The following is a 68,948-nucleotide window of genomic DNA, read 5'->3' as shown; positions in this document are numbered from 1 at the left end:
TGGTGCCCACCTGCCTTAATGCCACCGAGTGCTAAGAATGGATTTCTACAAGTCTGGCTGCAAATTTCAGTTGTTTCTTTTTCCAGTGGATGTAAGTTTATGCATTTTCAGTCATGCTTTTCCAAAGGACAGCATCTGTCTTTCCTGCAGTTAATTACAGCAGAATTTTGTGCTCCAATTGGAGGCAGATCTTCAAAATTGCAGCCACCAGAGGAAAAGGACAGTGTGCAAACGTGAATGTACTTTGTGTCAGTGCCGCTCTTCTTTTACATCCATTTCACTTTGCCAGTCTGTGTGGGGACTTTGCTAGTTCCAGAGGATGAACTAAGGAACCAGTAGTGCCAATAATAGTGCATTTGTTCGTTGATACAAATTCTCCTCTTCAAAGAACCTTGCAAACTATAATTACTCCAAAGCATCCCAGAATGCATCACTTTGTAGCAGTTATTGGGAATATATTATCCTTATATGTAAAGCAAAGAACCTGGAACTGCATCCAACAGGCAAGCAAAACAGGGAATACTTTAATCAGCAAAACCAGGGGAGAGTCTTGAGTGGAGAGAGGAGAGAAATACTGGGCTGAATGCCTGATTCCTAATCCCTAAACTCTTCTACTACAGTATTGTGACAGCCAAGAGGAATAAACCTAATACTACAACTTCTTGCCATCGAGAAACTATGTATTAATACAGGACTGCTAAGGTAATTAACCAAATCAGACTTAGTCCAGTGCGGAAAAGGACTTCTTCCCCCAGAGATGAGTAGATGTCTCAATCTAATTACACACTTTTTTTAATCGGAAGCAGAGGTTGGGTATCTAATGCAAATACTACCTAATGTGGGCAAAGAGGCTGTAGCTCTGAAGCAATGCAGGCAAAGGGCGAATATGAGTGTCCAAGCTGGTGCAGCTCCTAACGCCCTTCTACCTTGCTTCTCTATGCCACTTTAAGCAAGACCTCGGAATAGGAGTTTGAAAAAAAAAAAAAAAATCCTTTGGGAAGGGAACGCATTCTAGCAAGTGTGTTTCAGTGCCTGGTATGGAGAGAAGCTTCTCCTTAAGTGGCATTTGGGCTTCGCCTCCCATGGTGCTGACTTGGGAACAAACGGCTGTGTTTCGTCTCAGGCAGGTAATAGCTTTAAGCGTTACCATTTTGTTAGCTGTGTTTTACCCAGGTAGAAGCCGTAACAGATGGCTAAAACCTGCTAGCTGCTCTGTGTGCGCGTAGCTAACAGTGGGTGTGCCGTCAGCGACACCTGGGAAGCGCAGGCTCTAAGGGCTTGCAGCGACTGCGCTCTGGAAGGACGGTCACTGCGTTCGCAGAGACAGACAGAGGTGCACGGAGGTGCGTTACGACTCATGCAATATACAAGTGCCTGGAAAGCAAGTGGGGAATCCCTTCCATCAGGAAGCCAGCCATGCCGGTACTGAGAGCCAGTGCAAGGTGTTACTGAACAGTGATGGTCCCGGGAGGGTACACACGCATGTTGCAGCCCCGCAAAGACGGAGGAGCTTGCCGGCCGCTCCATTTGGGTGAGGACAGTGTCGCATTGCCTAGTGATGAATTTCCAGCTGCCCCATCTCATTAAAGTGTTGGAGCAGCGCACACCCGCAGGGGAGCGTCGGGAGGGAACACTGGCCCTTGCTGCTTTAATTGGCCTCTTGCATGTGTGTGCGCACATACATTGCAGAGCAGCTTCCAGCTTGCTAAACAGTCATCTGGCAGACAGCAGAAGGAGTTAAAAATATCTCTGTGGCCGACCAGTCATTGCCTGGAAAGCTCTTCCAGTGAGAGAGCGCGGCTAGCACCCCTGAAATGAGGATTCTGCCTTTTTCTATCTGCAGGACTCCTTTTCCCCATCATTTGTACTGGCCGATTTAAACAGACTTGGTCCTGAGGATGTGAGGACAAGCATGAGAAGGCTCCCGCTCTGCTTCCCATCCCGCTGCGATTGCTCGCGGCTCCTCTCTAACGGCCTGCAGACGACAAGCGTTGGCAGTCTTGGGCTCGCCCCCCGCCTGGGAACCCAGCTGCTCTCTCTCACAGGGATCTGCCGGGTGCCAGGCTGCACCGGAGACCCTCAGGCCTTTTGTGGGACTGCAGGCAGACTGAAATGCCAAGCAGGGTGCATGCACGTTTGCACCCATCCCTATTCCTACTGTCATGGGATTTTGTGGGAGTGAATCCACCTGAGCGAAGCAGAGTGGAAGCAGCAGAGCCTCTGCAGCACCAGGCCTGGGGGGCTCTGTTGCAGCAAGTGCTGCCCTCTTCCACACAGCCAGGGAGAAGGGAGACAAACAGCATGCAGAGCAGCCATATATTTTACTTGCAACTCGATGAAAGTCCAGAAAGTTGCAGAAGGCTTTGTTTTTACTAGCTATCTGATAACCTTGCCAGCTCGTGGTTGTTTTTAAGCTGCCACCTAAAAAATTGTCCTTCTGCCATTCTAATGCATTAAGAGTTTAAAATAATAGCTTGTGATCACATTGATTAAACAGGGACAAAGGGAAAATGCCCTTTAAATGAAGATTTCCTTTAGTGAAAGAGTTAAATTCAGTTAAATTTATGCGTATTTTTCTTGAGTAGTTTCACTGAATCGTTAACCTTCTGTTTTGTCCGGTCTAAATATGTTTATGTTTGCTCTGCTCTGTGTGTATGTGTGAAGTGACGTGCACAGCTAGAAGAAACAGGCAGTCTTCGCTCAGATTCTTCATTCTGAAGAGTAAAGCAGCTATGTTTGTAACATGAAGAAATATGGCCTTTGTGAGCATGTAGTTGCAGCCAAATGGGTTGCGATCTGCTGTGAGACCCAAGCAAAGAGGACAGGAGATAAGGCACCCAGGCTACTCCAGCTTACACAGGTATTAGTTCCGTTCTTTAAGAATCTGCCCCATAGAGACACATCTGCAAAGTGTGGTTCCTCCTTGTGCGTGTAGAAGTCTGCACACAAGGCCCTTGTGTGCAAAACCAGGCTGATGTGCTAGTACCTGCAAACGGCAAAACTACAAGTTGAGCACAAATCAGGTTTTTTTGCATGTTGCATTTTTTTCTGTCAGCTTGCAGCTATGCGGAAACAACTGAAGCCAAGCTGAGGCACTGAAGCTATTGAAAATCTGACCCTGAATATTAAACCACCCCCCCTGCAAGGTAGTGTTCGTCTAGGGGATTTGAACAGTTCTGAATTGCCAAACCACAGTCCCCCAAAAGAGAATTGACTAGACAATAGAAACATGATTGACAGAGAAAGATGAAATGTGACTATTTAACCTATTTTTCTTCACTACTTTGTCATGTATTCTGACTCCTTTAACCAACCTCTTAATGGCAACTCCTCTCCATTTTGACATCAGCCTTAAATGACGGACATAATCCCTGTGCTGGAGGCTGGCAGATTCCCCCCTTCCCGATCTCCTGCCCTTTTCCTGGGTGGGACAGGCCTGTGTTTGAGAAGGCTCCCATGGGTCTACCCGGAGCGTTGCTACAGCTGCAGACCGCGGCAGAAGCGAAGCAGGTCTCCCGCACTGCAGCAAGGAATTCTGTCTGTGGGGCACTAGGAAGCGTTGACCCGAATACGTGGGACTGCAGAGAAAAGTGTTCAGAACAGTAGCACGAATGATGAAGCGACACATCGTTGCACCGTGACTCGAGAAAGGCCAGATGCTCCTGAGGGCCTGTTGACTGCAGTGGAACTTTGTTGGCCCACAGTGCAGCTAAACAAAATAAAAGGAATACAGGCTGTGGGACAGATCACAGCTCGGGTGAGACAGTACTGTAACCAGTCTGAGAAGTGCTGGGCCCACGCCAGTGAGCTGCTTACAACACACAGGGCACAAAGACAAATTTGGCTTTGTGTAGGGTTTGGCTTTGTGCTGGCCTGTTTCCAGAAGAAGACCGGTTGCATTTCTTTATGCAGTATAAATAATACAGTACATTTATTACATTGTACTTATTCCACACCAAATACCTAGATTATCTACCCCCCCCCCAAAAAAAAAAAAAACACAGCTGCTTTATGATTGTGGAGTACATAGATAGCATTATAGCATCAGAGCCGGCGCAAAGATGGGTCTGTAGTGTTGCGCCAGGCAATAGCAGCTAGCTTATTCCTGAAACAAAGCAGGAACTATTCCTGCCCCCTCAACTGTGTGGTCTAGGATGGCAAAGACAACCTGTGTTCAGGCCTCTGACTCCTTGGAAACACAAGTAGTTTATGAAAAGGAGATTGAAGAACTGTTCTTTTGCAAGACTTAAGACCAGCCTTGTGGAGCTGTGAATCAGTCGCTGCTAGTGAAGGTTTTTCTTCCAGAAACAGAACCGGGGGTGCTGGAGAGACCTGAAGTCTGTCCTTGTAGATCTGATGATGGCTCTTTTGAAAGCCAATCAGTTAAAGTCTGTTCATCCTGGAAGGTGAAGGACTTTAGATTTTTCCTTTTAAGCTGCAGAAGAACAAATGTTTAAGATAAGATCCAGGAGCAAGGTTTAGATGGTGACCACAATGTATGGCTAGCGGGAGGATGATCTCTCAGTCTGTTGTCACTGGGAACAGTAGAAACCATTCTCCATAGACAATGTTTTTCCTTAAGGCAGGGGCTGGTGGTGAAGAGGGACTGCGTTTGCGGGGACAGAGCTCCTGGCAGCACTGAGTGTGGCCATGCTGCAGGTGGAAAGCAGACGTGGGATTAACGCTCCTTCCCATCCAGGTCTGTGGAGAGTGTTTTACTGGCGTCAGTGGCAACAGGATCAGAGTAGAGTCTTAAGGCTCTTCCCCTGGAGCATAGAGGAGTTTAATGGGAGAAAGTCTGTTGTAATTAATTGGCTGTTGCTTCTCCTGCAGGAAAGAGTTAATGAAGGTGAAGCTTGTCTGGCCAAGGGGCTGGTATGGCTCCAGTGGAGCTATGGCTCACACATCGAACACCCTGCCAAAGCATGGGGCCAGCTCCTTCGCCTCAGATCTTCTTCTCCCAACAGGAATAGCATGAATCGGTCCAGCATCATGACTGGAAAAGTTTGTCCCATGCAGCACTTGCTCTTCCCACTCAGCTCAGTGTTATTTGCATGCATAAGAAGCCTTACATCACTGTCTGTCAGACAAGACCCTGCACATCTAGCTCTGTTGTGTTATTTCTACAGTGCTGGCCCCCTGGTAATCCCTGGAGGGCTCTCTGCAGCACTGAAGGAGGGAGAAGTTAGCAGAGTAATTTAAACGAGTAAGGAAATGGCCAAAGGAAGGTCAGAAAAGGGTAGACTGATGGGAAGCAACCCACGAAGTGCAGTTGCTAGGTGAGCTGTTCAGAACAAGATGAGTCCTAGGACTGACCACATTTGATACTTCTCATCACTGAGCTGGGCTCAAAAAGAAGAGCAGAGAAATGAGATTTGCTGATGGCATCATCCTTACAAAACAGGATTAGAAGTCTAGGCTGAAGCTGAAAACTGGAGTAATGATGTGATGAATTTCAGTAGTACAAACAGCAGATAAGAGCAAGAACTACTATTATAAACTGGGAACTTTACCAGCTGGCAATGATGGAAGAAGAGATTTGACTTTGCTGAGATCTTTATTTGATCACCGAGTACTGAGCCCCTGGTGTGGAGCCACTGGGAAGAAGGCAAAGGCAGCTGTCGGATGCTTTTTGTGACAATGCTTCTAGCGGACAGAGGAGAGCACTCATGTAGAAGGCCTTGGTAGGACACCATCTGAAAGTGCGCAGGATTGTGATCAGCCATGTTTGAGAAGTCCTGATTCAAACTGGGACGGGCGCAGAGACAGGTAGCTAATCCGAGGAAAAGCCACCCAGTCATAGGAGGATGACACTAAAAGGAGCTTGGCTAGCTGAACCTAATGAAGCGAAGGCATAGAGAGGCCATATTTGCTGTCTGTAAATACAGTACGTGGCAGGAAAAAAGCTATTTAAGCTAAGGGACAAAGTTTGCAAAAGAAGAGACCTATATAAACTGGCAATGACTACATTAAACCTGAAACAGAGGATTCAGGCCCCGGAACACTTTTATAATGAAATTGTGGGGACAAAACATGCAGCTGAGACCCAAAGACCAGGAAGCTTTTGTACGTCTGCATATTTTTCAAAAACGTCTCGTTTTGGGTAGTCAAATGACAAAAATCAACCTGGGAAGCCTTACCTATCAGTGCTCAAAGGCTGCCTCTGGAACTGTGTATTGTTAGAGTAATTAGCGTGGAGTGGGGAGGATAAAGGAATGTGCATGTCCTAGGCTGAAGCTGTTGGGGAAAACGAAAAATGAACCATTCTCCATGCAATTCACATTTCTCAACAGTTGAGCTTTGCAGGTCGCTGCACTGCAACTGTAGTCACTGCTGGCTTGCTATGAGGGACAAGCATGCAAGAGCTCCCAAGTTGGGCAAACACCAGGTGTGGTGGTTCCTGAGGATCCCGTTATTGAGGGCACCCTGGTGAAAGAGTGGCTGCTTCTCCTTCGTGTTAGAGTTGATACTAGACTGACAAGATCAAGCAACGACACAACGATAGACACCTACATCTGCTGCATGCATAATCCTCCATGCTGAACCTCCACCAAACTCATCCCAGATCTTATCTTTTCTATATTGAGTGTTTATTCATGTGGTTGTTTTATGGAAACTGCAAAGAGCTTCATTACATGGAAACCTTAACTCACAAGTTTCATTATTAAGGTGGAACAGAGCTCAGGACACACAGAGGTGTTTTGTGAAATGAGCAGGCTTCTGTGTAATTTGGGGACGAAACGCTTAGTGCCTCGGGCACCAGCTGCAGTCTGGTGCTGAGCCCTTCTGTTTCCCCTAGCCTCATACAGGGAACAGGTTTGGGTTTAAAGGGAGCAGTTTTACTGGATATATTTTGCAAACAAAGCTGCATTACCTTCTCTGAAGGTAAATACCAGCATTTATATGATTCCATGTTCTCATTGACTCTATACATGCTAATGAAAGGTTTTGAAATTAAAGATACACGCATGCTTAAGAAAGTGCAGGCAGTGAACACATTTCTCTGGGGCTGGTGATGAATTCTGCAGTATTTTCCCCTCCTTAGTTCAACTGTACTTCACCCAGCAGCCTGGAGCATGCAGGAGCTAGAATACGTTCATTGCTAAGCGCGTGTTTCCCCAAACAGGAGTCACAGCATTTTGTTCCTGAACAATGGGCAGTAGCTTATCTGGCTAAAACCAAAGAAGGTAACAGATCAGTATCGAAAATTTTGCATTTTTCTTTCCAACAGTCAACTTTTCAGGGACAGCTTGTTTTCCACAGCAAGGAACTGCTTTTTTTATTCCAACTGTTCGGCGACATTAGCGTGCTCGCTGCAGATCTATACGCTGTCATACTTCTTATCTGAAGGACAGCACCTCTGACAGCAAAATGCCCCATCCATCACGTGGGAATATTAGCAAGTGTCCAGTCCTCTTGAGTATGAATAAAGCCCGTGACCCGCTGGCTTCGTGCCGAGTCAACTGCTTTCCAAAGCTGTTACATACCTCTCCAGGCGCTAATACAGACTATTTGTTTTTTTATGGCAGCGGGCATACATGATGAAGCAATGCTACGTTTGTGAAAAGAGCTAGAAAAGCTGAAGGTGACTTGATCCACGTGGGACACTGTGGTACCGCACCCCGTGCTCGAAACCGTGCTGGGCCACAGCGCTGGCGTGGACGGGCGTGTGGTGGCGTGTGCGCAGGAGGTGAAGGGGAAGGAACGCGAGTGTGTCGTCCTTATTGCCTCCTGCGCGCGTTAATCTTAATGGTTGTGGTGTGTGCCTGTGGATGTGTGCATGTGTACGTTTTGCTTCCCATTGTTTTGTTTGGCACTTTTAATCCCCTGGGGCATATCTCTGAGCTGAAGAACTTTAGAGCTGATAGAGCTTCTTTAAGTGGGGATTATGTAAATGCATATTATGGGGCTTTCATAAATAGGGATTATTTGTCGAATACATTTGAGTGCTTCCTTTGGAGCCATTAAGGTCTGTTGTGTAAATAGGAATTTAGTGACTGCTTAAACTAGATTTCATTGATTCAATAAAAGACCACAACAGCATATTTTGTGTTCGTTTTGGCCTTGCGTGAAAATATTTTTGGACAATTTTCAAATAATTAAACAATCATATATGACTAAAGCTGATCATAGTGGGCATATCTACACATGTGTACTAGCCGTTCTCCACAATTCATTCTCTCTCTCTTCCTCTCTGGTTTTCTGGGTGAAAGCACTGTAGTCTCAGCCACTAACTTGTTAATTATCACTCACTAAGAATTTGTTTGCAGTTTCAGGTGAGCAGAGTAAAAGGATTATTTTGCTGAAAAATGCCAAAAGGTACAGCTGTCCGAAAAGTTGTAATTTTATTATCTGTGCTCTCATCCTCGATGAAGGGCATTTAAACAAAACCTTAAAAGCTCCAGGAAATGCAGCCGCTCTTCTGGAGAGGGTTTGGAGCTGGGCGACTCCTGCAGCGGTGAGCCGAACCTGCAGCCTGGAGGGGCTTTCTCTCCTGCTGAAGACAGCCGGCCGGGCACCACGAGCACAGCGTCCCAGGGGGCTGACAGGGCACGCGGTCGCAGGGCGGGAGCCTGGCCGGTGCAGCAGCCCGTCCCCCGCTTCCCTGGCCCCCAGCTCGCCTCCTTGTTGCAGTCCTCCCGCCAGCCTCAGATCCAGCTGCATTAGGCAGGGTTTGATGCTGTCACAGCCGCACAGAGAATGAATCATATCGAACATTGCCCATGGGGCTGTTTATTCCTTGAACAGGGACTGGACTGCGTGCCAATATTCCTGGTAAGGCATAACGAAGGAAATAGCATTTGCTTGAAAACTTGGATGCTCTCCTGCAGGGATTTGCTGGGTGATATGGCCATGGAAAAGCAATGTAAATAATAATAACAACAACAGATAGTTTCAACATGCTGAAGTATCCAGGGGGTGTTTCAAACAGCACATCTCCTCAGGAGCGCGCCCAGGAGCAGCGACACCAGGAACGCAGAGGTGCACATCTGCTTTTGGCGCTGCAGGCTTTACCCCTCCCTGCAGCTTCGCCTGGGGTCAGTACGCTGCTTTGCTTTCACCTCCATCCATCGTGCTGTCCTGCAGATGAGGTCCTGCCACCTGTCTCACAGGTGTGGGCACGGAGTTGCTGAGGAAGGTGTTAAAAGGGGAATTTCTCATCTCCCTCTGCTATCTCTAGTCTTTAAATGGGACTTTTATTAAGGAAAATGAGCCCGGAGCACAATTTCTGCACAATGCCTTGGTTTGCAAAGATCGTTTGATCAGGCATAAACCGATATTACTGTCTAAATGGTCTGTGATGGGGTCCTAAGTAACCACACATAATGTATTTTCTCCTTTGGTGAATTCTGAGATAGCTAAACAGATACAAGTTTGAACTGAGATCCAGTCTGCAGCCTGTGGAAATGATTAATTTCTACTAATGATTTACTGATTTATGCACAGTTTATTTTGCATAAAGTTGGAGCTGGGCACATTTATTCATTGTGATTCCCTTAAAAATGGATATAAATATCAAAAGCAATTGGCTACCAAAAATTTGAATATTATGGCACTGCATCATGGAAAGTTGACATGAATATGAGTCTGGGTCAGGAAAAAAGTACACGAAAATGCTTATCCAAGTATGATATTTTACAGCATGTCACTGAATCCTCTGAAAGGGTTATATTCAGTACAGACGTATGCAGCGTTTGCAAAGGATTCCTCAGGGGGAAAGAAACAGACAGCATTATTTTCCTAATGACACATACTCCATGATCTATGAAGCCCAGCTCTCCTGCCGACTCCAGCCTCCTCCTGGGGCCGGGTGCCTGAGCAGGGATGCTGCAGCCAGCGACAGCAACCAAGTGCACGTGCTCCTGCAGCCGAGAAGGGACCAGTTCCAACCCAGGCTCGTCCGATTTGGCATGAGCGGTGCGAAGCCGCGTGGTCAGCAGCGAGGCGCCTCGCTGCCGCGGGCCGGCGGCTCCCGGCCCACGCCGCGGCGCGCACAGAGCAGGGCGCCCTGCAGCGCCCTGGCCGTCGCCCGCCGCGAAGGTCGCTGCCTCTGCAGCGCGTAGGCCGCGAGCAGGGCGGCCAGGACGTCCACGCCCGGCAGGGGTTAATGTTCCCGGTGCCCAGCCCGACTCCTGCCCCGAGCCGGGTCTGGAGCCGGGTTGCTCCGGGCCTCCCCTGCCCCTCCCGCGGCAGCCGCTGCGGCCGTCGCGCTCCGCCGGGGCGCCAGGGGCCTCCCCCGGCCGGGGCGCGCCTGGCTGCCCCCGCCCCGCCCCGGCCCCGCCCCCCGCGCCCAGCCGGAGCGCGCGCGGCGCCGCTGCCGCGGAGGCAGCCGCGGGGCGGGGGCGGGCGGCGGGGCGGCCCCTCCCGCGCGGGCTCCAGGCGGCGGCACGTGCCCGCGCAGCGGCCGGAGCCCGCCGGCGCCCCAGCCGCGGTCCCGCGCCGCCTCGCCCGCGCCCGGCCCACGTGGCCGGTGGCAGCGCGGCATGAATGAACCGCCCTCCTCCAATGGGCGGCCGCCCCGCCGAAGGCCTCCCGCGGCCCCCCGCGCCCAGCGCCTCCGCCGGCCAATGACGCGGCGCCGGGGGCCGGGGGCTGGCCAATGGCGGAGGGCGGGGCGGGGCGGGGAGGGGCGGGGCCCCGCCGAGGGGCGGCGCGGGCGGGCCAATGGGGGGCGGGGGCGGGGCCGGCGCGCGGCGGCGCGGCTTCCCGGCGCGCGGCTCTAAAGCGCGGCGCGGCGCGGGGCGCGCGGCGCATACGGCCATGGCCGCCACGGCGCAGTACCTGCCGCGCGGCGCCGCGCTGGGCGCCCCCGACGGCGACCGGCTGCACCCGGGCGCCTACCGCGAGGTGCAGAAGATGATGCACCACGAGTACCTGCAGGGGCTGGCCCCCGCCGCCGGGCACGCCGTGGGGCTGGCGCACCACCAGTGGCTGCCCAGCGCCGGCACGGACTGGGGCAGCGGCGGCGGCGGCGGCGCGCACCTGCCGCCGGCCGAGCACGGCAAGGGCGGCGCGGCGGGGCCCCGCGAGGAGCTGCCGGGCGCCTTCCACCACCGCGCGCACCTGGTGCCGGCGGCGGCGGGCGCGGCGGGCGGCTGGGCGCAGGGCGGCGCGCACCACCTGCCGCCGCTGTCGCCGCCGTCGGGGCAGCCGCTGCTCTACGCGCAGCCCTACGCGGGCCTCAACGGGATGCTGGGCCCGCCGGCGCCGGCGCTGCATCACGGGCTGCGCGAGGCGCTGGGCGCCGACGAGGCGGGCGCGCACGAGCTGGCGGCCTCGCCGCCGCCGCTGGGGCCGCCCGAGCCGCCCGACGAGGACGCGCCCAGCTCCGACGACCTGGAGCAGTTCGCCAAGCAGTTCAAGCAGCGCCGCATCAAGCTGGGCTTCACGCAGGCCGACGTGGGGCTGGCGCTGGGCACCCTCTACGGCAACGTCTTCTCGCAAACCACCATCTGCCGCTTCGAGGCGCTGCAGCTCAGCTTCAAGAACATGTGCAAGCTGAAGCCGCTGCTCAACAAGTGGCTGGAGGAGACGGACTCCAGCACGGGCAGCCCCACCAGCCTGGACAAGATCGCGGCGCAGGGCCGGAAGCGCAAGAAGCGCACCTCCATCGAGGTGGGCGTCAAGGGCGCCCTGGAGAACCACTTCCTCAAGTGCCCCAAGCCCTCGGCGCACGAGATCACCTCCCTGGCGGACTCCCTGCAGCTGGAGAAGGAGGTGGTGCGCGTCTGGTTCTGCAACCGGCGGCAGAAGGAGAAGCGCATGACGCCGGCCGGGGCCCCGCACCCGCCCATGGAGGACGTTTACGCACAGGCGGACTCGTCGCCGCTGCACCACGCGCTGCCGGGGGCCGTGCACTGACTGCGCCGCCCGCCCGGCCCGGCGGCGCGCCCCGGCCCCGCGGACCGACGGCGCGAACCGGGCGCGGGCGGCCGAGGCTCCGGCCCCGGCCCGCGGCGGCGGGACACGCTCTAATTTATTCCTCAGACTGGCCCGGCCGCGCCGCCCGCGCTCACGCCGTATTTATTGGCCGGCCCCGGGCGCCGGCTGCCGGACGCAGCAGCAGTAGCCAAAGGTTTGCGAGCTCTAATTTATTCCGTCCCTCGCGGCGCCCGGCCCCGGGGCCCGCGGGCTCGCCCGGACGACACGCCGCGATTTTCCTCCCGGCCCGTTTCTATTTATTTGCTAACCGTGCGCGGAGCTCTCGCCCTCCCGTTGGTAGGTTCGGTTCGGTTCCTCCCCTTTGGTTTCGGTTTTTGTTTGTATCTTTATTGCAAAAAAAAAAAAAACCACTGTAGACTGCGAGGGTACGTTTCTATTTATGTTATAGTAAATATTTTATTACTTACATAAACCATTTACCCAGGAACCGGTCTCGTGTGGTCTTTGCGGGCTGCGGCGCCCTGCCGGGAGCGGGCCGGGCTGGACGAGCCCGGAGCCGCCGTCGGGGCTGCGCGGCCCCCGGTCCCGCCGGCAGCGGTCGCGGAGCCGCCGGACCTTCCCCGCGGTGTCCCGGCACCGCTCCAGCCGCTCCGGGCACGAGCGCGGCTCCCCGGTACTTACTTTTCCCTCCCCCCGCCCCCCCCTCCCCATTGCACTTTTGGGAAACTTGCTCGTCGGGCTTGTGCGCTGGTGTTCTGTCCGCACACGCGTAAATTGGCGAAAACGGTTTTAAAAGTGACTCGCCTTGCTGCAGCGCCGTAGCCCTCCATTCGCGGTGCTGGTGGCGGTAGCTCACTGCTGTGAGCTGGAAACAGTCCACGCGTAACTTTTTTTCAGTATATCACCGAATCTAACAATAAATGTGCAGCAGCGCAGCCAAGAAGGCTCCTCCGGGCACTCGCACGTCCTCTCCTGTTCTCTGATGTCGCCAGTTTTCCCTTTCAGGGTATCATGCCCTAACGTTTTGTGGTTATGCCACGAAAGACTGAAAGCTTAAATATTGCATTCTCTATTTCTAGAAGCATCAAATTGTACCTCTTCTTAAGCCTCTTGTCTTTCAGCGAATGGCAGCGGAAGTCACATGCGTGGATTCTTTTTTCCTTTGCAGATCCTTTGATTCTTGCAATATTCTATGTATTGGGAGAACTTCTGAAACATGTGCCTACGTGGAGCTCTTGGGCTAGTGCTGCTTAACTGAACACAGTGATGAAGCGCTAGGTGGTTCTTCTTATTTGGCAGAGAACTCACCTGTGGTCTCGGGCATCTGGCATTTGCTAATTTCCTTACTTGAACCTTGGTACAACTTATATATTGCGATATATATATATAAAATATATATAAACAGCAGGTTTAAAAGGGAATTTTTGGTGATAACCCTTCATCTTTCATATGGATTCAGATATATTTGATATGTAAAAATATAGAGAGAGAGAGAGTTTACACTTGAAAATTCACACATGAAAATTCTTCTATTTTACCGCAATTTTGATTTTTTCTTTTTTTGTATTGCGCCTTTGGGGGATGTGTGTGAGACGTTTGCCTAAACAACAGTGCATTTGCAATAGATCATGCTATAAATTATTGCATTTTCCATGTCTTCTAAAATGTAGCTATTGTACATCAGCTAATACAAAAGTATTAGTTCTCATTCAAAATTCTAGTGAGCTGTTTTTGAGATTTTAAAATAAAAAGTCACTTTGAACAGTTACTCCATTAAATACTGTATTTGCTCATAAGTATGTAAGGAAATAGTTTGTCTTGCAGTACAAATCAGCTGGCAGATACTGCAAATTAATGCATTAATAACTTTCTTATTGCACTCTGAATGCTAAGGAAACCTTCAAGGATTCAATGTGAATTGCATGTTTTGTCAGCTTTTGATACAAACTCGGCTTCTTTTCTTTTTTTGTTAATAGGACTGAGGGTTTACAGAAAAGCACAGAATTATAGGACAACTGTAGGGATCTTGAATTCCAAAAGTTTTGTTGTATTTGCTGAATATTTACTCATTTCCAACTTGCTGAGCATATGTGGTAGCTTAGGTGATGTACTCCTGTTTAAAAAAAAAGAAAAAAATGCATGATTATAAATTAGTGGAAACAAGGGTTTGAGTCAAATACAGCATGAAAGCACTCACGTTATTTTCAACTTCAAATTTTTCCTTAGCTTTTGTATGCTTTTCTGTATGTTTCACGCACATATCGCTGCATTTAATGTTTGGTAATGCTGTAATTCAGCAGCCTTTTCTTAAGAATCTCTGGGTGATAATGAGGCATTAAGGGAAGAAAAAAAACAATTAGAAGCAAACAAGTGTCTTTAAAAACAAAAACACTCTTGTTTGCATCTGATGATTAACTGTACTGCTTTTCTGTACTGGGAGTGATTGCAGTAGCCTCTTTTCTTCCTGAACTAACCTGGCTGGCAAAAAGTATTACATGATGCTCAGACGGGAAGGGTCAGTTTTCACATTGCGTTGGCGTAATGGATGAGATGTGCCGGGAGCGCGGGGAGGACGAGCACCCTCGCTTGCTCGGTTTGTCAGATTGTATGAGGCACCGGCAGCCCTGCTGCATTAGCTCGTTCGTGCTGTTGGGCAGCAGAAATAAAAGGAGTTCTGTTTCTGCAGTGCCACGGCACTCAGCCTTCCTAAAAATCAAATGCCCCTGAGGCTTGCCGCGCTTAAAACTTGTTAATTTTCTTGGTCAAGGACTAAATAGCAGTTACTGGGGGGAGATGCTTTTTTTTTGTTTCTCGCTAAAGTGAAAGTCTGAGCTCCTGCTGGTGCCTGGAGCGAAGCACGCAGCGGTGGGAGCAGGGCGGTTGTGCGCTGGAGAAAAGTGGAGGTGTGAGCAGCTGTTTAGCAATGCACAGGCGAAACAGGTAGTCGCCTACTCAAACCGAGATGCGCAGGTGAGGAAAGGGAGAGGAGCTGCGGGGCGCCGAGGGGGCGCCGAGGGGGCTCCGGGCAGCGTCCGGCCTCGGCGGCGCTCGGGGCGCGTGGCTCCGCGCGGGGCTCGGGCTGCGCTTGCCCCGCTGCTGGCGTCGCGGCGGCCGCGGTGCTGGCGCCGGGCAGGTGGCGCCTGGGGCCCGTTTCAGACCGTTGGGACGAGCTGGGCTGGCGGCGCAGGAGCCCGGGGACGGGGGACGGCGTCGCTGCCGTGGCGTGCCAGGGCACGAGGGCTGCACCGCGCCTGGTCCACGGCACGGCGACACGCGGGGCCCTTCCCCAGGGCTGCCGCTGCCTTGGCCGTTGGCTACCTGCAATTTTAGGGAATTGCTCTTTTCTGTGAGGCAGACAGTATTCACTAGCACACTGTGCATTTTTTGCTTTTATTTTTAATAAGGTGAAAGGCGGAGGGTTGCTGCTCAGTTTCCCTGTGTGCTTAGGAAAAGGTTGTGGTGTTCCAGCGTCGAACTCGCTTCCCACATTTCTTATCTGGGAATATCGCTGCCGCCCGCCGCGGGAGCAGGGAGCGGGCAACCGCCGGGCGCTGTGGCACGATGGGGTCCGTCCCGCTGGCTGCAGCCCGGTCCCGAGGAGCGGCGGCAGAGCGAGCTGCCCGCCGGCCGCAGCAGTGCCGCCATCGCCCCTCCTGCACGTCCGGAGCGTCCGTGCTCCCCCGGAAGCTGCTGCCCGGCTCGGCCCATCCCTGCTCCCTCCTGCCAGCAGAGACCCGGGCACCGTCTGCTTGGCGCGTTTCGGTGCGGTGCCGGTGCCGGCCCAGCTGCTCCTGCACCAGCTCTGCCCGCGGAAGTTCCCGCAGGTTTCAATCAGGGCCAACAGGACCTGGCTCCTTCGCGCAACCGGTCACGCCAGGGCTGGGAGGTTCGAGCTGCGAAGGCGGCATTAAAGCGCACGATGCTGTACGCGAGGCGTGATGCGCACGGTAACTCAGACCTGGTGAATGGCGCCTGGTCCTTGACATCACATTATTTTTGGTGCCAATCAAAACGGGTGTTATTTCTTGTGAGCCTCTCTGCGGCGCGGGCTGCCCTGGCTCGAATGCCGCCGGGAGCGCTTGCTGCAGCGGAGAAGCTGTCGGTGCCTGAATAACCCCCCGGAGCACCTCACGGCTGGAGCGTTTGGAGCAGGGGAGACGGTGCGGCCCCAGGAGCGACCACTGCCGTCACCGCGCCCGGCCCTTCCCGGAGCCCGGCGGCAGCTGCTCCGCGCTGGAACGGGCTGCGACCAGCAGCAGCTCTCTCGTAACGTGTCCGGTTTGGCTTTGGGCACCTCGGATGGGCGGACGAGGAGCACGTGGAGCTCCCTGTGCGGGCGCCGGTGCCCGCGCCAGCTCCTTGCCGGGGACTTGACACAGGGCGTAAGAAAGCCAATGGGTGTTTTTTCAGTTCTTTGTGGGTTTTTTTCCCCCCTGTGGAAATTTGGCCTGTGGTTTTTCATTCCCTCGAGTTCAGTGTGTGTTAGTGCTTCTGGCTCACCCTGGAGGAGGCGCAGCTCCGAGGTGATGCTCGGATTTAAATTATCGGCTAGCCAAAACTTCGGGAAGTAAGAGAGATTTACATGTTTACATCGTTTGCAGTCATTTACAAAATGAGTTTAAAAGAGTCAGACCATTGCATTACAAGGTTTTGTTTTATTTATCTATTTTATATATATATTTATATATATATGTATATGCATGCACACAATTTTAAATTGGAAAAACTTTTTCACAATCATGTCTATCAAAGCTGAACAAGGATGCAGACAAAATAGGTGATGGCTTTGCAAATAAATCAACAGGCATCAGCAGCAAAAAAACTTTAGTCATGGGGCAGAGGGAGCAGATTAACTACAGCAATGGAGATTTCCCTCAAAATCAAGACTCCTGGATTTTGTTCAGAGATCTCCCATTAGTTTTCTCGAGATCGGTGAGCAACGTTTTTCTCCTCCTTCCCCCACCCCCAGGAGAGTTCCTGGGCGACAGCAGGTCTCTGCGCTGGGTCCCGCCAGCCGCTTTCCCAGGGTTTCCCGGCCCCGCTGCAGCCGCGGGGGGCTCGGAGGACGCTGGCGCCGCGGGGCGGCCTCCCTCCCTCTGCCCGTCCGTCCGCCCGTCCGCCCGTCCGTCCTGGGGCGCCGCGCGGCCGAGCGCTGTCTCCAGCTCCCGGCTGGCTCGCGTCCCCCCGGGCTCCAGGAGCCGGGGCGGCTTTAACCGCATTCGGCCTCGGGCGGGAGCATGGGGACGAGGCGCCGGCCCCGCTGCCGCCGGTGCCCCCTGCCTGCTGCGGCCAGGAGGGGCCTGGCAGGGCCTGCAGGGGTGCGAAACCGCAAGGGGCCCGGGAGCGCCGGGAAAGCCTCGACCGCATAGCTCCGGCTGCGCGTCCCCACGGCACGGTTTTCTCTTTTTCCTCCAAGCGCGGAGCTGGAGGCGGAAGCGAGCGCGTCGCCGAGCCGCTGGCTCGTCAGGGAAACGTCCGCGCGACGGACGCTGCACCCGAGCAAACGTGGGCGAGGGAAAAGCAGCGGGCGGCTGCAGCGCTGGCGCGCAGATCAGGGCTCGTCCCAGCTCAGTCGGGAAACGGTTGCGGCACAGAGCCCATGTGCTGCTGCGTGGAGGACTCTTAGCTCTTTGGTTTCCTAAAATTGCTTCATTTACTCTCAATAGCAACATCCAATTTTTGTTTACAAATGAGGATGTAAAACCATTTGAATCCCACTTTGCAGCGCTCGCCCCTTCCGCCTGCAGGAGGCTGGGGCAGGCCCTCGGTGGCGGGTGCCTCTGCTGCCACGGGAGAGCGATACCTGGCGCCGCGGGGCCGCGCGGGGGCTTGTGCTGTGCTCTGCCGTGCTGTGCCACACCATGCTGCGCCGCGCCGTGCTGCACTGTGCTGTGCCAGGCCGTGCCGTGCCGTGCCGTGCCGCGCTGTGCCGTGCAATGCCATGCCATGCTGCACCGCGCCGTGCTGTGCTGCGTCATCGTGCCGCGCTGTGCCGTGCCGTGCTGTGCTGTTGTGCTGTTGTACAGTTGTGCTGTTGCCGCGCCATGTTGTACTGCACTGGCCAGGTCCCTGCGGGAGCTGCAGTCGTGTCCTCCCGTCCCCTGGCGAAGGTGCAGCCGGTGACACCGTCCGCTGCAGCCCGGAAAATGGCCACATTGCCAGAAGTGCAAAACCCAACACCGGCCCCTGTTAGCTGGGGCAGGAAGAGCAGCGGCTCGGCCAGCCCCGGCCCTGCTGGAGTCGGGTCGGCGTCGTCAGGGGGCCCTGAATCGATATCCAGAGCGTTTGGTATTCTGCCCAGCAAACACTTGTTCGGTCTTTAATTACTATTGCTAAAAGCACCAGGGGATGGAAAGCAAAAGCCAGAAATAAATAGCAAGGGGTGATCAATTGGGCATGAAACCCTCGTTATTGATCACCTTTAACCTCTGCTTAAACTAATGGCAGCGCTACCCTTTAGCTGTCCCCAGGCGCGCAGCGCGTCGCTTGCCGCAGCGCCGCACCAACCACGGCCGGTCGTGGGCGCCGGGCAAGACCCTCCCGTGGGGTCGGGGACAGGGACGAGGACGGGGTGAGACCTCCGCTGGGGATGGGGACTGGGATGGTGGGGACGAGACCCTGCTGCGGGGACGGGGACAGGGACGGGGTGAGACCTCCGCTGGGGATGGGGACTGGGATGGTGGGGACGGGGTGGCGGTGGCTCTGTGAAAGGCGCTGGCTCTCAGAGGCGCTGCCGCCCGCCGGTGGCTGCTCACACAGAAAGGCTCCTGCCAGCGACGCCGGGCGGCAGCTCTGACCCGGGGCCCGGCCCCGGCGCCGCCAGCCCCAAGGCGCTGGGAAACCTTGGAGCTGCAGCCCGGAGCGCGGGGAGGCAGCGCGGCGGACGGGACAGGGCCACGCTCCCCTTTGCCTTGTGCCTCCCTCCAGCGGCTCTCGAGCGAAAGGACCCCAACCATCAGCTGAGCTGGACCAGCCCTGTTTGCTATTAAAAAAAACCCAGAGCAGTCAAGACGTAGAACTGGCAGCAGCGCGAAGCCAGCGCAGCCTTCCCGGATAGCAACAATCATGTTCATTAACATTCAATCTGCAAATTATCCCTGGAAACCCCAGCCTGGAGGTGTGCCAGTCTCCAGCGCGGCGCCGCGCTGCCGTCGGCGCGGCAGCGGCTCCGAGGCTGCGTCGGCCCCGGGGGCGAGGGGCTGCCCGTGCGCGGCCGACGAGCCGCGTTTCGCTCGCGCGGGACGGCCCCTGCCCCGCAAACCCGGCTCCCCGCGACCTCGGGGGCGCGCTCTTCCCTGGGGCTCCCTGTTTTCGGCGCTGCCAAAGCGGGCGCTCGCTCCGAAGCAGGCCGGCGCCGTCGGTGCGGCCCGGCAAGAGCAGGCGCTGCCCCGGGTCGCCGGTTTCGGCCGCGGCCGCGGGGGCGTCCCAGGAGCTCGCCACCACCATGCACCGGGGTGCTTTCGACGGCCTCGGTGCCGGCGTTGGGGCGCGCGACCGGGGCCCGGCAGTGCCGCCGGCAGGGCTGCTGCGGTGCGGCCCTGGGCGCTGGCGGCCGCGGGGGCTGCAGGGTGCCCGGGGGGCCGGGGGCCGCGTTCGCCCGCAGACGGCGCTGGCGGCAGCGGCAGCCCCGCAGGGCCGGCACTGCCAGGGCAGCGCCGCAGTGGCGATGTCAGAGGGCGATTTATGGGGAGGTGCCATCCGCTGGCGGTGCCGGCGCCGAGCGGGGCTCCCGCCAGCGCCTGCGCGCGGGCCGCGGGGAAGATGGGGCGAAACCCGCCTTTGCAGGCGCCGACCCCAGCTCTCCGCGGGCAGCTGCACTGCTTTCCGCCCAGCGGGCTAAATAAATTGCTTCAGCGACAAGGGCTCCAGAGAGCCGAACGGGAAAGCGGGTTGCTTTAGCTGCGAAGCATGCAGTACACAACAGATGTAATTTGATTTTAATTAGCGAAGAAGAAAGTAGCCGAGTTGTTGAAGTGCATGCCTCCTTTTGCAGAGACGTCGGTGCTGAACGCGTGAGCAATGCAACTGAGTTGGGAGGACGAGCGCAGGGTGAGCAAGGGCTGGCCGCGGCATCACGCAGGGCGCCGGGCAGATCCTCAGCCCGTCCTGCACACAGCCGCAGCCTACGGGCACGAGCTGCCGAGGGGCAGGAACGCCGCAGCTCTGCCGGCCCGAGGCGCTGCCCCAAGTGCCACGCCGAGCACTGAGCCAGCTGCTGCCGCTGCCGCTGCTGCTGCCGCTGCTGCTGCTGCCGCTGCTCTGGTTCCCAGTAATGCGACAGGCTTTGGGAGCCCAGGGCAATCTCTGCCCGCCACACCGATGCTGCTCAGGGCTCGGCGCGTGCCCTGCTCCCAGCCCCAGCTGCGGTGCAGTCAGCCGAGGTGCTCCTCGCTCCTCAGCCGCTTGCCTCCAGCTCGGTGGTAAAGGGGACTTTGGGCAGGCGGGTGATTGCTCGTCCCTCGGCCAGCAGAGCCTGCCCAGGCTGGTGCCTGCATGGTCGGTGTCCGCACATCCCGGCCCCGGCCCGGCCCCCGCTGCTGCCCCAGGCCTGAGCCCCCGTGCAGCGCCCGGCCCCGTGGGACGCCCCGGTGCCCGGCCGTGCTCCCGCTGCGGGGCGCTGGGCAGCCCCCGCCCGCCGCCCGGGGCCCCTTGGCTGTCCCGAGGCCGGGCCGCCTCTGGGGGACTGGAGCCGTCAGTAGGCTTCAGCGTCAAAAGGGACAGGAACAGGGAAGAGGGGTGAAGCGGCAGGAAGGCAGAGGCGAGGCGCGGGGACAGGGACAGGGCTGCCGCTGCCGGCTGCTGCTGGGGGGGCTTGAGGAAACGGTGCCGTAAAAACGAGGGGCCACGGGGTAGTCACTGCATTGCTGCTGGGCAGCTGCTTGTTTTTCCTGGTGGAAAACAGAAAATCCAGGTGTTTTCTAGTGAAGGCACCTGCAAGTCACCGCTGGGGCTGGCCATGCCGCCGGGGTCCGGCCGCGCCGCGGGGCCGGGCTGCACGGGGCGGTGGGGTCCGGGCGCCCCGGTGCCAGGCCCAACGCTGGGCCCGGGCTGAGCCCAGGGCGACTCTGGGGCTGTGATGGAGGAGGGTCCCCACTGCGGTCCCGGCATTTTCGGTGCATCTCAGGAGGTCTGTGCGGGGCGCGCAAGCTGCGTGCCTGTGCAGCCAGGGCGAGCACCCCAGGACGGCTCTTTGGCGACGGGGGCGCATCTCGGCTGCGCTGGCCGAGCACCGCGGCACCCCAGCCCTGCGCCGCGGGCAGGCGCGCAGCCGCCCTCGACGCCGTCCAGACCCGGGCTCGCTGGGCGCCCCTGCGCTCCCCCGTCCGCCGCCGTGCACCCGGCAGTGGGTGCAGCAAACCTGCTAGTGCCTTTCCCAAGCTCTCGCCCCCACACTTTTGCTGCATAAATCACTGTAATTAAAGTGTTTGGAGAACACCATGGGAGCCCGGACAGGCATCCCCGCGTGCAACACACCCAGCTCAGCAAGCCCTGCTTCCTGCTGCGCCCTCGGCACCCTGGGCGCTGCATCCCTGCCCTGCTGGCGTGCCCCGGGATGGGGACAGGTGCGAGGATGGGTCCCGGCCGTGTCCCCCGAGGAGACGCGCCTGCCGCACGTAGAGCAGGGAGGTGCGTAGCCAGGCTTGGCAGGCTGCAGTGGCTGCACCTGCATTAGCGTCCTTGTGTGCACAGGACACATCCCCATTCCCCAGCCTCTGTGCATCCCTGCCAGGACTCCTCAGCGCTGGTTTCTGCCCTGTTTGTCCTCCTCTCTCATGCTGCATTTGCCTAGCACCGGCTGTGCTGCACGCCAGGAATCACTGAGTCACCTGGACTTTCCTGTTGGGTTCCCAAGAGCCAGCTCTGCTCAGGGGAATCAGCGCTCCCAGACGTGCCATGGGAGCCCAGTGCCACCCGGCGCGATGGCACGTCTCCACCGGGCCTGCCGCTTGCCCACCGCTCCTGCTGTGCAGCTGCTCCCACGGGCCAGGTGCCAAGCGCCGCAGCCCTTCCCGGGTTCAGCTCCAGCACTCGGAGCCAATTCCCTCCCAGCCCCTTTACACCGGTTTGCAGGAGCTGGGAGGTGAGAGCCCAGCACTGTCTTCTTTCTAAGTCAGCTGAGGCTGGGCTGAGAGGTCCAGAGCGCAGATGTCCCTGCACTGCAGGTCACTCACCCCAGGCCAGCCTTGCTGGGCATGGACACTTTACCATGCACAGGTGCCTCACCGTGCACAGACACCTTGCCATGCAGGGGTGCCTTGCTGTGCATGGGTGCCTTGCTGTGTACAGACGCCTCACCACGCACGGACACCTTGCCATGCGCGGATGCCTCACTGTGCATGGGCACCCTGCCGTGCATGAACGCTTTGCATCCCCTGCACCCTGAGATGCCCCTCAGCGCCACCGGTCACTCCACAAGAAGGGAGATGTGGGTGCGAGGGCCAGCAGGTTTCCCCTTGTGCAGCAGGGCTCTGGGAAGTATTTTGCAGGCTGAGCCCCGAGCGTGCTCAGGTCCATCTGCTGCCGCTTTGTTGCCCAGCAGGAAGGGTTCGGCAGCCCCTGCTCCTGGTGAGAGGGCTCAGCCCAGCCTCAGCTCATGCTCAGCATGTATTTTTCACCTTTTAATGAAAGCAGCTGAACTGTGTGACGTTGCCTCTCCACTCCTCTCCAGCACTTGGGTTGCCAAGAAATGATTGACGCACTTAACAGCGGCAGTGGGTGCAGAGGAATTTGGCAGGGGTCCAGCCGCATGATGCACAAAGGACACTGCCGTTCCCGCTCAGGTTTTTCCAAGCTCCTGCTCCCTTGGAACAAGCTGTCCCAGGCTGGGACAGTTCACGCTCCCGCTGGAGCTGTCTGCAGGCTCAGGAGCAGCCTGGGAAGAGGGATGCACCCCGTCCCTGGGCACAAGCGAGGACTCATCCACGGTCACGCAACTGTTTTGGGCAGGGAGCGCTGCCGTGTGCAGCGCTCGACGCAGCCGGGGAAGCCAAGCCTCTGCCAGTGCCTTGCTGTGAGTTTCCACCCCTGCTTTGAGGTGTAAGAAAGTGTAAACCCATACTGAATGCAAATCTACGTGGACAATAACTTGCATGTTTTTGCATATATATGCTCATGTGTGAACCTGTATTTTTGTTAAATTTCCTGGAGAGAAAAATGTCCCTCCAAGTATAGACTAGTTGGAGGCAAGCAGCCAGCACTGATTCCCTTCAGCACATGCATCCCCACATGCCTGCTCCTGAACGCACACGTGTGCACACGTATGTGCTCAGCTGCCCACGGGAGCCTTCGCCCCATGCTGCCACGTCCCTGCAGGCACAGCGGCGGCCGTGCTCTGCGTGACACTCACATGCGATGCAAATCTCAGTCTCTGAGCTTGCTCATCACTTAGCAGTAAATAACAGTCATTGCTGCATGGCACAGCCTCCCCCCAGCAAGGACACACTTTGTCAGCCAGCTCCAAGGCGGAGGCCGGCGCTTCCCAGCCCTCCCTGCGGGCAGGAGAGCGGGACCTTCCCGGCCCGGACACAGGCTGGACGCAAAGCCCCGGGTCTGGGGCCAGACCACGGTGTCGCCCCAGCTCTGCTGCATCCTGCAGGAAGGTGCCGTGGGGCCAGTGTGGATATGCACTGGTGCATCGCTGTAGCACCAGCTGCTTCTGCTTGCATTTTCAGTGGGGCACCCGTTTCGGGTACCCCAGAGCGTGATTTTGGGATGTTTCCTGAGTGTGTAAGGTGCACATTGCTCATCCCCTGGAGCTTCTCACCCCCTGCAGATATAAAGGGCAGTTCATGCCGACGCATTAAAACATTTGTGCGAAAGGGTAACCTAAGTAGGAGAACAGACATGAGGAAAAAAGATTTGTTGCTTTAACCAGAGATGCATAAGTCCTGTTTCCCCTTCCTTGTGTCTCTTTCCCATAGCAGTATAGCAATATTTTCTTGCCACGCGTGGGAATAAGGCCTGGGCTCATCGGAGGACGCGCTGCTTTCCCGCAGGAAAGCGGAGCCGCAGCATCCACCCTGTGGCTGGGCGCAGGCCGGCGAGCGGGGGGAGCGGGCGAGCGCGCCGATGCCGGGCACATTCCTTCAAACAATGCCAAGGGAGCAGCATTCTCCTGAGAGCGGCGCAGCCTGAACCGTGTTTGTGTGGCCACGGCAAGTGTGGGCTGCAGTACAGCTTGGGCCATTATCATGCAACGAACACAACAGTCGCACTGTAAGGGGGAGGCAGGGTTAGGGCCAGGGAGAGGCTGAAGAATAAAGGCTTGTTTGGGAGAATTATTCACGGGGTCCTGCTGTAGGTGGACGGCAGCAGATTAGAAGGAAACATTATCTCTCAGGGCAAGTTCAGAAGGACAAATGAAGCCAAACTGGCACGGGCTGAGAGTCTCAATACATTATTCGCTTTGCGCTACAAGTCTGTGAGAACAAAGCGCTCAGTGTAAATGCTCACCAGGGCCTTTTCTTCCCCTGTAGAACCACAAAAGTTCAGCATGAGACGGAGGGCCACGTGTTGGCTATTAGTCCACTACAAAGAGCATTTGAGTCTAGAATTTAGAGTCTCATAAAACATTATTGTCTGCATCCTGGGACATTTGTTTGCTGGGGCAACACAGGACTGAAAAAATGTGACCCTCTCTGCAGCTGTGTGCCTCACCGCTCTTGTCACACGCTGGCCACCTAAGAGGGGCCACTGTCGGCCGGCTCCCCGCGCCCCGCTTCGCCCTGCAGGCTGGCGGCCGCCCCGGGGCCGTCCCGGCCCCCCGCGCCCCGGCGTGCTCCCGCCAGGCAGGGGGCTGCCCTGGGGCCGTCCTGGCTGCCTGGACCCATTCTGCTCCTGCAGCACTGTTGCAAGTCGGAGGGGACGGGGTCTGCATTGCTCACAGCTCAGTGCTTGCCCAAGCTTATAGTCACATCTGCTTCGGGGCTCTGTCCTGTTGTCTCCAATGGTGAACAACAATTTTTGCCCCAATGAACAGTTGGCCTGGCATGGTCTGTGGAGGCAGGAGGATGCATATGATGCGGAGGCCTCTCGGCCGGCATGGCATGAGGCACAGGACATGTGCTCTGCGGTGGACACTGAAGCACCCTGCTGACATACCCGGCTGGGCCGTGCTCACGTATTTCTATGTTCACCAGGTGTGAGGCTGGGGGGGGAGTTTTCCCCCAAGTCAGGATGCCAAGGACCGCAGGGGTCTTGCCATTCTCTCCGCCAGAGCTCAGGATTTTGCCGTTGGGAACATCCAGGTGTCTCTGGGGACCCTCCTGCGGGAGGCTGCTGTGGCTTGGCCTCCTGAGGGTGGAAATGCCAAAACCAGCTTGAGCTGCTGGACTTGGTTTTGGGCTGCCTGAGTGAAATGGTTTGTTGCATACATGCAACTAAAACACGGGAGCCGACAGCTCCTGCTGGACTTACACGCTGGAATCAACAAAACTATGGACTCATGTTTGCAAGTACCTTTATGACAGCTCCAGGATGTAAGCCGCTTACTGCTTTCCTGGTTTAATACCATTCTGACAAAAAGTATCCTTATGATTTTGATCTAGTTAAGCCTATGGCCAGACTTTATAAGATGCTTGGGAATCCATGGGACAATTTTTAGAAGGATTTTTGTTTTGCATTGGAGGGTCTTCCAACTTACAAGATGCTCAGCTTTGGTCTGGGTCGGTACCTGGGGGAAGGTCTTAGGGAGCATCTCAGGAGGCGATGTGGGACTCAGCAGGGCCACGGCAGGTCTGGGCTCCCTTGCGATGCTGCCGGAGGGTGCTGTGAGCTCTGCGGCAGAGCGCGGTTCAGAGCGATCTGCTCTGCGTCCTCCTGGCTGTCCCAGGCAGCCTGCGTGCAGCAGCCACTGCTGCCTCCCAGGGCACCATGAGAAGGAGCATGTGCTTTCAAAAAGCTAAAGAAAGTGGAATATATTATCTGTTCACAAAGTCGATGTAAATATTAAAGAGCCTGTGATGGGAAAAGTCTCTGATGATGTCTTCTTGAGTGCGTGGGAGAAAAACCCATCTAAAGGATCTATTGAGGGGTATGGCCAAAAGGCAGAGCCACTGAATGCTTTGAACTTGTTCAAAGCCACAGGTCAGCAGTTTTTCTGGGCCTGCAATGGGAAGCAGCTGCCCACCTCTCCTTGGAGTCAGTTAAAAGGTCACTGCAGCGAATTCACCGTTTAAATACAAGAAAGCGCATCCCAGGGGGAGACATTTGAAAATGAAAGGCCTCAGCCATGATGACCCATTGGTGTGGCATGTCCGGGTGGCAGGGGCCCTTCAGAGCTGGTGTCGGAGCAGCCAGGAGCAGCGGGGAGCGCGGGTGCACCGGGGGCATCCATGCACCACCCAGATGGTTTGGCCCCTGGGCGCCTGCCGGGTGTCTCCGGAGCGTGGGAACCCAGGCCGGCACCGGGAGCGGATTGCGGGTGCAGGGTTGTCTGTGGAGATCCTGATTTGCACTGGAGCAGAGTGACAGCAGATCACCCAGCACATAGGGGAGATGCTGGGATTGATAAGGCTGCAAAACAGTCCACAGCCTTATGTAACACGGGTCTGTCGAAACCACGTAGCATCGTTGCTTTGCGCCAATAAACCAGGCGGTGGCCACGACGGAGCAGAGGTGAATCACACCTTGCTTCATACGCCCTGCGGCGCCTTCACTCATTGTTCCGGTTCTGGAGATTGACAGCGCTCAGAGATGAGTGTTATCAACGCTTCCATTTCATCCTTCTTTTCAAAAGGGATCTTTTCAGCATAATTAACGTAGATCCACATTTCCCAATGGCTCAGCAGCCTTGCAGCTTCCCACAGCTGCCAGACCCGGGCCAGAGGGACAGCCGTTTGTCCCCATCACCACCAGCCTGTGAGCGTGACCGCAGGGCTGGAGGGGTCCAGCGTGGGGGGACAGAGCCGGCAGCAGCGGCGATGGCTCCCTGCACCGGATCCCTCCGAGCCGAGCTGCCGCAGGGTAAGCCACCCTCCCTGGAGACACACATCCCTTGCCCAGGCTGCCCTCCTCTGGGGACCGGGTTCGAGTGTCTGGGGAGAGCAAGGGACAGAGCCTGCTGGGGACCCCGTGCTGCCAGCTCGCTGCCGGCATGGGACGGGGGGCTGCCATGCGAGGCAAACCCCAGTGCTGGAGTCCCTGCAGCACTCCGGCCGCCTGCTCCCCTGGCCCCAGGCCCCATCGTGGCCCCGCGGGCCGTGCCAGCTGCACTGCACCCCACCGGCACCTGCGGTGCTGCGCCCCATAGCACGGCATCCCGGGGATGGAGCCAGGGACACTTGTCCTGCCCGGGGCTCGGCGCAGTTAGCAGCCCCCAGATGTGGGGAGAGGGGTCCCCAGGCAGCCGGCGTGACGGTTTCCCACAGGTGCCACTGGGCTCGGGGCTGCGCAGGGAGGACAGTGCCCAGCTGCTGCACGGGGGCCCCAGGTGCAGGCACTAATCCTGGCTCTGCCGGCCCAATCAGCTGGGACAGCAGAAGCCTTAAATGCCCCAGAGCAGTTGCTGGGCTCAGGTTGTGCCTGGGGAAGGGGCCCTTTGTTTTGGGCTGCTGCTTCATTGTCTGGGAGCTGGCAGGTAGGAGCACAGCTGGGCAGGTGGGTCGGGGGTGGGGGGGGGTGTTGGGTGCCCAGGGTCTGTGGCAGTGGTAGTGGTGCATGTTGGTGGCTGTGGGGTGCTGTGCAGGGCTGGCAAGGCCCAGGAGGCACTGAGCTCCCTGCTATGCTGGATGGAGCTGTGATCATTGCTATCATGAAGATAAACTGGCCATTGTTGCCAAAAATAAATGTTAGTGTTCCAAATCCACACTTCAATAGCACCAACTCATTAGAGATGCATATCGTTTGGCTCCAGTCCCACACCTTCCAGCTTGTTATAAATATGCAGTTGCTGCTGGCTCTACCCCAATCATCTCTGCAATCAGAGCTTTTAATTAGGTTAATTAAATTGTATCAAACCTCACAGGGATGCAGTTCACTGATGCTGATGAGGCAGCCAAAACAGACCTTAACTCTGGCTCTAATGAAGGCCCTGCTGCAGCTAATGACAATGCATAATAAATTAGAGCTTCCCTAGAAAGGTGCATCACGGCTTGTGCTTCAGTAAATGATGATCTATATGCACTAGCTTGGTACTTTGGGCTTCAGGTCTGCAAAGCCAGGGATGTCCTGGGAATATGTGCCCAACAAATGACAGGCTCCTGCCTGTTCTGAGAGATGCTCTTCACCTCAGTTCTCAAGGCACTAAAGCTGTGAGGCACTCTGTGAGGATGCCTGGCTTTTCCCAGCAGCTCTGGGTAGGGGTGTGTTTAAACCCCCCGGGATGGAGCAAGGCAGGAGCAGCCTCTTGGGAGGGGACAGCAGGGACCAGGGTGATGCCCAGCCTGGAGGGGGCTGAAGGGATCAAGAAGCCTGGGGGTGCCCAGGTTCAGGCTAGATATATTGAATAGCAATTGGTGGCTCCTGATTGTTATTGCTGACCCTTCTTGTCACATACTAAAGAAAACAGTGTGGGAGGGCTGTGTCCTGCCTTGCGTTGCTTGCTGCTGTGGGGTGGGTGGGAGATCCTGCTGTCCCAATCTCTGATCTGGTCCCAGCTCAGAAAACAAGGCCTGCAGCAAAGCTGTCCTGAAGTCTCAGACCTGCGATACTTCTGCTAGTAATACACTCTTGCAGTTGCCTAGAGATAATCCTGCAAGAATTTTAACGTAGCCTGCTATTAACTTTTATAGGCAGTCATTATCAATTGAGTTCTTCAGATTGAACAAGGAATTACGTGAAACTATTATATGGCACAATATTATTCTGAGTCACCTGAAACCTGAGTGGTGAATCCGTGGGGTATTTTGATATCTGTGTCTTCCAAGCTGCAGGGGATCTCCTCGCCAGAGAACCTGTTGGTTCAGCCTCTGATACTATAATTATCACAAGCAGAAAATAGCTGTGAGCTGTCTTGCTCTGTCCTTGCCCACAAAGGCCCAGTGAGGCTGGCAGATCCCACCAGCATCTCCTCAAGCCCTGCGCGGTGGCTGAGTTGCAGGGTGTTTTGTTTGGTTATAAGGCATTGACTCCTCCTGGACTCTTGCAGAAGCATTTCAGTGCTTTAAGATGAGGAAACTACGCTAAGGGGGGGTCAAAAGGAGAGCAAAGGTTTGGCTCTTGGAGGGAAGGGTTTGGCTTTTAGCCATGTGCCCAGGAACTGACCCATGAGGATGTTGGCCTGGTTAAGAGCTGTCCCCTGCTGTCATTGCCTTGCTGTACGCTTCCTTAACCCTGCCAAGAGGCTGTTCCAGACCACCTGGGAAATGCAATTTCCAGCTCAGAGATGCTCCTGGGCAGTTTGCTCTCAGCTGTGTCTGCCAGCGCTGGTTGCTCTATAAGCATCCTCTATGCTGTTTGCCCGCTATCATCTTTTTAGGGCAGTCTTGTATAGCCCTTGTCTTGCTGGGCTGGAAGAGCCAAGACCTGGTTCCTCCCATTGGATGCACCCTCCTTTTCCTTGCAGGCATTAGTGGCCCTTCTCTTCGTTCCTTCTGGTGTGGATTAGTCTTTCCTGAATCTGGATGTTCCTGACCAAGTCTCATGGCAGTGTTGGGAGATGTCTGCAGGACTCTGCCTGGTGCTCTGGGTTTCTCCTCTGCAGCTGGTAGTCGTTCTCCGATTGCACTCACAAATTTTGCTTCTCTTCTAGTATGGAACTAGCATTACTGAGGATTTGTGCCAGTGCATGCAGAGCATAGCTGCAGTGTGTGTCAGCCCCCACTTGTTGCAGGTTACTTGTGAAGCTGGGGGAGTGCCCCGTGCTTTCGTGAGCCCCTCCTGGGCCTTGCACATGGCCTCCGATCTGTTGAACTGTGTCAGCGCGCAGGAGCTGGGGGTGAGAAGTGGATTTTGAGCAGTGGGAGACTTATTCGAATCATGAGATAGGTTGGGGGATCTAACAGAAATGGCCAGACAGCACCTGGACACAGTTTTTGCTTCCCACACTTTCAAAACTGTGCTGGTTTTACTGTCGAGGAAAATCAGACCAGCTTCTCTGTCCCAGCGGGAGCCTGTTTCCCATTTGTCCGCTCCACAGGGAGCGGGGTCTTGGCATGAGAAGACAGCGTTTAACCTGTGATGGCATTTTCCACATAAATCACCTGAATGTTTCTCTAGTTGCTGAGCCAGGCAGTGCTGTGAAATGTACAGGGAGATGGGTGGTGGCCAGATATGGGAACCTCATTGGTTTTGCTCTTTGAAATAGGGTAATTTTTTTGCTGGGAAAAATGCTGCCCTGGCTGCCCATGGGAATCTGCGCCCAGCTGACCCTGAGCATCGCAGGTAGCAGGGGCAAACAGTGTCTGCACACGCAAGCTGAGGGGCTCTGCAGCTGCTTGTCTGCTTCAGCCTTTTCAGCATCTCCTGCAATGTAGGTGGAGTTACTCCGGGATACAGATTAAATATTAATTGAAATCGCAATCCAAAAGAAATTCTACTTCAATGATCACCCACCTAGTGTATTGGGAACCTCGATGTGCATTTAGAAAAACAATTAAAAGGTCTCAAATATATATATGTGAACTTAACAGACTATTTTGAATCCAGTTCTTCGTTCTGCTTGCTGCTTGTATTTCTCTGAATATTGCCAACCTGAAGTGTGCAAAACTAATGACAATGCTTGGTTAAAATCTTCGGGCATCGCGGTGTCCCGGGACCCCGGCAGTGCTGGAGCCGCGGCCGCGCTGCGCCCCTGCCCCCTGCCGGCCGCTGCCGTGGGAACCCCGCGGTACCCCGTTTCTCTCCTTTCTCTGCCAGAGCGGGGCGGGGGGAACCTTCACAGCAAACAACTGTGGTTTTCGGTTGTACCTCTATGCTGTTTCTAAGAGGAAGGAAAAGGAGTGGTTTTTGCCACATAGTGCATTAATTTTTCCTGTGAGTTAGTCTGATGCTGGATTGTTTCTATTGGGCTCTTCCCAGTGGAATGGGGAGACTTCTTGCTCCATATTGCAGAAGTCCCAACTGCTTTTAAAAGAGAAGTATAGTCCTTCCCATAAAGAAAAATAAGATAACCCCACGATTGTTACTATCTTAAGAATCTTTGTAGTGGTGGGAATTACATCCACTGCTACACTGAAGCTATACTTCAGCACCTGAAAAATTGTCATGTTTCCTCTAAGATAAGCTAGAAAAACTCCCAAAGCAGGAAGGATTCACAAAAGAGCATCTCTTTTTTTGACCATCTTGCATGGGCATGTGCTTGCTATTGGCAGACATACTAGAAGTGAGAGAGATAAGGGAAGGAATGTTTACGCCCAGGCTCTCTTGACTTGCCTGAACTACTCCAGGATACTCAAAGATGTCTTCATTATTCTCATTTCAAACTGTCCTCTGACTACCAAAACAGCAACAAGCATAATAAACAGAACAGGACAAACTTCAGTCCCACACCTGCCCTTTGACTTGTTTTTCCCCATGTATCAATCTCAGTACTGCCTCGGTTCAGACTTAGTAATACTGTTACACTGGAAATTGCTCATCCTAGGAGCAGTACCCCTTTCTAAGGCATGGGATAAAATACATACAAATAGCTATGTGTATACGTGTACTCGGGTACCAAAGTTATTCACAAAGGATGAGACCTCTTTCCTTCCTGCAGAGCAGAACCACCAACTCCTCAATTCAGCACCATTCCTGAATAGCCTTTGGCTAAGATGGCGCCTGAATTTAGCAATGTGCCTTTAGCAGCGCCTTTCATCTCTCACGTTTCAAAGCAAAATACTTTGTGCAGATAAAACAGAAAAATCAAAGATGGATGTGGGGAAAAAAGGAAAAAAGTGATTAGAAAGATAACATTCAACTGTAGCCTGTTAGAAAAGCTAGCTAAAAAAGCTGACCTAGAATCTTGTGTTTGGCCGTGTCATGGACTGCCGGCCACACAACTGAAAGTAACAAAAAGCCCAGAAGACCTTGTTTGTGTGCTGCTTGCACCCTGTCTTCTAGTCTCATAGCTTTGACCTTGACTTTTAAAGGATTGCTTACAGCGCACATCACTAGGACATCCAGGCACTTCTTGTAAGTTTACAATGTAAATAGCATGAGGACAAACTCTTTATTAATCCATTAATTAGATAAAATGTGTTTATGGATAATAGAAGGCCCACAGTAATTTGTTTTGACAAAGTGTTAGGCTGCAGCAGAAGTCAGACTGATATTGACAGCATATCAGTACTTCGTAAGGAGAATCCTCCTTCTTCTAAGCAAAGACGGCAGCATTAGTTATTTCACGGAACAGTTAACGTTTCCGCTGAAGTTTGAACTTGTAAATAGCTGGACCATTTGTTGTCTCTTTCTTCACCTTCACTTTCTGAGTTTTGTCCTGAAAAAAGAACAAGAAAACTACTTTATTTGCTAGCATATAACAAGAAACCTCCTTACACAGGCCCTGCCTGGGACTGAAAAGTGAATACTTTCCACTGTTTAGATGGGGATTTTATTTCCCTTTGTTTTTCTGCTTTTAGCTTGTCAGACACAATCTGTTTTGCTTATAGGCACCAGTGGGTGACAAGCCCCACCAAAACAAGTAATATTTTGGTCATTAGGATTTTTAATATTTTCTTGTAACCTACAGAACTGCTTCCTTCCCTCTGCTACCTGAAAGCATTACTTTGGTACTTGAGAGGTGAGAGCAATAGTATTTTAGAAAAGACTGTACACCATTTAAAGAATTAAATCTTTGTCCTTGCTAATATGGTAGAGTTGTAACATGACTAGTAACTTAAATTTTATCTGCTATTCCAATTGTAATGCTTTGTGAAACCCTCTCCTTGCCTTCTCCATACCAAAGAGGGAGTTACTGTGAGGAGTTACCTGGAAATGTCAGTATAAAACTGGAACAAAGATGTACCTATGTACAAAACCAGACCCAAAGACATTAACAAAACAGATCAAAAAAAACTAAATCCTTCACCAAAAGATCTTTGCGTGTCTGGATTTTCTGTGCAATAACAAACATCGTCTTTTCTCGCTCAATACGCTGCTTCAGGAGGTCATACTGATTCTTCCTTTGTTGGGCTAATTTCTGGAGAAGAAAAAAGCATTTTTAAGAAATAAAGAAACAAGACAGTAGCCTGGAACTGAGCCCTTCTGAGAACTTGGACCTCATACACTTTTTTGCTTTTTAAATCTTAATAGAGTTCTATTAAAGAATCCTGCTTCTATTATGTGGTTGGATTCCAGAAAACCGTGTAACATCTTGATTATCAGACTAGAGGTTTTCTAATTAGGGCTTGATTCTTCTTGCTTGTTAATCTCTTAAATCTAAACTAAAAAATACTCTTCTAACCTGGCTTGGATACTGTAGAGCCCTGTTGGGTAGGTGGTCTCCGGAAACCTCAATTTTCATCTGAACTTGAATGCTGACTGTAAGAGAATATTTAACTCTGAAAGGAAAACCCACAACTCTATTCAGAGAGGAAAAAAGGCCTGTGACCAATTTGTGAAGTGCCTAGAAATTGCACAGAGGGCTCCCGAAATGCAACTTGTTTGGTCATGTTTATCTACTAAGAGCTGATGGTTTTCCCAGCACAAAATGGTATTACTGAAGGTGTGATTTAAGTAATTAATCTAAAGAGAACAGATCCCAACATGCTTACAATGTGACTCAGATAGTCAGAGAAGACTCATCAGTCTAAAACTTGTCCAACCGCTTTACTGAGAAGCCAAACTGAAAGTTGGCAAGATGGAAGGGACCACAGGACATTATCTGACATCTGAATTGGAAGACAACAGACTACAGATTTTACCAATCAGCGATTTCATTTCAAATTTTATTTTTACCTTATATATACGGACTCAAGCTTATAAGACTATCCACTCTATCAAAACTAATTAGGAAGTATTTATAGTGCTAAAGTGAACTTTAGCTACTTCCAGGACTGAACTGCTGTGATATGAAAAAGTTGATGCTGTGTAAGCAATTCATGCTGAAGAATCATGAAACAATTTAAATTAGGAAAGCTAGGAAATGAGACCACAGCTTAAATCTCTTTAAGAGGAGGAGGAAGGGGGAAGCAGGGACAATCTGCAAGAGAAAGATTACTATGATTGTTGGCATTACAGAAAAGAGGAATAAATTGTGTAACTGAAATTTCATAGATATATCTATGTTGGAAGAAGCTCCTTCACATCTCTAATCAGGGGTATGAGAGTCTTTTTGAGTTTTGGAGAAGACTTAACAGTGAGATGTTGTAAAATCACACTTAAAACTATAGCAATCTAATGAAAAGATAATCCTATAGATATATGTTGTGTAACAGGAGAAATGGATCAAGTTTGTCAAGGAACACCTCTAATCAGATCTATACCACCCCACTGTGGCCCATATCGCTGCAAAGAATACAAGTCACAGCTCTATAGTACAGTGGTCTGGGATATGACTGAACAAATTCTGTGTTGGTCCAGGATTTGACTGTAGGTCTACAGATACTTTGTGATTGTGACATACAGTATACAGCATCCAGTGTGTCACCAATAAATTCTAGCATAACAGAACAACTTTGTCCTCCTCCACAATGTTCCAGTGAACTCTTTTTGAGGACTTATTACAGAAAAGATGTAAGGTGTAAGTTAAGAGCACTATAATACAGATAGTGGTAGCACAAACTACCTTTAAGCGAGCAGGATCAGTAGCTCCTTTCAGTGTCTCTTTCTGTAATGTTGCAATGGTTGGTCGGTTGTACACTCTATCTACTAGCTCTGGAACGGTATCCAGATGAGTTGAAATGTCAAATTCTTGAACTAAAAATAAAAAAGAATACTAGGAATAAACTCTCACACTTCTTGGACTAATGCTCAGCAAACCTTCCAAATGTAGCTTATGTACAGTCAGCAATGGAGAGAGCCCTAGCAAGATAGCTCCTGCACAACTAAGGCCTTCTCTAATAATCAAAAGGGATTTTCAGAACACTTGAACTACTTTTCCTGAAATAGAATCTTCTTTTACAACAACAGCTTAAAGCACCTTGGTACTTTGATGTTTTACTTCAGGCTGTGTAAAATCTATAAAACAAACAAAAAAATTCTGACAAAGCCTTTAAGTATCTTACCTTCTTTTTTGGTATCAAAGAAGAACACATGCTTGTTGGGCTGCTTCCCCTCAGCATCCAGGAGATGGAGCTCTGACTTCAGCCTTTCGATTTTCTGCACAAAGGAAGAGTTAATCTCAGTTTTGCTAAATATCTGTAACAAGGTGAATCATCTTCTTGAAGGAAATTCCTGTTTGTTTCTCAAAAGTACCCGCATCCAAACTTTTTCTTTTTCTGTCTTTTTTAAGTATAGGTAGTCTATATTTAATGTTTTTTCCTCCAAACCTTCTCAGATAGAAGTTAATTTCCGGTATTACCAAGCCAAATATGTATAAATCATCTTTCAAACATGAGTAACTTATTTTGAGGGCAGACAAAATAGAAAGGATTACCTTGGAAGCACTAGCAAAGATCTGAAGGAAAATCCAAAGCTGACTAACTTTTACTTAGTGTGGACCACACTGTTTAATGTAGTTGCATTAATGGTAATGTGTGGACCAATAGCTGGGAATAAATCATTTTCAGAAGGAGTCAAATGTATGCTGCCTGCCTAGAATATTTAACCTATTTCAGTAACATACTCTGTTCCTGATAAATGAGAAACAAGAATGTTTAATGTTTGAAATTCACAAGTTTGCCATGTTTTATTACATTCAATATACAGTAGAGTTCTTGGTACAGCTTACACCCTGAGGTTCCATATAGAGCTTCACTGATGTTTCTACCTGTCATTTTTGGTATTACACAAACCCAATTTCACCAACCATGATTTTTGCTTTAAATTTTCTTGTTGCTGTTTGTTTCTCAGCCAACTGAAAAAGCAAAGTATTTATTACCTTGGCTTCTGCCACTCTTTTCATTTCCACGTACTTGAGATCCTGTGTCCTCATCACTTTCACCTGTTCAGGGGTCACTTCATCCTTTGGCTGCTTAATTACATGAACGCCATCCTAAAACCAGACGGAAGACAGTACTAGACACTGATATCACTCTAGCTGTAGCATACCATCAACCCCAACAAAAAGCAGAAGCTCCTGTCTGTCCTTTGCCCGCAGATGCGCCTTCTTTTCTTCAAAGGCGAGCCTTCCTCCATTTACTAATTCATAAATGAAAACGAGGCAGAAGGAAAACCAGTGATGTCACTCAGAGCAACAGAGCGTAGCCCTGCCTGCGGGCAACCTGGTTTCTCACCTGCAGCCTCGCACGGGTCATCTTGAAGTAGAACTCATCGGGGTTCTTGTCCAGCGCTTTCTTCTGCAGCGCCCGCAGGACATTCTGCTTCTTGCGGTAGTCGCTAGGGGGAAGCGAGGCGGTCAGCGGCCCCTCCCGTCACCCTGCCGGGGCCGGGCCCTCGGCGGCGGCGCTCGGCGCTCTGCCGCAGCCGCCGAGGGCCGGGCCGGGGGCGGCCCGCCGCGGGCACTCACTCGGCGCGCAGCCGGTAGTCCTTCTTCTTCTCCAGCAGCCCCAGCCTCCTCCGCGCCGCCGGCTACGGAGACACAGACAGCGTCGGCGGGCGGGCGCGGGGCCCGGGGCCCGGCCGGGCCCGGCGGGGGGGGGGGGGGCGCACTGACCTGTGCCCGCTCGCGGTGCGGGCGCTGCCCCGACTTGGCGGCTTTCCTGAAGGCGGCCGACATGGCTGCGGCTCCGACCGGCGGGCAACCACGCGCCCTCGCCCCGCCCCCGCGCCGGAAGCCGCCGCGTGCGGAGCCAGGCGCGGCGCGCGGGGGCTGCCGGGAGGGGAGGCCGTGCGCGTCTCCATGGCGACGCGCGGCCCGGGCCCGCCGGGAGCAGCGGCAGCCCCGGGCCGGGGCCGGGGCCGGGGCGGCGGCTCCCTACAGGCGGCCCGGCCGTTGAGCAAAGGCGCTGCCGCAGCCCGGCCCGGCAGCGCGGGCGGAAGCGCTCCGCCCCCGGCGCCTCTCCGCGGCAGGTGCCGCCCGCCGGCGCGGCTCGCTCCGCCGCTCCCCTCTTGCGGGCGCGCGGCGGCATCGGGGCCGGGCGGCCGCGCTGCCCTCTCCGGCTCGCGCTCCGGTACGGGCCACCGGCTACCGGCGCCGTTCGCCGCCGGGGCCGCGGCGGGAGCGTCCGCGCGGGTCATGCGCGCCCGGAAGCGCGTTTGGGTTGGCGCAGGTGACTCGGGAACCAAACCGTCGGCACGGAAGAACGGGAAGGACGCGGCGGGAAGGGCAGACGCCCCTTGGAGGCGCCCCGGGGGCCCGGGGCGGCGGAGCGCGGGGCGGGCCCCGCCGAGCGCTGCGCAGGCGGAGCCGGCACCGGGAGCTGCGGCACGCGGGGCAGCGTGCTTCCCCGCCGAGCCGTCCGGGCTGAGCGCGGCCGCTCCGGTGCCCTCCTGGCGGGAGCTGCCGCCGCAGCGCCGCCCGCAGGGCCTTCCCCGCCGGCGGCCCTGCTCCGCCAGCCCCGCCCACTCCTCTCCGCCCCGCCCTTCTCCGCCTCCCTCCGCCCCTCCTGGCTCCGCCAGCCCCGCCCACTCCTCTCCGCCCCGCCCTTCTCCGCCTCCCTCCGCCCCTCCTGGCTCCGCCAGCCCCGCCCACTCCTCTCCGCCCCGCCCCTCCTCGCCCCGCTCCGCCCGCCGGGGCGGGCTCGGCTCGGCTCGGTTCTGCGCTGCCGGCGGGGGCGCCGCTCGCCGCCCTCTGCTCAGCGCCGGGACCGGCAGCAGCGAGCGGCGCTGACCAGGTGGGGCGGACCGGGCGGCAGGGGCCGGGGCCGGGGCCGGGGCGGCGGGGGCGCGCCCCGGGGCCGGTGTGCGCGGCGCGGTCCGGTCCGAGCGCGGCGGCGGGGGCCGAGCATCCCTGTGGCGGCACGCGGCTGGTTTCGTGTGGTCGGTACCCGTGGTCTAAACTCGCTGGGGCAGCTGGATTTGTTTTTTTCTTCGAGGAAGTACAGTTTTGTCTTTTTCTGAGAGAAAAAAGCTTGGCGCCACAGTCTCTTTCCGCGGCTGTAGAGTTGTAATCCTGAAGTTGTGTTTTATTAAGCAAACTCTGATAGTTTATCCAAGCAATAAACTTAGAAGCAAACTTAAAGCAAACGCTCAGACTTAGTATAGGGAAGTTTTCAGCGCCTTCTGAATGTTTGCTTTCTGTCCAAAGACTCCTAGGGTAGGGACAGATTACGATTACTCAGAGCCTTAGTTCGTTGGTTGGTTGGTTGTTAGAGGATGACTCAAAAGTCACAGTTGGAATCTTGTTTCTTTATGAAATAGCTCAGCAGCTCTTCAAAACGTTCCCTCCTGAACGTGGTTCAGTTTTACACTGTTATATATTTTCAGGTAATGTTTTCTTTCTTGGTTTTTAGTTTTCTAGGTGTTTTGTACCTGTGGCTATATTAATCACTTTCCCCTTCCATGAGATTTCACGGAAGTGCTGGATGTACTTTGTAGTTAGCCTAGCTGAAGCGTGTTAGGAGGAATTACTCTGCACTGATTGAAAGCTGATTAGGTGGGATATGATGGTGGTTACCTGTCTTTGCTGTGTTGGCTTTGATACTGAGGTCTCTCTATTGAGATTTGAATTTAATCTGTTCATTGTCTCCCTGTTTTGAAAATCATAAAGAAACGTTGCCGTTTTGGAGAACCTATCGTAGGAGCGTAGGGAAGGCTGTCCTGCATCAGGCCAAAGGTCTGATGAGCCCGGTATCCTGTTGGCTGCTCAGGCCACGGGTGAACGGCTAGGGAAGGCGCTGGGAGGAGGTTGTATGTACGAGTACTTTTCTGACTCTTCTACCAACTACTTGAAATCTGTGGCTTTTTCAGCTGCTACCAATGTGTGCTTGTCAAATATTCTGTTCACTTTTGAGAACCGTTTTCTTGAATATCTCCTCTGAAGCCTCCAGTATTCAAAAATCTGCTTTTGGCTTGGGTAATATTTTTCTGCTGTTTACAAAGGTGTTGAAGCTGCCTCATTTCCCTAATTTGCTTTGTCAAGAGGTGGTTTAGCTTCCTGAGAGACAGGCTATCAGCAGGATGGCAGGAAAGGGGAAATCTGTCATTTCTTCTGTCTTATTTTTGTGCTATTTCTTCCTTTTTATAGGATGGAGACCACATGGTTGCCGCTTCCTCTGGCTAGTTACTTCTGCAACTTTTCTTGAAATAGGTGCAGAGTTGCTGGCATTAGTTTAATTCTTACGCAGCCAGGACTGTAATTTTTAATACTTCTAAGGCTAGTGTAGTGTTATCAGACAAAAATGCAGGCGATATTGTAGTAGCTGTGTGCCCAGAAGTGGATGCTTCCCAGCAAAACGTATGATTTGGACTAAGAACCCCTTAAGCCTGTACGTAGCGGGTGGTGGGGACATACTAGAGGCAAGGTGGTGTTTGGGATGACCGAGAATTCCCTTCCAGGAAGCCCCGTGAAAAGTCCCTTGGTCTCATCTTCTGAAGTATCATGTCTCCGTGTTCGATGTTTTTGAGGGGCCTCTTGGAGGAGAATTTGGACATTCCTGAATGTTGCATCTCCCCTGCCTTCAGAATAGCCTCCAAGGAGCTGAGAAGTGACTAGTGTGCTGAGGATCAGGGTCGTTCCTTGGCCTTTAGGAGGATGGTAGGTCATTGCCCTTCCCTCTGCAGGGTTTGCAGCCATCTGCAGCGCGTCTGCTGTCAGCTCTGCTTCCTGTTTACACTGCAGTTTGCTTTAGACTGGACTCTGAAACAGTGATGCTGACAGAGGACGAGGCCAGCACCTGGGTGGCTCAGCTCTCCGAGGCTGTCGCAGGGAGAGAGGGCAGGAGTCTTTTTCCTGGCCCGTGTCATTGTATCTGCCCTGCTCATGCATTCTTTTTTCTGTAGAAAGTGATCCTTGCGTGGCTATAGACAACGTTCACTGCTCAGCAGGTTTCAAAAGGATATTATGTATGTTTAGCTCAGTGATGCTCTTTAGGGGTTCACTTCTGTCTTGGAGCTGCTAGGTCTAAAACCCTGAACTGATGGATTCAGGAAAAACTTCTCTATAGGCAGGTTACTGAAATTCCCAATGCACCACCTTTGGAAGTATTTGGTTCAGATCGCTTTGGTTCAGGACTCACTTGTTCTACTGCTTGTTCTAGTAGGCAAGATGCTTTCTACTGTGCGTTCCTAATGGCAGCTCAGCTGATGCTGTTGTGTGGCCTGCTGCTTCCTGCAATACTAACAGGAAAACAGACCAAGTTAATTCCTCTTTAGGCTCAAGTGATTCTTTTCCCCCTGAGGAAAGGGCTTTTACAGTAATTGCAACACTGATAAACGAAATTTTCATGGTGGCTTGCTGGGTTCCTGTTCGTGTTTGTGGGATTTGCGCTGTGCCCAGCTTCCATAAGGTCGTGCTTGAAGAACCTTTACTGCATCAGTAATCTCAGAGGAGAGATGAACGTAAACCTTTTTGCCTCTGCCTCACCTTTCATGTCACAGAAGTTTCCATATATGAAGGTATTTACAGAAAATTGGGGACCGACTGACTGGCTATGTCTGACTAGAAGCCAAACTTCTTAAGGGTTGGAGCATCATGTTTGCTCCAATAAGGAAACCATCTTCCTGCGGTGTTCAGTATCCCTGATCAACATCTATTCTTGCATTGCCAGTGCCCTCAATGGAGTATCTAGCTCGGTCTGGCAAGAAGGTGGAGGAGGCACTCGCTGTTCTCCTGTCCAGCCTTCTCGTCTAGAGTGCAAGCTGCTACCCTTTGTTCTTTGTGGGACTTGAACTATTTCTGCTTGTGGAAGTGCAATTTGGAGGCTCAGAGTGGAAAAATTCAGAGAGAAATTGAAAATGTTTTGCCTGATGATGTCATCAGAGCAAATGTAAGCCTTTAAAAAAATAAAGGAAAAAAGGACAGCTATAACAATAACCACCAACTGCATCTAGGGAAGGGAGAAGGCCAGTTATTGGGGGGGCACAGAGAAACTCTTACTAGAATTATTTAATCCTCATACTATTACCAAGAGTTTTAGCAGTTTAGAATTATTTTTCAAGGACTGGACATTTTAAATATGAGGGTTGAGACTTTGCAAGCAAGGGGGTTCAGCTGCACACGCGCTGTTGATTTCAGTAGGATTTGCGTCCCACAGCCAGATTTGACAGCTCCGACTGTTCTCTGTGAAGCAGCTGCCATGAAGCTGCTGCGGTCTACTCAGTTCTCTGGTCCTTCCAGACACAGGAGGTGGCATTTCCGACAGTGACTGATATGTAGTTACTAGACTTTAGCTGTTCAGAAGTGGGTATGTCTTTAGGTACAGCTGGAAGGAAAAATGCTCCATTCTGGGGAGATGTAGTTGCTGAGAAAAGTTCTTGGTCTTTGTTTCTTCTCTTCCTTCCATTTTGCATTGGCTTTGCCAGCTGTGAAATACAATTGTCAGCAGTTTACAAGGAGGGGGGAGTGTCAGTTTTCCTGTTGAAGAAAATATCAAGGGTCTGATTGCGAAAGGAGAGGGGAAACTGAAGAATGCCACACAGCTTCCACCTTCCTGTGTTTCATCCTGGCAGAATCGCCTCTGCTCGGTGACTCACTTTGTGTCTGTTGATGTTTGCTGAATGGAGAACAATTTTAACAAATGATTCTGCCTTTATTCAATAGGAGCCCTCTGAGATGATAATATTACTCTAAAGGGAACCAGAAAGGCATGGCTATTAAGAGTAAGCTAATAGTCTTAATATTCTTAATCAAGAGTTATTTAGAAATGTGTTAACACGGGATACAAATAGCAATGGAATAAAGATCCTGAAATTTCTGTACAATCTCACTCTGACTTTATTTGGCCTGTGGTCATCTGACTGTGAGTGTTAACTCACATCGCTTCTGATCTGGCTCTGAATGCATCACTGTAGGTTGTCCCAAGTTTGAAAGTCACATTGTTCTTTTATTGTAAAATACTTTGAGCTTCTCCTATACAAAAGTAATTCTTCTTAAATCAGCACCATGGATAAATATTAAGAAACTCTTGATCCTTCTGACTGGAATCATTGCTGGGCAAAAGCTTGTTTTTAATGCTTATGCCCAACCTGCCCAGTGCCAGTTCTGTTCAGGAATACAAGTCAGCTTCCAGGACCAAAGCTAGGGGCTGATGCCAAGGACAAAATCTTCACTGCTTCAATTTTCCTAACTTAGTTTTGAATGTCTAAGCTGCAGGCCAGAGGAATGTGCTATACCCAACCTGGAGCTGTCAGCAGCCCACAAAACTCATAAATCCAGTGAGCGGAGATGTCAGTACAGGTGACTGGACAGCTGGAGTTGTTCTCTCTGCACACAAGGGGGAAAGGGACCTCTGAATAGCTCAAGGAAATACTCTGTGTTGATGGAACTGCTGCAGCTCTGCTTCCCGAGTGTTTCCTTCACCACATGTTACACTTGACCCTGCCAGTACTAAACGCCAATAGGAGTCAAGTCATTGTCCCCAGTGGCAGATTAAACTGCTTTGCCATTGTTGAGAGTCCAAGATTTTCCTCTCTCACCCTGGTTAAACGACTGCTTGGATGTGTAGCCAAAGTAAACATGAGCTAATAAAAAAAACGTAGAGATAACAGATGCTGAATAGCCGTTATGGACTAAACGGTCATGCTATAGCACAAAGACGTGTGGGTTTTGCTTGCTTATTTTCAGCTTTAGTTTTTGCAGCTCAGTTACTTGAAATTGAGGTGATATACATCAGGTATAACTTTCTACTGCCATAGGAGAACGGTAGGTATATATATGTTTTGAAGAAGAAAGGGGTCTCTTAGGCTGCTGAGGATCTAGTATCCGTGTTAAATACTATTTTGCACAAACCGCAGGCCAGCACTTCCTCAACTGAGCGCTGGAAACGCTGTGGCAGTCTGTGCAGCTTTGGAATACTTTGCTGTGTTTCCCAGTGCTCCGTTTCCTTGTTGACCAAAAGCACTTTTTCAATTGACTTTTCCACTTATTCAGTACACAGCCTTTGAAGCTCATTGCTGTAAGATAACATTGTGATCAGTAGTCTGGGAGGGTTTGTAAAGAGAGGAGATGTCTACGTGCATATCAGGAGTGCCTAGACTTACGGGAAAGGAAAGAATGAGTTTTGGAGAGGATCAGAAATCTTTCAGTGTGTAAAAGCACTATGGAGTGATTGGCATTGCAAGGTCCCTGTATGCCTGTGGTGTATGGAGTAGGGCTGTTGAGTACTGTGTTATTCAAGGTGGTGGTGCTGAAGTGAATCGCTGGATAGGGAGTATAATTGTTTAGAAATACATCTGTCATAAGTGCTCCTATGTTGCTAGCGTACATAGTCGCTGTTTGTCTGAAGCTGGCTGAACTGCCTGAGTCTTTTTACAGCATCTTTCTTTGCTTTGCTTTTTCTGTAGGCTGGGTTGGCATGGCCTTAGGCCCTGATGAGTTCATGGTCTCTGACGCTGTGTCCTTCGGCCACTTCTGTGGCAGAACGGTAGGCAGCTGATCAAAAGGTTGTGGAGAGACTGGAGGCTGAGAGTGAGATATGACATTAAAGGATTAAAGGCTGCCGGGCAATAATTACCATAAACGATGCAGACAAGTCCAGATCTAGGAACAGTTTTTCCTCTTTCATCCCAAGCTAGTCAGGACTCATGCTGACAGCACACCTGGAAATGAGGTAATTGAATACTCTGCCCACATTGTTCAGATTAGTTAGGGCTTGGGCACAGACATAGCATATATTTTCTCTGCTCCTGGGCAACCTTTGTTCTCCTGCAGCCAGGAAGTCTTACTGATGAACTGAGACGTGACAGGGTGCTTCTCTTCCTTTCCTGGGAAAGATACCCCTCAGCCATCTGTGGTATGACTGTCCTGAGAAATACCTTTCCAGATGTGGAGATCTTGCTACTGTTGAAGTGAGAGTAGGAAATGCTTCTAGTGTTGCCCGAACATGTTATGTAGGTCAATTGCGAAGAAGATGCAACATGAATCAGAAAAGGAGTTGGAAGAGGAGGAAACTCACTGGATTGCACCTTGACATCCCCTGCCAATGAAGAATTTTTTTCTATCAGCACAGAAGTGCCATTGGAGATCACACTCGTTCTCTTCTGTGCTCCCTATACGATCCTGTAACTATGAGTAGCTGAACTGGAAATAGAAGACTTCAAACAGAAGTTGTCCCTCTATCCCTTTCTACAGAGATAGAGTGAGGTCTCCTCCTTGTCCCTCTGGAAAACAAGCTGCATCAAAATCATTGCTCTAACTGCATCCGTTTTGGGTGAATGAGCCTCCAGAAGATGTTTTTGTGGAGGCACAGTCATCACATTTTTCTGGCAGCTGCTCTCTGGTGGAGTGCTAGCCTAAACAGCTCAGATGATTTTCCCACCAGGTAATCGACACACTGTTTGGTGCTCAGCAGCAGCTTGAGAAGCACCAGGAGTGCAAGCCAACAGGCGGAGCGTGCTAGGCCTGGGCGTTTGGAGGTCAGTGATGGTGGGAAACATCCTAAAAACGTCCCTCATCTGGGCAGAGCTTCACTGAGCACTCAGCTTCCCTTCCCAGAGGAAGTAGCCTGAATTTACCTGTTGCTCTGTAGAGACCTGTAGGCTAAAACAAATTAGAAACATTGGGACCAACCTTAACTGATAAAACAATTTGCCAGCTTTTAGCCTCAAGGCCCCTCATCCCTAAGGGCTTTCCAGGGTAATGACTTGAGTTGGTTTCCCAGAAAGATGCTCTTGGATATGTGCTGTTGGTGATCCTCTGGCTTATTACTGGCCTTTTTATTTTTTCAAGAGCCAGCTCTTGTTAGCTTCGTTCTCACAGTATTGTTTTCTTTCTAGAAGAAGCTTTTGCTGGCTCTTCCAAACTGTCACATGGGAATTACTTACTAGCTTAGATTGTTTTGTTTTGTTTTGTTTTGACCCAAAGCTGTGCTTTGCTCCTCTCTGTAACCCTGCCAACATCATTTCCAGTCTCTTTTAAGCATATGTTTTGCAATAATATGTAAACTCTTGGCTCCACATAACTGCCTTACAGAGAGATTATTATCTTTTAACAAAGGAATTGAGAAGCTAATAGTGAGAACAAAAGCACTATCTGGAAAGCCTGTAAAACTATCCTGACCTTTCCCACTGGTCACAGCCTAGACTTTTGCATCTAGCTAGCAGATGGCAGACATCAGGGTGGACTTTAGTTGGTTTACGTAGTCCTCTGCCCAGTCACTGCGTTTGCTGGAAATGTGCTCTGCACGTTGTTGCCATCTGGGCTTGAGTGTACTATTCTTATAATCTCGAGGGAGCCTTCCCTCGCAGAGCTCAGCTCTGATGGAAGTCCTTTTTGGCTGACCTTGCATTAGGGCAAGAATTAGCAATGTGGATTTTTGAGATTTGACAGCAGCATTCTTCTTATGAAGAAAACTGGCTTGGGAAATGTTTTGTCATGGCTGGGAAAGGAAGGTATGCCACTTGCCAGCTGGGTTTTCTGAGTATCCAACTGGGTGCCTGGTATTAAACTGGACACTGAGGAGATCAATATTTATGCTTGCAGAACTCCAGAAGAATGTGCTGCAGGAATGCAAAGGCTTTCACAAAACCTGCTGAATAATTTACCTGTGCTTTGGATAGGAAAACTTTGATGTATAGGTAGGAAGGAAATTGTGCAGGGCCATTCAGTAAATTAGCAGCAGAGGGGGGCATATACCTCGTATTTTCTGATATTAAAAAGTTCCTCCTTGGTTTGCATCAGTGTGTTTCTGTGGGGCTGTGTCTCATCTGCAGAAATAAGGACTGATGGCTAGAGAATTGGCATCTTTGGAAGTGAAATTTCTCTCCTAATTAGTGCATTGCTCAGTGGAGTTATAGGTGAGTTGAGAGAAGTTCCAGTTGCTCCATGTGTTTTGGAGTTTATTGCTTATGACTACTATATATGAGTGTACAGATTTCAGCATAGCAGAAGTGTGTAAAGTTGATGCTGTGGTGCTTGTTGGATGAGACCATCTGCACCTAACATTTCTATCCTCATTGCTTGTTCCTTTGCACTGCAGTAATATCATAGACCTGGAGGTTGTAAATTGCAAGAGAAGTTATGCAAAATGGCTTTGGGGCAGTTTATGTTTGTGAATCTTTGTTGTTGTTCTTGTAAATACAAAACCTGATGCACCAGACTAAAAATAATGTCATCAGAATAAATTCTCTATAAATGTTTTCTAAACCCCTTGAATTGTGATTATCCTTAAAACTTGTGTTCAGATGGCTCCTGTCACGCAGGCAGAATGAGGGCTCCAAGTGGCATGAATAACTGCCCTTGGCAGCACTATTCACCAGAGAAGTAGCTAAGTTGGGGTCCTGTATGTTCTGACCTGCTCGAGTCACAGGTCATCTATTCACACCAGCTGCTGCAGTGTCCAGTAGAATCTCCTGCGTTACTTTTTAAAGCCTTCTATATGCAGGGACAAAAAATAGATCAGAAGACTCTCACATATGCCATGAAGATCCTTTCCTGACCTGTGTGCTGCGCAGTCACCTTCTCCTCCAAACTCTTTCCAACCAGCCTCACCTCCCCGGGCTGTTCCAAGGGTTTTGCCTTTGTTTTTACGAGTGAGCCTGAGGTTGTGGTGTTCCCTTCTGCTCATCCTTTGGTAGGGCTGGTATGTTGGGATATGTTGAATCTGGAGCTAAGACTCTGGGAATTGCAAGGGAGCTGACAAGTGACAGCTTAAAGGAGGAGTCAGATTTGGGAGTCCTGATAGTAGGCAGAATCTGTATCTGAACCTGAGCGAACGGGCTGCTTCTCAGAGAAGCTGAACACTGTCTTTGCCTGGAACCAAAAGGAAGGATATAGGTGCTCAGCATCCCTGGAATTGAGATGCCAAGCTACAGGCTGCCAATAAATAAATAAAAAGCTGACCTCTGTTCCCAGGCTGTAACCTATTCTGGCTTGGAAATACAACATTTCAGATGTGGAAGGATATGTCCCTGCTTGAGCAGCCCATCCTGTGAGCTGCCGTCCTCCAGGGAAGCAGGGTGGTTACGTTCCCATTTTCACGGTGCGGCTCTTCATATGCCCTCAGAGAGCTGTGTTCACTTTTTAAATCACAGCGCTCTGTACTTCTGACACTTCCGTGCTGGATTGCTAAGTACCGAAGCTACAACATGTGTTTGTCCTCTGTTCCCTCCTGCCTGATCCAGTCCATCCTTAGAGAAAAGTCTCACTCTTTCCTCGGCCTCTTGAGCTCTCCTGTCGTACGCTGGTTGGAGGGTACTTGAGGCTGCTTTTGATACAAACTCCCAGCAGAATTTGTGTGACTGTCCGAAAAAGGCTCCTCTCCGAGTCTGCCCTGCTACAGCTTTGTCCCTTTGTTTCTCAGGCGTAAAGGGTGCCTGCCTTTTGCACGCTGTCTCCAGCTTAGCCGGCCAGCCCTCGTTCAGCCACACTCTTAGGAAATCTTAGTGGAGAGTTAGACCTGGCAGATGGAGGCCTGTTACCTCACTCCACAAAAATGCTTTGTTATTGAGAAAATGGAAACTGTCTGAGGTTTGGGAGCTGAATAGGATCATTGGTGTCTGTTTTAACCGCAGTTTGGTCGTGGCTGCTGAACATTCCCCTAGCCGAGCATTCCCTTTTTCTACACCCATAATCTTCAAGTCATCGGAGAGCTGCAACGATTTAACTCATTAGCTGAGTGAATGCTGAATACTGTTGCATACTCTGCAGAAACTTCACTAAAACCTCAGCATCTTCCAGCAAAAGAAAAAGGGCTAGCCAATAAATAACCCTTTGCAAACTGTTCCCCAGAAAAGCGATTTCCTACAGATACTAAGCCAAGCTCGACTCTTTTTTACAGTCTCAGCTGTTCCCTGTGTTTACTCTGATTATTTTAGAAAGTTGTATTAAATTATGTGGAACTTCTTGGAGAAAAAAGAGGGGTATGCATGGAGGCTTTGGTTTTGTAATCCTTTAACACAGGTATCTCAATCCCAGTTCTGAAGAAAAACTTCTGTGCATCAGGAAATTTTAAAAGCAGGTTTCAGCAGTCTCCTGAGTGCTGGGAGGTCAGGAGGACAGGAGAAAGAATAAAAACAGGATTCAGCTCTTTGCAAGCTGGTTTTCATATTGCTGTGAATGACTTAGGTTAGTCAGTACCAGTTCACAAAAGGGCATTAACCTAAATACAAGCCTTGTGTTAGTTAAGATATTTGTATGCATTTATGAAACTATGATATCTGATACCTCCTGCTGAGAAGATTGCATAAGCATTATTCACCAAGCACCCTAGCAGAACTGACAGGAGCAGTGTTAGCATTTTGGAAGGGAAATGAACACTTTATTTATGTATTTTTAAACTAATGAATCTTAGCAGGCCAAATGAATGTCTTCCAGCTGCTACAGATGTTTTACATGACTAAATATCTTAGTGCATAGAAAAACCTAGAATATTGGAACCACAAGATTATAGATATTTAATTATTGCCCTGGAATGTAAATATGGCCTTGATATTTTGAATTTGTTTATCTAGTTTTCAAGTGCTCACACAGAAACCCCTCAACAAATACAGCTCCTAGTTTGTTATCTGGGAAGAAGAGTGATTATTCAGCATCTTCTACATGTGCCTTTGAATATCAGAGTGGATTTTAGTAACAGTAATTTGCTTAACTGCAGAAATAATCCCAGCTGGTTCCAGGCAGAACCCAGGATCAGTGTTTTAGCTATAATGAACTGTTTCCGTTTGAGACCCCCTACTCTCTGTGGGTTTACAGTGTGACCATAAAAATCCTTTCCAGGCTGAGCTCTGGCTCCTGAGGTCTTTGGGGAGGATCTTTTTTTTTTTTTTTTTCTTAATATAAAATGAGAATTGTAAAAACAAATGGCAGTTTATTTGCAAACTGTATCTTCCCAGTTTAAAGCCCGTTCTGGCTGTGTGTTGTTCCTGTAACCCTAAAGCAACCTTATTTTTGAATAATGTAAGCCCACAGGATTTCCCTCATGTGAGTGTGTTAGAAGTTGGATAATTTCTGTTGTAGGTCAGTCAGTGGCTGCAGATCATGCCGTTTGCTACTAAAACAGCATATATATTAACTTAGAACTGTTGTGGAAAAATGTTCTGGATTTTCAGGCTCAAAAGATGTTAAATAGTAATAATATAAAATGTTGAACTGAAAGGCCTGACTTCAGCGTGGTTGAAGACAAAAAAATTCCTCCTTGAGGTCTGCAGCTGAGGGCGGTATTCCTAGATGTTGCCTAGGATGCTAGGATAGTGAAGAACCGAAAAAAGCAGATCCTGAACTGTCTTTGAGCACAAAGACTACTTCTGAGAATCACGATCCCAAGTACTGGCCTAAACTACTGACTTTTGCCATGCTTTTGACCTTACCTTGGAATTCCACTACCCTCATTTAAGAAGAAAATGGCTTTTCTGCTCTTCAGAACTAACACAGTTTGAACAGAGGTATAACTCTTGGGGTTCCAGCATTCCAGTGCCTTCTTATGAGTCAACTTGCTCATTTTTAAAGCTCCAAGTTTAATTACCAGGAGTATCTAGCAAAGACACAGTGTTATTTGGACAAAAGATCTGGAGTGCAGAGTAACTGCGCAGGAGTGTGTCCATCCGTCTCTCCCTCTCCTTTTCCCGTTTCTCAGAAGCAGTTCGGTCTGTGGAATCCATTTGGACGTGGGTCTATAACGTGCATCAGTGGACTTTGTGGTTTCCAGGTGGATTGGGATAGATGCTCCATGTCAGAAGAGGAAATAAGCTTTCCAGCTTAATCACTGGACAGGACTCAGATTTTGGTTCTATTTTTAGCTCCACCAGGCATGCATTGTGCCAAAACCCTCCAGGGTGTAGGTCCCAGGAGGGAGGTAGAGTAACTCCCTGCCCTGCAGGTGCTGTAAGAGCAAATAATGTTTTTGCTGGTGACATCTTGCAGGGAATGGAGGACGCAGTAATCCTATGAAAGGTACAGGATTTTAGGTCTGGTTAACTCTGGAAACTAAGCACTCTTCCACTTACGATCTTGCACTGGATCATCACATATGTTTGTGTTATCTGCAATAGGGAGACAGGGAGCTAAACTTTCTGTTTAGGGACGCTAATATTTAGTTCATATACTGGAATGAGAATTAGGTCATTTCACCTGCCCTTTTCTCAGCATACGGGCGGGCATTTTTACATAAAGAAGCCAGCAATGAAATCTTAAGGTATTTCACTAGCTATCTTACACTCAGTGAAAACTTTGATACCAAGAAAATTGCTGTAATATCTCATTCAGAGTGTTCTGGAATATGTAGAGTGATAGTGGTACTTACCAAGGAGTCATTAATAGCAAAAAGTACACAATGTGTTGCATGGAACTCGACCAAGAAAAGTTTTATTTCTTGTATTTCTCAACCCTATGCAAACGTCATGTAAGTCACAGGAACATTAAGCCTGGCCCCCTGAGCCTGTATAAAAGTCTTGCATGTGTTGTTTTTGGAGACCCTGAAGAGTTGTGTGTGGAAAATCACAAACGCGTTTCAGGTTGGTGAAGGTGTTAGACCATGTGCTCGGATTATATCATGCTTCATGCTCTGTGGAACAATGACTCAACTAAGGAATGGTGAAATCTGTGCTTTCAGATCCTTTATAGTTTTGAGTTTTAATTTTGGAAGAAGATGCAGAACTGGAACTCTGATTAAGAGGGGAAGGGGGCAGTCCCAAAACGTTGACTAAGTGGACCCCCAAGTAGATCATTCTGTACTAGTCCTTTCCAGTGGAAATCGATGCGAGTTCTGCTGCTGACTTCGTTAGCACCGAGACCTGTTAGGAAAGGCTTATTAATAATGATGTTTATTAGCATTTAACTTTCTGTTATGAGTTTCGCTTGTACATTCTTCTTTTCTGTCATCATGACATTGGCGGGGGGAAAAAGGGTTCAGAAGTGTATTATATCTGACAAAATTAGAATCTGGAATTCTTATGTTTCTTATGAAAGTTTAGAGTAACTTTAATTGTAAGAGTCTTAATTTCCAGCCGCAAGTAATGAAATCTGAACCTCCGTAGGAAACGCAATCCCTGTGCTGAGGTCACCCTCTGGTTTATGATGTGACTGCTTTTGTTTCTGGGCAAGCGCTCGGCTGTTTTGCTAGTGCAGCGATGATTTAGTAGTGAGAGGCTCTGGTGTGTCACACCTGCTGTAACCGACTCCGCGAGAGCCACCAGGAGAGCCAGTCCTGCCTTGGCTTCCTGCGTCGCTGCAGCCGCTGAGACCGTGCTGGGTGTTACGCCGATCCGGGGCGTTCAGCAATGCAAGGTAACGGTTAAGAGAACTGGTCTGAGGTTTTTGTTTGTGGGGTTTGCCGATTTGGGACAAATGCTCTGTAAATAAATCATTTTTGTCTGGATCGGTCGGGGGAGCAGAGGGGAGGGTATCCAGGTGGTGGTGTTCCCTTGCCGAAGGGAAGCCTGCAATCCTCCAACCGCCCGAGCACGCGACCGGCGTTGGGAGCTCTTTCATCGCGCCGGGGCACCCCGCCGCGCTCTCACTCCAGCGGACGCTTTCCTGGGACGGGCGCGGGCGGCTGCTGGTCTTTTCCGGCAATGAGCGGGAGCAGCCTCACTGCAGCTAAGAAATCGGGCGTTTCTTCTTGTCGTCTGCTTCGGGGCTGCAACGTCAGCTCGTGCTGGTCTTTACCTGAAAGCCTTGGCGAGAGGGCCCTCTGTGCTGGCACCCTGGCCGTTCAGTTCTTTGGTGTCGACGGCGAATCTGCGTCCTGTCAGTCGCCGTCCAAATCCCGGATTTCTGTGAGAGGATGAGGAGCCACAGGCCTGCATCAGGGGCTTTCTGACATTGTTGTTCCTTCCCTGTTCGTGCAGGGCGCCTGCTTTCTGTGCAGCAGCCGTTTTCATCTCTTCTCAAGTTCTTAGGCACGGTCAGCGCAGGCGCTTCCCCGTGCCGCGGGCCAGCAGCGCTGCTGGGTGCTGCGGTCCCAGGCTCGATGCCGTCGGCGTGGCGAGCAGCGGCGCTGCTTCTGCAGGGGCAGACGTATTGGAAACTTGATGTTTAGCTGGGTCGCGCGAAGGCGTTCGCGTTTAACTTTGTGAGCGTTTGTGCCCGTTTGTAATAGCTGTTTCCACTTAGTTTCATGGATGTGGCGACAGTTTTCAGCATTGCAGCAGAGCGTGGCAGAAATCGGAAAGCATGTCGCTTCTTGCAAATCTCTTTTTAGTCCTCACGAGGACTTACTTCTTAGAGCTTTTACGTAAAAAAAAAAGTGACGATTATAACTGACGGCTTCTCTTATTTAGAATGTGCAATATTTAAGAGTAATTTAAAAGGGTGTCAGTGAGAAATGCTCTAACAAGGAGACTGACTTGCAGATAACTAACTGTGTATGGCAGAAGTAAACGACACCTGGGGACCAGCTCATCAAGCCAAGAAAGCATCAGCTGCACGAGGTGGAAACTTGTTTCATTTTTGTGTTGGCAAGGCAGTGGTTAAAAGACGAGAGTGTCCTCTTGCTTTCCAGGATCCCCTGCCGGTCTCCATTGGGCAGTTCCTTGCACTCTCCAGGCTCAGCTCTGCTGCCCTTGTAGAGTTACCTTTTTCCAGGACGGCTGCAGCTGGCACATGCAGCATCTCCCAGGCAACAGATGATCTTAGTTTTGTTTCAGACCACAAGCAAGCAGTTCTGGGGATGGTAACCTGAGACAGCCAGTCTTTGCCAGGATTCAATCCTTCCCCAGATTTAGAAGGTGCTGATATGCTGGGGGTTACAGAGTTGTAATTGCCTTTCCTTGCAAGGGACACTAACGGCTGTAAAAGGTCCTTTAGACAGAGACTGTGCTTGCTCCTCATAGGAGGCCAGCACACAGGTGCCCACAGTTCCTGATTAGACAACAGGAGAGACGGGCTGCTGGAAAGAACGTGTGGCACACAAGTGACATTTCTGTGTCTCCCCGCCACCTTGCACCCAGCACTTGCTTCGCTCCGCTGGTTTTGCGTGCCAGGAGAACAGCCTGGAAAGGCACAAAAGTGCCAGGGCCATAACTCTAGGTTATCTTTGCAGTTGGTATATCTGGTTGTATGCAAGAATCCAACTACAAATGCTTGAGACTGGGAAACAAAGAATCAGCTCAAAAAGGGAATATTTTGACCAAATTAAGGGGAAAAAAACAATCTCTTTGCTCTTTAAGTAATAGCTGTGCATTAAATGAAATGTCTGTTTTATATGTCTTTGCTTGCTCCTGTAAGTAAAAGCTGCTTTGTTTATAAAAACTGAAGTTGAGCAGACCTTTAATCAACAGAAGAGCTGCCAGGCTTTCTGGAGAAGACAGTTAATAAGGGACTGGGTTCAGACCAAGCAAGTTCGCTTTTCAGCATGTGAGCACAAAGCACGTGCACCGCAGCTGCATCCTTCCCGTGCAGCCAGTCCACAAATCCAAGTGCACGCTTGTTAAGCAGCAAGCTTGAAGTAGCCCCTTGAATGCCTTTGTGTGCAAAACAGAGGTGTAATGTTGTAAGTACCTTTTATCCAGGGACTACAAAAGGCTTTGTAAACGCTAGCTTAAATAATATATAACCTCAGAAATAAAATGTCTTCATCCTCCATTTAAAAAGAAAAAAAACTGCTTCTGAGGGGGAAGGAATAGTAAAAACTACAGCATATGGCTTGAATTGTAAGAGAAGTTTAGGGAAACAGCAGAATTCCTACTTTTTGCAGTGATTTCTGTACAGAGATGTGCAGACCCCAACACCTAGCAACTAGAGCAGTCTGATTATTTTTTCTGCATGGAGGCTGTGATGTCTATTTGAATTGCATGATCCTGGTGTGCTGAGCAGATCTAAGATGAAGGTGAATTGGCCTGAGTGTGCAGTTAGTCATTTCCTGTCATGCTTTCCGTGTTTGAAGTCCAGTGTGCTAGATGTGACCTTTATTGCACGGGGCAAAGAGATTTTGAAACATTATTGCCAGAGTCCTCAATTTGTCCGTTTGGATAAGCAGTTAGGCATTTATATGGCTATGGGCCAACTTTGCTGGTTTATATGGGCATAAATCAATTCAGTCCAAAATTAAACTTTTATTACTAGATTTTAATCCTCATAACGTACTTACTCTTTGGGACTCCCTTTTCCTTTTCGTAATATCACGGACATTATGTTGATCTTGCTGGGTTTCTGCCCTGGGAATATTTAGCAATTCTCTGTGGACGTCCTAGGCTCTGGGTAAGTAACAGAATTGTCTTTTGAGTTTGGGGCGCGAATGCGTTTTCCCCTGTTCGCTCTTTGTGGGTGTTTGTTTGCTTCCCAGAGAATACTGACCTCACGAAGGGGCCCTGGTCCTCGTGAGAGGCTGTAATCACACTGGCGTGGTGTTCGAAGGCTGTAGTACACAGACAAGAAAAACATGCTACAACAGGCAGATAACGTGAGGCACCATGTGTACCAATTTGTAGTTTTGTGTGCATTTATATATACTCTGTTCATGACTTTCTTGATGGAACCTCATCCAGTGGTTCCTTGCAGCTCCTTTTCTTGTCTATTACTTTATAGTGACAAGGACGAAGAACCTATAAATTAACCCTTTTCTAAGCAACAGGCGTTTGAATTTCCAGATTAGCTTCTGCATAGATCTGGTGTGAAATTTGGGGCCTGGAGGCCAGCCACTGCCCATTAATTTGCTTCATATGGTTGATGGCTATCTTTACGGTTTGTTTGTTTGTTTGCGTTACTGTTTGTTGCCCGTAGCACGATGATTAATGTACGGTCTGCGCAAGATGTCTGAAATGCCTATTCAGCCCTGCACAAGCAACAAGTTCCTCATTCTGGCCCAATTTTCTAGTTGAAAAAGGAAAATTAAGGAAGTTCATGGGTTTGATGTTGGCTTACTGCCATGGTGTGATTTGTCACACCCCTTCACTGATGGCATTTTTGCTAGTACTCTTGAGGCCAAGATGGCACAAGCAGATAGCAATTAAGCACGTTTGCGTTTTGGGAATTTCATGGGAGATGCTGGTAAAGTCTGACACTGGCAGCCTCCTTGCGATGGCCCCTGGAAGCGCTGCTGCTGAGCCTGCGCTTTGCCCGCCGGCGCGTATCACACGGGAGCAGTGAGCCTTGATGCCTTAAAGCCCTGCGATGTTCTTCCCCTCTCTGAGTTGTCGCAAACAAAGCGACTTCCTCTTGGAATCAGAGCACAGGGAGTTTCATGATCAAAATTAGCATTGACAGGGTTTGTTTTCTCAGACTAAGAAAGCCTGAAGCCTGCGTGCGCTTGCTTTCAGTATGCAGCCCAATGTTGCTAAGGGTACAGCTCGTGGTATGTCGAAACAGATGACCGTTCTGGAAGCACGTATCCCAAATCACAGAAATCCAGGTCTCCCTGGGAGCATCTAGGGAGCATGACTTTCTGGATGTTGGTTCTGTGACTGTTCTGTGTGCTGTGACATGGATGATCGTGTGCCTTGAAAATGCTTTTCAAAAAAAATCTTTTACTGAGCTTCGGGTGGGTTTTTACTCTGTCATCACTGAGGTTCATCAGTAACCGTCCTGTGCATCCATCCTGCCTTTTGAAACTTTACAGTTTTTTTTCCCTCAGTTTTGGAGTGTTTCTGTGACTCTCTAACTCCTACAGCAATAGATTATCTGCTTACTGAAAACCTCCTTCATCAGGTGGTCAGCTGTGCTGATGCGCTTCCAGGAGCGTGGCATGCATGTTTTGCTCCCAGCACTGAGAGCAGAGCTTGGCTGTGCAGTAGAGGTACCCTAAGGCATGAGACTGAGAGATCTTTAGAAACAGAAAACATTCAAAATCTTCAGGAGAAAGACTGAAAGACTCTCGCATACAACTATTACTTGTAGAACCTGACAGTAAGCCCACTAGCTGAGGGTGTTAATAGCCTTTTTAGCTTATTCTGATTCTTTCCAGGAAAACATTTTGGGCTACCAGGCTTAGGTGTTATGTGAACCAATGGGCTTCAGAGAAAGGGAGGCCTGTGGAAGAGAACCCGATGTCCAAAGTGACCAGCGTTAGCCCCGCGGCATGGAGCAGTTCCTGCCGGGGGACCTCACTTCAGTTCTCTTTGAGGAAGAGACAGCAAGGCAGAATTCACCTTTTATAGAAGCACATGTAACTGGAGGGAAAATGCTCTGGAGATTTAATTTTTTGACATCACTGTTACCATAGTTAAATGAGAACCTACCCATCTCTCTTAGATGGGATGACTAACATGCTTGTGGGGAGAAGGGAGCAGGAGTTCAGAAAGCAGTTGCACGCTTGCTCTTTACTCCTTTTTAAGAGTTGATATGAGCAGCCGTTTGCCAGGAGTGTGCCTCCCCGCTCCTCTAATCGCACCAAAGTTCCTGTGCTCAGTCACGCTCTCTGAAACTTGGCTCTGGTGTCTTTCTTCCTATTATGGTCACCCTGGCCATGTCTGCAGCTGCTGCCTGCAGCCAGCCCTATAGTGGGTTACAAGTTCCCCTGTAGCGAACCTGTTTGTTGCAAGCTGTTTCGGGCCAGCAGGCTTCTTTTGCTTGGTCGGTGTTGCACATGGCAAGGGAAGGTCCCTGCAGCATGGTGCTTGGGTCTGCCTGTTTCTCTCATCTCCCAGAACTCTTCTACCCTTGATAGGAAGAAAAAAAGAGACTGGCCAGAATCTCTTCTGGCATGTTGGAAAGCCATGGGTTTTCTAACCATTTGGTAAAAGGGACTTATTTGACTGGGGAGAAATTTCTGATGTGTTCATATCTTACCCCTCTGCTCTTGGACTTCCTCCTTCAATTAAGTGGTCTGTTTGAATCATGACAGATCCAAACTGCCCAAATGTTTTCCATTCATGACTTCCTGTTGAATGCCCAGAATGTGCTTAAACCCACTGGCTTATCTAATTTTGTGTACGTTTTAAAATAAGATGAACAGCTGATCTCTTGAGCAAACATTCAGTTTTCACGTCAGGAACGATAACGGGGTGCTTGCTCCAAGTGCATCCTGCCAGCTCTGCTGTTGGTAGCTGTGCTGTCAGAACCTGAAATAGTTTATTAATCCTTATAGGCATTTAATATATTTTGACTCTAAAATCCTCCTCTCCTACCTTTCTAGGTGAAGCTTTTATGATGGCACAGCACGGACTTTTAAACATCTTTTTCTGACCCCAGTAGAATTAGCTTCCTCTGAAGAAAATAAGCTTAGAGCAAGAGCTGAATTGTCTGTTGCCTTCCTCAGGCCTGTGCTCTGCCCTCCCTGCGCTGGGGCTTTGAGAGGCGGGTGGATGCGGTGAGGATGGGCGCCCACGGGAAGCCTGGCATTTTTCACTGTTTTTGTTTGAATGGATCTTCTGTTTCTCCTCCTCCGAACCACATATCTTCGTGCTTCGCCCTGTGGCTATGTGGCCTGCCAGCGCTCTTGTTGAGCTTGTGGTAACCTCCTTCATCTGCCTCTCCTCTCTCTAGGAAGCTGCTTTTAGGTATGAGTGGTCTCCGTGCACCAGCCTTTAGTGGGCGCCTCCTGGCCCCCTTCCCGCAGGCAGGTAGTGCTGCAGGTGGAGGCGCCGCTCGGCTTTGCAGCACCTGCGCCTCTCCCGGCGAGACCAGGACCTCGCCGTGGCGGCTGCTGCCCGGACCTTGGACTGTGCCACATCTCCGTCGCGGCGCTGTGCAAACAGCGCAGTGCTTCCTGCGGAGGTCCTTTGGTGGGGACTGGAGTGGAGTTTGTAGGCTGTCATCGGGTGAAAGGTTTTCTCCATTTAAGGAGAGGACCAGACAGTACATGGGACAGTTGCGCTTTTAGCATCTATTCTGACTTATACGCGCTTGTAAGAGCTGTCAAAAAGAGTCACTATTGATAAATCAGGCATTTTGATGAACGTGCTGCTCTGGGCAGGAGGCTGATCTGCCCGCGCGTGGGGAAAGCTACCGCGGCGCCCGGGCCGGCGCAGCTTGCCCGGCTGCCCTTGCGCTGGCGGGAGGAGGGCTGTGCGGCCGCACGCCCCGCTGCCTCGCTCCTCCGCCCCGGCGGCGGCTCGGAGGCGGCTGCTGAACCGCAGAATAAGACCGAAGTCGTCCCCATGCCTCGGAGAAGCGACCGGCGGGGTCCTCCACCGTGTCCGCAGCGGGGGCGTCGAGGGAGCTGCGCGGGCGCACGGCTGTGCTGGTGGCGCCGGGGGTCCGCTCCTCGCGGCACCGCGGCCCCCCGGAGCAGCCCTCCGCGCTGCAAGCGGCAGAGCTGTCCGCGGGGAGGTTCGGGGCTGGAGGGGCGCGCGGCAGCGAGCTCCGGGGGCAGGAAGTGACTCAGTGGATCTGAGAACAGGCGAGTGAAGGCTTGACGCAACACAACTCCCCGACGATGCTCCGTGCAAGCTGGATCCAGCTCGGTTGCCCTGATGAAACGCTCGGCACCTCCCTGGCAAGCTTTCTCTGACCTCTCACCCAGAAGCAAGATCCCTTTCCACGCCTGGCGGGACGCTGCTCGCGCTGCGCCGGGCCCGCGGCCGTTCTCACGGCTCAGGAGCCGTCCGAAGCCGCTCGGCGCCCCGGCCTGCCCGCGCGCGCTGCCAGGGGCTCGCCCGCCCCCTGCGGCGGGCCGGGCACGGGGGGACCGGGCGGCCGCCGGCGGTCGCTGGTCCTGCAGGAGGTCTCCAGAGCTGTGCTGAGGACACTGGAAGTCCCCCAGAGACGAGCGATGGTGGCAATGGCACGAGGAGGTGCAAATCACCCGGCGCGGAGGAGCGGACGGGCTCGTGGGAGCTGGCCCCGCGCAGCCGCCGCCGGCCTTGGCCCCTCCGGCCGGGGCAGCAGTAACGCTGAGTGGAGCCCCAGGAACAGCGTCAGGAAAAGGGGATTGAAAACGTTCCCGGCCTGGCTGTGATGGGCCAGAGCTGCTCCTCAGGACAAGCAGCAGCTGGTTTCCCTTTTAGGGTCGGCGACAGGCAGCAATTTAACACAGATTCCAGGAGCTATGGTGAGTCTGGAAAGGCAACAGGGAACAAAAAGTGTTATTCTCTTCTGACCCTGAAGCGCTTTGAGAACCTTCCTCCAAAGCTTGTCCCCTGGGCGGTTTCATCCTTACAAGGGGAACACTCGCCTTTCCCTGCGCGGTTGTGCTTTCTCTCCTGCATAGTTGTTTAGGTATGAAGTGCCAGTGCACAAGTTGTGCTCGGAGCAGCCCCGGGAAGATGAGAATAGACAGGAACCTGACACAGGCAAAGGCAGGTCTATTCCTGTGTCCTGGAAAGATTAAGTGTTTTCCTAGGAATAGCCATATGGGTTGCTCTAGGATCACTTCGTGGAGCAGCTGGCTGTGACCTGACAACGAACAACAAACTGGTGTGAAGTTACACAGGGTTTTTGGCTCACCGTGCAAGTGAGACCTCTGGCTGAAGGAGTTCATTGTAGCAGGAATCGTCTCAAAAGCCTGGTTAAACTCGTGAGTGAGTGCATCTAGCAGAAAGCCTGGCCCTGGCAATCTGTACCGCCACCTTTGCATAATAGGCCCCCAGCTTATAGACACTAAAATTAAGGTAACAATCTCCTGGGGCTGTTGCTAAGCCATCTGCTGGGTTGCTGTGGACAATGACACCAGCGTGGTGTTACGTGTATGTTGCTCTCCAATTAGAAAGTGGACCCTGCCGCGCGTCCTTGACGAATCGCTGACCTTTCTCATGCAGGCAGCTATTCTGAGCTCTGTTCCAGGCTGATCAGATTTGCGTCCCGGAGCACTTCAGATGTTGTTTGTGAGAGGAGCTCTCGTTTGTTTTTGGGCACAGGAGAGGAACTGGACTTCCTTTTCTCCATGAGGACAAGTATATCTGTCAAAGGGAAAGGGGAGACAGCTGGCGGGCATATGACCTGTTGTTTATTTTTGCCCTCAGCCAGCCAGTGAGACAGCTGAGAGAACGCCCCAGGTCCAGCTCCTGGGGGCAGGGACCTGCTGCTGCTGCTCCGGGCAGCCCGTGTCCCGCGGGGACCGCGGTTATCCCGCCTCGGCCGCCGACCGTAGTCTCGCTGTGGCCAAGAGGCACCAGCCTGTGCATCCTGTTTAGGGGTTGGGTTTTGTTCCGTTCACCACAGGAATAATAAAAACGAACGCGCTTTCGGTTCGTGGTCGGGGGGGAAGCTGGCTGGCGGCGCGGTGGACCGCGGCAGCCGGGTGAGCAGCGGCGGCTGGCGCTGGGGCCGAGGGGCGGCACGGCCGGGCGCGCGCGCGCTGCGGGTGCCGCCCTGCGAAACGAGGGGAGCGCCTGTGAAAGGCCCTAAACGGCAGTTCTGTGCGCGAGGAGCCTCTGCAGCTGGAGCCCTGTCCTTTTAGGCAGGGTCTTGATGGGTAATCGAAGGCGTTACCTCCATCGGCTTAGCACGCAGCTAGTGTTCACAGGGTGGTGCAGGCTGCAGAGTACCGGAACATGCTAATTAGCACGCGTGGTGACTGCCCGTGTTGTGTCTTCTAAATCTGGGTCTAACAGGCTGCTTTTTTCTTTTTTTTCTTCTTGTTTTAATGCATTTTTAAAATCCACCTCTTTTCTGCCTGAATAGAGACAATTTCCAAGTTTCTCATGACAATCACAGTAAGGGTTGTGGGCTTTTGTACTGTTTTCTGCTCTTTTTCTTTTGTCTCACCTTCCTCTTCTCCATGAACTTGGTCTCCAGCAGTGCCGGGTCCTCAGGGGTGAGGATGCAGTGTTTGATTTGGCATTGCTTAGGGGTTTAACACCCCTACCCAGCACGGCGTGTGAGACCAGAACAAAGAGAGCAAACAGATCCCTTCCTTGCAGCTTATCTAACACAAATAACCCTGAGCAAACTTCCTGGGCCTGTTCTTTATTCTCTGGAAAAGGCAGCATGGAGTCTGATCCTGTACGCTCTCACAGCCGTCTGCCATGTGACAGCCCTGGGACTTGCCATGCTGATGGTTGCACGTCTCCTGGCCTGTCCGGACTCCTCAGCTTGGAGAACGTGAGGTTGGCTCAAGGAGCGGGTGACAGCTAGACTGACTTTTAGGAGAAGCTACTCAAAGAGTAGTAGAGACAAAGGGAACGAGGAATGCTAGATCAGTTGTATGGGCAGCACCAAAGGCTCTATGTGGTTTTCGTTTCCTCTTCCACAGTCTCTCCGTGCTGTGTTTCTGCAGGGAAAATGACACCAGGTGACCCCTAGCAGTGTTGCCCACTGTAGGCATCTGTGCACTGCGGCATGGCTGGTGTGTGCCAACCTGTGACTTATGCCAGTGCAGGGATTAGCAGGAGTGTCCTGGTAAGCACTTAAATGCAAGCTGGCCTTGGCAGCGGAGGGAGAAGGGGATTGACACTGACAGGAAGATGAAAGACAAACAACATTTGAGATTGAAATGTTCCTATCTTGTCACTTTTTTTCTTTTTTTTGGACCTATTCTTGGTTTTGCTGACACTGATAGCTCAGTTGCCACAGAGGAGCATGGATGAATTTGGCAAATTCAGTGCTCTGGCCCAGTGCTCTGGCCCAGTGCTCTGGCCTGGGGACACTTGTGGTGGAGCAGCTTCACGCTGCTCTGCAGCTCTCCTGCATTCGGTGTCTGGCAGGGGGTCTGCAGGAGGGCATGTGTTGGGGTCGGGGACGTCACACTCCCAGGGCAGCAACACCTGCCCCTGCAGGGCCGTCCGTGGGTTGGAGGCGTGTGCGCCCTTCACGAGTTTTATCCGGACCACCTCCTTCCCCCGTGACGCTGGCAAGTGCTGTCCCGTACTTTTGGCATTGGGAGCTGAGACGTGTGGAGAGACGGTGTCTTGGATTGGGTCAACAGCTCCCAGGAGGCTGAGCCCATGTCGCCAGGAAGATCCAAGGCTTTTCCCATCAAGTTTTTCCTTCTTTTGTGTTTTCTGATGTCCTCTGACTCCTTATTATAGAGCTACGGAGGTAAAGCACAGCTCATCTAGCGACACGGTAGCCTCTGCTTAGACAATATCACAGCTGCCAGGGTATGAGTGCTTTCTGGAGGCCCTTTTATTACAGACACACCTTGGAAAGTTCCTCTCCTCAACAGGATGGGGAGGCGGAGGAGGGTTATTAGTTTGGTTTCACCCTTTCCCAGAGAGAAAGGTCCCGGAGGGCCTCGGGAAGCGAAGGCAAGTGAGGCGCAGAGGAGGGAGGCTGGGCGGAAGCAGCCGCCACGGGCCGGCGGGCGCTGCGGGGAGAGCCGTGGTGCGGTGCCCTGCCGCGGGCGCCCGGGGCTGGGGGAGCGGCCGCCCCGGCCTGGCACCCGGTGGCTTCTCCGAGTCACAGCTCGGAGCACCCGCCTCACGTCCAGCCGGGGACCCCGGCCTCGCTGCCCACCCGCCGCAGCGGGCCTGCTGCGGCTGCTTCACTCGGGAGCAAGGCAGAGCCGTAGCTCCAGCCCCGGGGCTGCTTGGCGCGCAGCCGGCACTCTGCTCGGCTGCCCTTGTCCCACCAGCCCGCCGTGAGCCATGCCCGGAGGAGCCAGAGGGCAGATACGGGCTGGAGGGAAGCGGCTGGTTCAGGAGAGCGTCTGAAAAGGGACTTTGTTCCCAGCCTGTTGGTCACGTAGCCATGTGGGAACACTAGATGTATTCACCAGCAGCCCTATCTCAGCACTCACCAGGCCTGACAACAGCTGGGCGCTGCGTAGCCAGACCAAGAATAGTGCTGGTGAGCTTGCTGCGGTGAGTCAGAGCCGTCCGTATCAGCTCCTGCCCGTGGGCTGCCTTCCAGTGCAAGAAAAATGACCCACTGCAGCTGAGGAGACCGTGCGGAGGGAGGCGCAGAAGGCGGCAGCGAGCTCCTTGCCCCATTAAGCACCAAACTGTAGATTGTGCCGTAATGCCGTAATAGCTCTTTCTGAAGTGGGTGGTTTCACAAAGAAAACTGCAGAGTGTGGCTCTCTGCAGCTGACTGCTTAGATGTAATTTCGTGGGCTTGTCTACACTTGACAGCAAGTTGGTATTAAACAAGGGTGTGAATTTGCAAGTGAACAATTCCATATTTAGGAATAAGCAAGTTAAACTGAACAGAAGGACGATACTTTTATTCTGGAATTAATGTTCCAGATAAGGTGAAATAGTTTGTCTGGAATATCTCCACAAGCCTCCTATCTTGCAGGGAGATGGGGGCAATGAGACATGCCTGATGTCCTGTGTGCAAAACTAGAACACCTCTATTGCATGTAAAGCACATACCCTCCCCCAAACTTTCTCCTTCAAGAATGTTTGTAGTTGGAGCAATATGTGCAGAGTGATTCGCTAGGATGTATCTTCATAGCTGGCCATAGCATGGGGTGCCTGATTTCTGCTTCCTTGTGGAGCAGTTGCTATAAAGTTCTGGAGATGTTCCAGAATTCAAGATGCTGAAAACTAGATCAGGCAAAGCACTGGCTCACATGCTGTCAGGAAGAATTCTGCTGTCAGTCCAGGGGCATAGTCACAGCTGAGTTTGGGTCTGTGAAGAGGTTATTGTTAGATGGATCGCCCTCAAGGTGGCTGTCCCTCCCATGCAGAAGTGGGTGCACACCAATGTGGACCTGTTTTAGGACAAAAATTCTAAATCAAAATTTTTCTTGCAAAAAGATTTTTCTCTCTTTTGGTCATAATTTACCCTTTGCTTCCCAGCAAGGAGACAGACAGTAAGAAGTTCATTTGCATACTTACGTGTCTAGGTTTCTCTGAGCGATGGCTATTGGTGCTCCAGTTGTTGTACTCGAGTATAAATCTGAAGATTCGTCACAGGCCCTGACTGTATGCAGCAAGTGCCTAGAAGTGCCTACAGCCGAGGAACAGATGCTGCAGCTCGGGTCTCTGTCCTGTCCTGATGGTGGGCACTGCTTGGCCCAGTGCCATACAGTGCAGTCTTTGGCAGGGATTTGCAGACCTTGCCCTCTGGAGATGGCAGGGCTGTGCAGGGGACATCTCGAGCAGTGTAAGCTGATACTAACCCAGCATCTCTGTTGATCTCTTAGCAGGTGAAGGAGGCCCTCAGACTGGCACCATGACAGAGTGCTTTGACTGCGACAACTGCAAGGAGTCCTTGTATGGGCGCAAGTACATCCAGATGGACAATGGCCCATATTGCATCCCCTGCTATGATGCCCACTTTGCCAACACTTGTGATGAGTGCAAAGAGCTGATCGGCCATGACTGCAGAGTGAGTATGGGACCCTGTGGCCAGCAGGCCTGTCCCCTAGTCCATTTGGTCCCCTGTCCTCCTCATCTGCTGTCTTCCTCAGGAACTGTACTATGAGGATCGCCATTACCATGAGCATTGCTTTCGTTGCTTCCGCTGTGACCGCTCGCTGGCTGACGAGCCATTCACCTGCCAGGACGAGGAGCTGCTGTGCAACGACTGCTACTGCAATGAGTTCTCCTCAAAATGCATTGCCTGTGAGAAGACGGTCATGCCAGGTAGGAGCGTGCAGAGCCAAGCATTGCCATTGTTCCAGCAGTGCTGCCTGAGGTGGCAGAATTCAATGCAGGGGAGCAAGCCAGAGAGCTGAGGTGATACTGCATGGAGCAGGCTGGGCACTTCGCTTTGCTGGCAAAACAGCAGAATCTTGAGCTGCGGTCACCACAGCAGCCCTGTGTCTGTTCCCAGCTTACTTCCCCACAAAAGATGGGGAGGAGATAGCAAAGGATTTCCTGGGTTATTTTCTGATGTGTGCTGCTGAGAGGGAATGACTGAAGGCATGTGAGTGTCCCTGGAGACAGCCTGAGGCAAAGGTGTGTCTTTGCCTGGCCATTCCTGCACCATCTTCAGCTGTAGGTTACCGCAGGCTTCTCTGCCGCGGCCTGTGTGCCGGTGCTGGGCATGTTCCCGCAGCCCTCCCTGCGCTGTTGCAGGGGTGGGCCTGGGCGCCCACCTCCAGCTCCCTGCGGTGCCCCTGCTCTGCCGTGCCATCTGGTGACTGGGAAGGCAGGCAAAGAGCCTGGTGCGCGGGAGTGCAGTGTATCCTGTGCAGCCTCCTCATGTCCCAGTTGTGTGTCTTGTGCTGCACCCTCATGTCACACTGAGAATGGCTTTCTCTGCAGGATCCCGTAAGCTGGAGTACAATGGACAAACCTGGCATGAACATTGCTTCATATGTAGCAGCTGCCAGCAGCCTATTGGGTCACGATCCTTCATCCCAGACAATAAGGATTATTACTGTGTCCCCTGTTATGAGAGCAAGTTTGCTCCTCGCTGCACTCGTTGCAAAAAGGTATGTGTGGCCTGATAGCCCAAAGGCTCCAAGGTCTCTGATCCACTCCTGCCATGAAAGGCTGCTGTAAGCGTGCTGGGGGTTGCTTCCTGTGTTGTTCTGCACCCCATCTGTGGCTGCATCTCCCTTAACTAGAAAGGGAGAGCAGAGGACTCTCGCATGGCCCAGCTTCTGCCTGCAGTCAGTAACGCGGGCCCAGCAGGAGTGAGGTTTGGACACAGCACCCCTGCTCTGCTAACTGCTGTTTATGTGCTGCTGCCCACTTCCCACAGTGCCTGTGCATCACCAGTGCGCTCTTTCTTCCCACAGTCCCTGACGAAGGGAGGAGTGACTTACCGGGATGAGCCCTGGCACAAGGAGTGTTTCGTCTGCACGGGCTGCAAGACTCCCCTGGCTGGCCAGCAGTTCACCTCCCAGGATGACAACCCGTACTGCATTAAGTGCTTTGGCAACCTCTATGCCAAGAAGTGCAGTGCCTGCACAAAGCCCATCACAGGTGAGCATGCCGAGTGGCCCTGGAGCAGGACGTGACTTACCTGCCCTGTTTCCAGTTGGGTGATGACTTCTCTGGGTGAAATTGCCCTCTGGAGTTCACACGTGACCCAGGCCCATGTGGTGCTGGCATAGCTCTCCACCATGCTTATGTGTCACTAGGCACTTTGGGTTTCCCAGGGACAAGTGCTGGTGAGTGAAAGGTGCCCTCGACATGTTCCCCAGGGAAACAGCAGCAGCTGCTTGCCCAGGGACCCTATGAGAAAGGATCGCTCTGTTGTAGCGGTCCTAGGGCTGCTTGTATTCCTTCATCTACATCTTCAAAGCTGTGAGCTGTGCCCTCTTGAGGGGAATGCCCTCTCCCCAGGTGTGCAGGGGTAAAGGTTCCCAAGATGAGCCCTCGCAGTGTGATCTCATGTCTCTAGCTTGCCTTGTTTGGGGCTGCAGCCCTGCTGCAGGGGAGTCTGGGCCTGCCATGACCACCACGGATGGGGGAAGCAGGGCTCACTCTTTTGCGGAAACCCCTGAGAGGGTCTGGCCTCGTCCCTGTCCTCCCCCACTTGACCTCTCCCTTTGCGACTCGTCTCTTGCTCCTGGGAAGACAGACAGAGCCATGAGTCAGCCCAGCCGGTGACTCAGACTGCGACTCCAGCTGGGGACAGCGGCTCCGGCTCCGGGGCACCCTGCTTCCTGTCTGGTGCTTGTCAGTGTGTCGCTGTCCCAGGAAAACAGGGGTCACAGCCCATGTGTCTAACCGCTGCCCAGCCGGGGAGGAAGCTGCCCCCGGGGTCTGCGGGAGCCTGGGCACGGCTGATGGCAGGGGGCCTTTTCCCAGAGTTTCATTAACGTGTACTTCGGAAGGGGCCGCTCCAGGCGACGCCGCTGGGAGCTCCCGCCAGCCCGGTTGTCTGTCGCAGTCACTCGCTTTGCTCTGTGCTCCTCTCTGGGGAGGAAATGGTGGTTCTGGCCCAGGGGTCTCGACCCTGCAGAATTCCAGTGTGAAATCGTTTTGTTCCTCTTCACGCCCCATGTAGAGCAGGGATGCCTGTTTCAGATGTATTTAATACAGTGGGGTACTTGGGTGCCGTGGTGCAGGGATGTGTTTGAACACCTGGTTTGGAGCAAAGCAGGCCAAGACTCATTTGTGTGCAGGAAGCTTGTCCTAGTTTCTCCAGCAGTTTTAACCCTGCACTTTGTCTCTCCTGTAGGCTTTGGCGGTGGAAAATATGTCTCCTTTGAGGACCGTCACTGGCACCATAATTGCTTTAACTGTGCCCGCTGCAAGACCTCGCTGGTCGGGAAAGGCTTTATCCCTGACAACGACGAGATCCTGTGCCGCGACTGCAGCAGCGACCTATGAGCCTCCGAGCAGCCGTGGGGCAGGGGCTTTCTCTATTCTTCAGGGTCTTTGTGCCAAATATCCCCAACAGCATTTCAGGGGCAGAGCACAAGGCACAGGAGATAAGGGCTGACCCCGAGCCGCGGTGTGTTCAGGAGGTTCCTGTGCCCCTCCCTGAAGGCTAGAGTATGCTATGCTAAGGCTCTGTGCAGAGTCAAAGCTAAATAAAAGTTGGAAAAGGAGCTTCAAGATCCCCCATTATTTAGTCTTTCCTTTTGCTTCCTGTCTGATTGGGCACTAGCAGAGCGCAGGGCCCCCGGCTGAGCAAAGGGCAGGCAGCAGTGGCTTCAGCATTGGTCTGCTGGATCTGCACGCTGGCAGCATGTATTCACTCCTCTTTTGCACAATGCGGATTTTTCTCTTTTCCCTGTGTGCTCCCTTTGCTCTGTGTGATCAAGACAGCAGCTCCTAGACCGTGCAGCTTGGCCTTGTCAGCCTGTGTAGTGGATGGCTTTGCAGCATGGCCTTTTCTGCACGCGCGGTTTAGCCTGTGGCATTGCATGACCTGGGCCCAAAAGGTTCTCCCTGCCCCATTTGGGAAGTCTGGGGACACCAGGCTGGAGCACGGTCAGAAGAATATCATGCATCATGCCAGATGGGAACCACTCCCCATTTCTCTAGCCACCTCACCCTTTGTGGGCCCAGGCCCTTTGCTCTGCGTGTCTCCACGGAATTGCTCTCACTCAGATGTGGAAAAGGACCTCAAACCGCCAGTGAGTATGGAGCACTCTAGCCCTGCCACCTTTCTGGCCCATTCCCATCCTCCTGCCTGTGCTGCAACCTCCCCACGGCTGCCTCTGTTCTGTTCAGCCCTGAAGCTGCCTTGTAGCTGTTTGCACATGTGGCCGTGTTTGCAGCTACCCGAGCTAGAGCTGGTGATGCTGCCTGAGATACTTCTAGCGAAACAGCGGAGCAGGGTGTTTTGGAGGCTGTTAGAGCACTGAGGGTTTTTATTCCTGCTCGTTCCCTCTCATGGGGAACTGCAGAATAGGGACTGCCTTACCGAGGCCAGCCGGCAGTGACACAAAGATCACCAAAGACATTTCATTAGTTCTGGAGTTGTCTGCAGGCTGCTGCTGTGCTTGGTGGCCGCTGGGGCGGATGGAGGGAGGAAGGCAGGAGCTCCGTGGCGCAGCGAGCCCCCGAAGGTCGGCCGGGGCGTCCCCCCGCCCTGCTCCTGCTGGGGCTGAGCGTTCCTGCCCGGCACAGGGAGAGGCTCCCTGGCCACGCTCCTCCCGAATGAGAGGCAAAGCAAGGGTGGCAGCTGGGCTCCCCTGGGGAGAAGCTTTGCAGCTCCCAAGTCCCTGCTGTGGCCCTAACTGCAAAATAGCACACAGGCTGCTGAACCCTCCCGGTCCCACACAAGGGCTTGTGCTGTCCTTGCCCCACAGCTGAGCCGGCCCCGGGCCCCCACGGCCCCTTTGGGTGCTCATGCCTGCCTTGCCTCTGTCCCCCTTGCTCTAGCGTGCTTGGGGCGCTTGTGCCAACCCTGCTTTCCTGTTTAGACAGCCGCAGGCTTTTCTGAATGCATCTCTTGTGGGTTTTTTTCTCCTTTTGTACTCTCTTGTCGTGAATATCTGTCATTTTGTAACCAAAGCGCAGGATGAAGGGGCTAGCCCCCGTCACAGGATTCACTTACGAACGGAGAACGTTATGCATGTTAGAGTTATTAATTCTGTATTCAGATCCTCATTGAACCCTCGTTTGAAAGCTTTGATGCAGGCAAATCAGAGTTTGTGTGTTCACTATTCTAAGGAGCTTGGAGCAGTCTCTAGAAGGAAGTGTCCTAGACCTCACCTCCTGTATGTTTCCTAAGGCTTTATATAATAAACTGTTTTAGTGACACTTGCTTTCACGTGTTTCTTGAGCAGCAGGCGCAGGGCGGCGGGCTGCCCGAAGGGGTCTGCGCTCAGCCTTGTCCTCCAAAAGCAGAGGTGGTCTGTGGCTCCCTGCAGGTATCTCCCCTAGCTCCACCGTGGGGACAGGCCGGGGTCCTGGCAAGTCCCTTCCCCATCCTCACGCCCCGGCTGCGCCACGCTGCATCGCAGCCCAGGAGCGGCAGCTCCCGCCGCATCCGC

The 68,948-nt window shown here is 52.2% G+C and overlaps 3 protein-coding genes across 14 annotated transcripts; 2 read left to right on the top strand and 1 right to left on the bottom strand.

Moving 5' to 3' along the window:
• The first annotated feature begins 10,761 nt into the window (after positions 1-10,761).
• On the top strand, positions 10,762-11,862 carry POU3F1 (POU class 3 homeobox 1). The gene has a single exon (XM_068917840.1). It carries the CDS (start codon positions 10,762-10,764, stop codon positions 11,860-11,862), a length of 1,101 nt encoding a protein of 366 aa, XP_068773941.1.
• Positions 11,863-31,953: 20,091 nt separating this feature from the next.
• On the bottom strand, positions 31,954-36,660 carry UTP11 (UTP11 small subunit processome component). Its single transcript, XM_068917575.1, has 8 exons — positions 36,518-36,660; positions 36,371-36,432; positions 36,138-36,240; positions 35,783-35,896; positions 34,968-35,061; positions 34,529-34,659; positions 32,831-32,941; positions 31,954-32,239 (listed from the first exon to the last, which is right to left on the bottom strand). The coding sequence occupies exons 1-8, from the start codon at positions 36,578-36,580 to the stop codon at positions 32,156-32,158; spliced, it is 762 nt and encodes a 253-aa protein (XP_068773676.1). The 5' UTR covers positions 36,581-36,660; the 3' UTR covers positions 31,954-32,155.
• Positions 36,661-36,872: 212 nt separating this feature from the next.
• FHL3 (four and a half LIM domains 3) lies at positions 36,873-68,715 on the top strand. 12 transcript variants are annotated; one of them, XM_068917249.1, is made up of 6 exons: positions 36,873-36,974; positions 63,744-63,928; positions 64,011-64,185; positions 64,810-64,979; positions 65,289-65,475; positions 66,680-68,715. In XM_068917249.1, exons 2-6 carry the CDS (start codon positions 63,773-63,775, stop codon positions 66,829-66,831), a joined length of 840 nt encoding a protein of 279 aa, XP_068773350.1. In that variant the 5' UTR covers positions 36,873-36,974; positions 63,744-63,772; the 3' UTR covers positions 66,832-68,715. The 12 variants fall into 12 exon arrangements, with proteins under 12 accessions (XP_068773350.1, XP_068773346.1, XP_068773347.1 ...); XM_068917245.1 differs by lacking the exon at positions 36,873-36,974 and adding an exon at positions 37,494-37,637; XM_068917246.1 differs by lacking the exon at positions 36,873-36,974 and adding an exon at positions 37,519-37,637 and having other exon boundaries at positions 63,747-63,928.
• Positions 68,716-68,948: the final 233 nt, after the last annotated feature.

Source organism: Struthio camelus, chromosome 23, assembly GCF_040807025.1.
Source record: "Struthio camelus isolate bStrCam1 chromosome 23, bStrCam1.hap1, whole genome shotgun sequence".
NCBI lineage: Eukaryota > Metazoa > Chordata > Aves > Struthioniformes > Struthionidae > Struthio > Struthio camelus.
Note: the sequence above shows the minus strand (reverse complement) of the source record. Positions and strands in the feature narration are given on the sequence as shown.

Excerpts from the sequence above, each read along its gene's own strand:
- POU3F1 (XM_068917840.1), top strand. The coding sequence starts at position 10,762 with ATGGCCGCCACGGCGCAGTACCTGCCGCGCGGCGCCGCGCTGGGCGCC.
- UTP11 (XM_068917575.1), bottom strand. The coding sequence starts at position 36,580 with ATGTCGGCCGCCTTCAGGAAAGCCGCCAAGTCGGGGCAGCGCCCGCAC. Across the intron at positions 32,942-34,528 it reads CTGATCCTGCTCGCTTAAAG|AAATTAGCCCAACAAAGGAA; the intron begins GTAGTTTGTGCT and ends TTTCTTCTCCAG. Across the intron at positions 32,240-32,830 it reads AGACACGCAAAGATCTTTTG|GACAAAACTCAGAAAGTGAA; the intron begins GTGAAGGATTTA and ends TTCTTTTTTCAG.
- FHL3 (XM_068917241.1), top strand. The coding sequence starts at position 50,169 with ATGTGTTGCATGGAACTCGACCAAGAAAAGTTTTATTTCTTGTATTTC. Across the intron at positions 64,186-64,809 it reads TGAGAAGACGGTCATGCCAG|GATCCCGTAAGCTGGAGTAC; the intron begins GTAGGAGCGTGC and ends CTTTCTCTGCAG. Across the intron at positions 65,476-66,679 it reads CTGCACAAAGCCCATCACAG|GCTTTGGCGGTGGAAAATAT; the intron begins GTGAGCATGCCG and ends TCTCTCCTGTAG.